The sequence below is a fragment of the Cornus florida genome, unplaced genomic scaffold (genome assembly GCF_030987335.1).
Source record: "Cornus florida cultivar Cherokee Brave unplaced genomic scaffold, ASM3098733v1 CherokeeBrave_3.0.0_Hap2_Chr09, whole genome shotgun sequence".
NCBI lineage: Eukaryota > Viridiplantae > Streptophyta > Magnoliopsida > Cornales > Cornaceae > Cornus > Cornus florida.
In genome coordinates, this window is record NW_026775579.1 from 64,805,841 (window position 1) to 64,877,755 (window position 71,915).

The window sequence follows — 71,915 nt, forward strand, 5'->3', positions numbered from 1 at the left end:
CGTTGGGCTCCTTTAGCCTAGATCAAACATCTTGTAGTGCATCCCCTCCTTAATGGGGTGATGGATGTGTTAAGCTCCACCTAACAAATGGTTTCCTAGAGAACTTGTTGGATTAGGCTCAAAGGAAGTTCTTGGTCCTTAGTCAAAATGATCTTTGGGCTTCCATGCCCTTTTAAAACAAGACTTTGAAACAACTTTCTTTGGTTTCAAGGTTGAAGGTGGACTTTTGAAACTTTGGTCTCACACAAAAACTCAATTCCTTCACATTCATGGTTATGACATTTCTCCACAACATTAACTTCTTCATGCTTGTCAAAGGAATTCGGGGTTGGATTAAAAATATTCAACTTCACCTTCATGTGGCCAAATGAGATCTTCATTATCCCCGTCCTACAATTAATGTTGGCATTCGCGGTTGCCAAGAAATGACGGTCAAGGATAACGGGAATTTGGCTTTAGGATTTGGGACCGGTTCCGTGTCAATGACAATGAAATCAACGGGGAAGAAAAACTTATCAATTTTAATCAGGACATCCTCAATGATACCCCTAGGCTTCTTGATGGATCGGTTGGCAAGTTGTAAAACCACCGACGTCAGTTTTAAGTCTCATAAGCCTAATTTGACATACACCGAGTATGGAAGAAGGTTAACACTTGTTCCTAGGTCTAGAAGAGCCCGATTAATGACATGATCACCAATGATGCAGGAAGTAGTAGGTGAACCGGGGTCCTTAAACTTTGGAAGAGTGTTATGTTGCAAAATTGAGCTTACATACTCGGTTAAGACCACTTTCCTAGGTGCTTGGCTTTTGTTCTTCCGCTTTTGGGTGCATAAGTTTTTTAAGAACTTGGCATAAGCCGGAATTTGCTTAATTGCATCCAAAAGTGGAAGATTGACTTTCACTTGCCTAAACACATCCATAATTTCATTTGCTTTGGCCTTTTGCTTGTCATTTGAAATAGATCCTTTTAAGGCATCCGAAAATGGAGCTTTTGGTTTAAAAATCTTTTCAAAATTTTTCTTTAAAGTCTCTTCAACACAAGAAGTTTTGAAATCATGTTGCAAATCTTTCTTTTCAAAATCACTTTTCAACACATTCTCATTTGAAAAATCATGCATATGCAATGAAATAGGAATAGGATGTGAAACGGGATGGGTGTCAACTTTGGGTTGCACCGGTTCACTCTCTTCATCAGACATACCCACTTGGTTGTCCACAATCTTCCCACTTCTCAATGTCGTCACCGCATTGACATGCTCTATTGTGTGACCTTCCGATGAGGAATGAGTCTTCAGAACACATTGTTGCTTTGGTGGGGCATTCAAAGGCATTTTCCCTTTCTCTCTAGCATTTAAAGTGCTAGCTATTTGCCCTACTTGGGTTTCTAGCTTTGCAATGGATTGAGAATGAGAATGAAGCAATTGAGTGTTAGCCTCTAAAGTGCCTAAAGCGGTTAAAACTTTCTCTTCAAAAGCGGGGCTCCTAGAATTTCCTTGAGAATAAGATGGTTGGTTAGGAAAATGAGAATTATAGAATTGGTTTCCTTGTGATTGAAATGATCTAAATCCTTGGGAACCTTGTCTTTGCATTGGAGGTGGAATGCATTTCCCTTGGAAATCGCCTTGGGAAGGGTTTGAGCCTTCCCCTTGGTTTTTCCAAGAAAAGTTTGGATGTTTCCTCCAACTTGGATTGTAATGATTGCCATAAGGATTGTTCCCTTGATTAAAAAATGTTGCATCAACTTGTTTATGATGCTCATTTTGCACATATCCATAGGGACAATTGGAAATAGAATGTAAAACACTTGTACAAGTCATACATGTCTCATTAGATGCATGATGGGAATGGTTAGGGATGGAAGATACTCGATTTGCCGAGTTTTGGTTAATCAAGAATTGATCAAACCTTTGAGATAAGGATTTCATCTCGGCGGCTATTTCATTGGAGTGGTCGACTTGATGTAAGCCCACACTCTTCCTTCCACTTGAATTCCTATCATTCTTAAAAGATAGAGTTCGATGCAAAGAATTCTCACTCATACTTTCATAAAGACGCCACACGTCATCCTCATGCCTATCAATGTAAGAGCCACCCATGGAAGCATCAACCATGCCCTTGTGATTATCCAATAAGCTCTCAAAGAAATATTGAACTAATTGCCATTTGGGCATGTCATGATGTGGACACTTCCTAAGCAATTCATTAAAGCGTTCTTATGCCCCATGAAATGTTTCCCCATCCCCGTGTGAAAACTCTCGAATTGAAGTTCACATGGCATTGGTCTTAGAAACTGGATAGTACTTCTTCAAGAACGCTTGTTGCATTTCTGCCCAAGAAGTTATTGAAAAAGGCCTAAGATTAAACCAATATTTTGCCTTGTCTTTTAGAGTGAATGGAAAAAGTTTAAGCCTTAAGACCTCTTCCGGTATGTCCGTATATTTTACGGTGGAACATACTTTAAGAAACTCATCCAAGTGTTTGTAAGGTTCTTCACTTGCAAGTCCATGATAGTTAGGAAGCATTTGAATGGTTTGTGGCTTGATCTCATAGTGGTGTGCTCTAAATGGTGGCAATTGAATGCATGTGGGTGCATTGTATTCATTAGGCACATAGTGATCGCTTAAAGCAAAGGGAGGATTAGCAATTGGAGGTGTAACTTGGGCACCTTGATTGCCTTGAATGATGGGTGGTTGTGGAGCATAGATTGGCCTTGGCATTCCCAATGGAACTTGGCTTTGTTGTTGTGGTGGATGAATGAATGGCCTTGGCATGCCTAATGATACTTGTATGTTATCATGATGCATATTGGGGTAGATGATACCTTGTTAGTCTATGTGACCGAGGTCCTCCACATGGTCGTCATTCAAATCCTCCATTGGCGAAATGGAGTGATGAGAACTACCTCTTCCCCTAGGATTACGAATAACCGATTCAAGATGCAAATGAGGAGGGACAAGAGTAGGATTTAATGACCTACGACCATGCATGCACAATCCAACATAAACAAGTAATAATGATGAACACTTCACCTTCACAACAAATCAGTAATCAACTAACTTCCTCCACATACAATGATCCCATACTCCCATACTTGAACAATCATGCAAAGAAAAGTAAATTGCCTCCACGTGGGCTCACGATTTATCTAAGAATTGAAATACAAGCCTCCACGCGGGCCGACGATTTAACTAGAGATTGAGGTAGAAAGATCTCACAAAGGTCCTATAGCACTTCAACTCTAAAATTTTAGTTTTTAGCTTAACAACTTTTTAGAATTTAGCCTTTTTTCTTTTCTTTGCTTAGTTTCTTTGCTTGGATGCTCCTTTGCTCACCTTCTTGCTCAATGCTCCTAGTCAAAAAAGAACCAACACAATGAGTAACCAAAATAAAAATAAAAATAAAGTAAAGACACGATCAAAAGAGTACTAATTCCTAATTGATTTCACAAATACGACGTTGCCAATCAATTAATCCCCAGCAACGGCGCCAAAATTATGGTGCGACCCCGAGCGTGTGCACAAAATAATGCACAACACTTTGAGTTTGGAAATTAGTGTCAAGTGGGCACCATACTTTAAATTTATAAACCGCTTAACATCTATACTAAGTAGTATGAGTGAGAAGGGATCGTCCCAAAGGATTATGAGGGTCGTAAAAGGTTGTGGAATCGAGATTAAGGTTAGTAAGTCGAGTGATCAAAAGATTGGTTGGTCGTTGAATTAAGCTAAGATGCAATTACACTAAAGCAAACAATAATGCAATAGAGGTAAAATAAGAGAGAGAGAGAGAGAAGTCTTGTGGTTTAGAGATCACCATTAAGCACAACTCGTCTACACCCTTAATGAATGATTAATGAGAGGAAAGGCACGTATTGTAATAATGGTGTGTGTGTGGTTGTTTCAACAAGCATGGATGACCAATTAAGCATATATTGTCTAGACAACTCAATGATTAGCACAACATATCAAATTAAGCCATTAATTCCTCTTTAAGCTCAGAATCCAAACACAACACAAAATTAGAAAAATATCTCACTTGCATTCATAAGTATAGAACATCAAATAACAAGAATGGATTGTTCTCCCATTTAACATCTAAACTACAACTACACTACAATTAAGCTAATGACATGAAATTAAACTAATTAAACTAAGGGAGAGGTACAATCCAACAAGAAATGAGCTTAAACCATCAAATAAACCGCAAGAACATTCCATTAAGCACTATATCTTGACAATCTCTAGATCTATAGCATTAATACACATAGACATGCATCAATAGTATAAAAAATTGAGACAAACACATGAACATCTATTCTACCATACATAGACATATGGATAGAATGAAATGATCAATTGGAAGCATTAAACCATACAAATCATTGAATAAATAAGATCTATATATATATAAGTTTCAAAACATGTATCACAAAACAAATCCCCTCAAGAATACACAAATCAAGATGTAGAAAGCATGCTTAGGGCTAACTCTAGCCCCAAGAGGATGTCTAGCCACTCATGGATGGTGTCTCCCAACCCTCAATGGCTAACTCCATGGTAGAGATTGCTCCTCTTCTTGGTTGATGGAAGATCTCCAAGCTTGTGTCTCTAGCCTCCTCCTCCTCTAAGCCTCTAAGTGTAAATGAGTTTGTGTAAGAATTTTTCTCAAAAAGTGGCTCATATTCCTTATATAGGTAGGTTAAAAATCACCCTAAATGCGTTGGGCTCGTACACCAAATATTCCTCTAATGGTTGGATATGAGACAACTTTTAATAAGCTGGAATTTGGATTTTTCTCGGGATTTGGAAAGTTTAATCGATCAAACTTGAGGTTCGATCGATCGAACGTAGCTGAGATCTATCGAACTGAAGTTGGATCGATCCTCAATGGCGGCGCCTTTTGGATAAAAATAAATCTGAGATATTTTGAAGATATTTTTGGGAGAAGGACAAAGGTGGTTGGTAGGGTGGTACAGCTGGATAAGATCTGGCATGTGGATAAGGACAAAATAGTTCGATCGATCGAAGAATGATGTTGGATCGATCGAACTTTTGGGATCTCTAGAAATGACATCATGGCCTAGATCTATCTTGAAGAGCTGAGATCGATGGAAGTTCAATCGATCAAACTTTTCTTGAGATCGATTGAAGTTGGTGAAATTCCACCTTTTTGTTTTATTTTGCTCTACTTTGCTCCTTTCTTTGATTCATCCCAGAATTGCTTCATTTATGCTCTTATTTGGCTGAGTTAGCTTATTTTGGGGATAAGTACTTGAAAATGGAAATAACACGAAATCAATCTAAGGCGGGAAAATAAGATAGATAAAGGTCTTAGAATACCTAAGCTTAAGGGGTTTAAATGCGCACTTTTCAGCGCTCATCAAGATCATTGCGTTATTGGAACAAAGTGATCCGTGCTGTGCTGGTTTCATTCGCTTGTCTGAGCATTTTGAACTGCTGTAGGAACTCTTCCCTTATCTTCTGTATCAGTTCCATTTGTTGATTGGTTGTGTTACCTCCAGTTGACATCTCGGAACGTAGTCACGAAAAAAAACCACGTAACTAATAACTCATGGAGGTATATTTCTATACGTTTCCCACAGACGGCACTAAAGTGTAGGTGCAAAAATTTGTCAATTTCAATAAATTAAAGAATAAAAGCAAAACGCTTAATAAAATAATAAACAATAAACAATAGATGTTCAAAGAATTTTTTAATGATCTTTATTGAAATTACATGCCTCTATTTATTTAAGATTTAATGGTAAATTATGGTAAGAATCGTCTTGCTTGTCCGTCACATTTTATTCACCATTATCCTTCGTCATTACATTCCATGTAAGGTGTTTCTTCTATATAAATTCTTTCTTCATATAAAATTCTTCCATGTAAAGCTTTTCTTCTATGCAGGGTACTTGCTTCATATAGATTCTTCCTAGTGAGGTTCCTTTGACAGCGTAACTGACTTGATCCAAATCATGGATAATCTTTATTCTAGCTACATTTTGACTGAGGATGGATTGAGTTAATTTAGTGTTGGGCTTATTTAATAACATGACTAACTTTTATTGGTAGGGGGATTTTTCCTTCTACAGTGCTAATACCCACATGACCCAATTTTCAAATTCAAAATTGGGTCTTGGGGGAGGGGGGTATTTGCAATCCAAACACCACTCCCACCATAGTTGTAACAGAGTAACCAAACCAAACACCATTAACCCATTTGGGTTTATAAAGTATTAAATAGTTATACACACCTGGACCATGTAAGTTGCTATATATATATATATATATATAGAGAGATAAAGTTGGTTAGTTAGTTACTTAGTTTGTATGTCTTTGTGTATACTATCTTTAATTTCATGTCATCAATTTTCTCCAATTTTTTGTGTTTATAGCAATACCTTTATAATCAAAAAAATTCAAATGTTGGGCATGACTTGTTTTGTTCAATTGCAGATTCATTTGGTGTGATTTTATTTGCTTGATTATCAATTATATGTTGTGTATGTGTAAGAGTCTCAATTTCTTTTTAGTACATTCTCATATTGCATCATATGATTCTTTATTTTTAATTAAAAATTACTCATAATTTTTAATGATTTTAGTCTCATGCTTGCTTGAAAAAAATAACTGGATTCTATGTAAGCAAAATTAATAGCCTAACATTAATTTCACATAGATCAATAACTATCCATATATTTAAGAGGGGTTGCACCATATTTAATTGATGTGCATTACATCATATTAATTCCTAAAGGTGTCTCATGAATAGTCACATATGAAGTGGTGTATTGGTTGATGGAACCAACACAACTCTTCATATATAATGAAACGGTCCCAACCCTCGTCTATATATATGTGTTAAAATTTTGGAATCCATCATCCTGTATGCAAAGGGAATATTAGATGGTTGAAGGTCGTCTCTAATCAGAATATGTCCAGAACGTTGTAATTTCTCTTAAATAGAGTTTCATATCAGGTATGTCTCCTAATTGAATTTATGCATTTAGATCCATGAGTTGATTTGTATAAGATATTTCTTACATGTGGTATCAGAGCCTACATGGACTCTAATGCATAAATTTATTTTATGTATGAAATTTCTCTGTATATATATATATATATATATATATATATATATATATATAAAGAAGACAGACACGTATCATGCTATATATAATATACATGCATATTCATGTACTGAAATATGATATATATGAACCATTTTTTAGAAGAATGTTTTAACGTAAATGTGTTGGACAACAACGTGAATGTCATTAATATATATGGGACAATAATATTTTTGGGTGTTCTTGGAACACCAACGTTTTGGTTCCTGGTGGTTATATCTGCCAAAATGAATATTTCTCATTCGTTAATATTTCATATGCGGGGTTGTCTGTTAATCACTTGCAAAGTCATGCATGATTGTTTATGATAGTTGTAAGCTGTTAATCACATTCAACGTACCATTGCATGCTTTCTGTTTGGGTTACAAATGTTCTCAAAAGTCATAACTTTTGGAGTTCAAATTACTAGTCATGTCTTTTGGATTTGAACCAACAAACATGTCTTTTGGATTTGAACTATCAAACAAATCTTTTTAGATTTGAACCAACGGAAATGTCTCTGTACCTATAAAGTCATGCTACGTAGGTTTTGTGGTCTATACACCAAGATTTATGTGCATGGTATTCTAGAGATGTTTTGCTATAAACTCAATTGTCTTACCATAAACTCAATTGGAGTGTGCATGACAACAACATGCAATTAATATGTTAATTGGGAAGCGTTATATGTTTTAACGTACCATTACATGTTTTAGTTTGGGTTACTAACGTTGATTTGTTATATATATACATATATATCATGTCTTTTTAGTTGCAATCAATAGTCATGTCTTTTAGGATTAAACTAACAGGCATGTCTTTTGAATTTAAACCAATAGTCATGTCTCTCCATCCAGAATCATGTATTGCATGCACCCCTCCTTACTCTATCAATATAGGTCGCTAATTTAATATTTTAATTGGTGAAATTTTTATTGTATAACATGTATAAATTTTGAAAAATTTTGGATCTTATTTCGTCCCTTAAATATTAATTTTCATAAATATGCCATTTTTCTTAAGTTATCATCACTAGTTGAATATTTTATATATTTGATGATATACATGGCATAGTCAATGATTAATTAAAGTTTCATAGTATATAAGTTTAAGAAATTATACATGTTATTTAAATTATATACATAATTATGCATGTGTCTCATGTTATAAATTGTTGCATAATATGTATATGTATATGTCTTGATTCATTCGGGAAAATTTAATTATATTTTGCAATTCTAAGCATAAGTGTCATTTAGTTTGATTGAGTGTTTAGTCACCAAAGTAGCAAATTCATGAAAATTTTATTGATATTTGCAGCTAGTGGCAAAATTATTATTTTGTTAAAGTTAAAGGATTGTGTTGGCATTTAGTAAAGATGAGCAATGATCAAGCCCAAAGGTGGGTCATTAAGTTTGTCCAACTAAGCAGATTGAGGTAATTAGTATAGAAGACACAACTGATGATTCACTACGCCTAAAGGAGTATAAGTTGTTATTGTGTTTTCTATGATTAATTAGCTTCAAAGGTGAAAGTTATTTCACCAGTGGGAGACTAATATATGATCATTTTGGCCCAAATGAAAGATTATTATATGTTATGTTGATCCCATTTAGAGTTAATTGTTTTGAAACATTATTTAATTAACTCTGGAAAGTTTAGTTGACCTTCCCATCAATTAAACTATAAATATGTGGCCTTAGTTATTCTCAAAGTCAGTGGGAATAAAATTCATCTTTAGTGTAAAATGTGGATGTCAGTGACATTATTGTACATGAGATTAAACAATTTAACTTCTCAAACATTTGAGATGAAGGTGTTGGTGACACCTTTTTATTGGCATTAAGTTTCACCTAAATCAATCTTGTGAAATTCTTGGATTGTCACAAAGAACCTAATTAGATAAAGTTCTGAAAGTATTTAACATATAATACTATAGAGGTAGAATTGCACCCATTGTAAAAGTTGAGAAATTTGGTAATCTAATTACCAAGAAAATATCTATAGTAGTATTAGGTAAAAGGCATTTTCTATGCCTTTGGGAACCTAATGTATGCTCAGTTTTTGCATATGGTTAACTATAATATAGCATTTGCTAGTTAAACAGATATCACAGTGATCCTGGTTTGGATCTATAGTACGCAGCAAAGAAATTTATAAGGTATCTGCAAATAATTAAGAACCATTTATTTCTAGGAGTGGTGAAAACTGACTTTGTTGGTTGTCAGGACAGTATTCAAATCCACTTCAAGTATTGTTTTACTATTATGATAAGTGATAGAAGCAGAGTTTATTTGCATGTTATAAGGCCACATTTCATGCTTTATAAAATATCAGTTTTGGACTCCAGGTCAATTCAGCTACAGTCTTGTATTAAAGAAACAACAAGAATTCAAGTTGGTCTAAAATATGACCATTAATACCTAGTTGTGAAGTAGAGGATATAGAACCAGCTAGTATCTGATTGAACACATTGATACCCAACAAAAGATTGTTGATCCCATAACTAAAGGTTTGTCGCTAATGTTGTATAGTAAGCATGCAATTTTTTCTTTGACAACATTAATTTACTTAGCTAGTGGGAGGTTGTATTTAGCTCAGGTAAAGACAATTGTATTTTGTGATCACAGTTATTATCCTTATTTACTAGATTTTTCATATTAATGCACATGTGTATGGAAATTTTGTGACTTAAGTGTCCAGTTTTGAGACACGGTGTGTCCTTATTGAGACACGGTAGGACCAATGCATGGCATGAATATTGTATTGAATAGATGCACATGCAAAATATATGTGACGCTAGAGTTGAGTTTGTTAGTATTAATGGTCATTGGTGTCTTATATCATTGATGATATAATGACGCCCTTGATCCCATATTAGTAGACTCGAAGGTACTCCAAATTGAATGGTAGAGGTGTTTCTTATAAATATACGGATTAACTTCTGTAGTATACTCAATGATCATTTTGATTTTGAAGAGATCGGAATTAATTATTGTTAGACTAAGTGGGAGAATGTAAGCAAAATTAATAGTCTAACATTAATTTCATATAGATCAATAACTATCCATATATTTAAGAGGGGTTGCACCATATTTAATTGATGTGCATTACATCATATTAATTTCTAAAGGTATCTCATGAATAGTCACATATGAAATGGTGTACTGGTTGATGGAACCAACACAACTCTTCATATATAATGGAACGGTCCCAACCATCGTCTATATATATGTGTTAAAATTCTGGAATCCATCATCCTATACGCAGAGGGAAGATTATAGGGTTAAAGGTCATCTCCAATCAAAATATGTCCAGAACATTGTAATTTCTCTTAAATAGAGTTTCATATCAATTATGTTTCCTAATTGAATTTATGCATTTAGATCCATGAGTTGATTTGTATAAGATATTTCTTACATTCTAATGATCCATTCGAATATTCGTAATTGTGAATTTTATTTTATTATGTGATTTCCCTGTAATGAATATTGCATATGGCACTTACCTTACAGGATCTTTACATTTTATTTGAGGTTTGAGCATTAAGGGTAACTTAATGATTCTCAATTTTCCTCAACTCACCAGGTCGCTGCCCCCGCTGGTATCGCTATTGAAGAGAGATGTGCATGCCATAGTGCCGAAGGCGACAACGATGGACAAGTTTGATGATTATTCGTCGTCGTTTGCTTTTATTGAGTGAAATCTTTGAGTTTTCTGGCAAGGCAGTGATGGCGGCATCGACTAATTCATAGCCCTGATGTATAGAGATATGTGCTTCATATATACTCCCTCCGTCCTAATTTAGTTATCCATCTTTCTTTTTTGGGTTGTGCCAAAATACTTGTCCACTTACCAAGTTTAAACAACATATTTCACACCTTTCCATAAAATACTCTTAAAATTTTAAAAAAATAAAATTCAAACTTGATTATATATATATATTTAAACTTGAAATGGTAGCTTTCTAATTTTTAAAGGGGACAATGCAATAATTACATGTCCCTTTAAAAAGTTTTACTCCCCAAAAGGGACATCTGATATGGGACAGAGGGAGTTTGAATATCACCAGGGATATTTATGTAATTTGTAAAATATTAATTTTAAACATTTAAATAAATTGGTAAATCACAAGGTTAATTTAGTCATTTAACACCAACTCAATGAATTAGTGACAAAATTGGGGCAATGTGATCAATTTTAATAGTGTTCGGAGTTTTTTGAAACAGGTTGGAGGTTTATGATCAAAATTTGAAAGTAGTTGGGATTTTTTGAAATTGGCCCACATAATCCTAATATACTAAAAGTATATTCCGTGTTTGTCATTTATGTTAGGAAAAGACAAATAGGGACGACATGAAATATTTCTTAGGACAAAGACAAATAGAGACGACATGATCCATAGAAACTCTTTCTCATTTCCATATTAATCTAGGGAAATATCTGTAAAGAATCTGACAGTCCCTGATGATTAATCTTAACCATCACGCTCACCTGTCCCCATTGCCGCTTTATATGTTGATACGTCGTCTCTCCACTTGGATGATTAGAGAAATAAGGAAATTGTGACCCTCAATCCTTACATCCTCTGTAAAAGGTACCACTAGTCATCCTCGGTACCACAAGTCTTATCGATAATGAAAGTCAACTGATATGTTAACTAATCAAGAATCAACTATCTATGACCCGCCGTGCACCTCTTCTTAGTATATAGGTGATCGGTCTCAAAATCTTGTCTTTGACACACCCTATTTCTATAATACAAACGTCAATTATACTTCTAGATAATCTTCAAAAGAATATGGAACCTCTCCATCCATCAAACAAGTCCACAATATCCCAGCAACATCTATTTGTTGCCAATCGTGACCTGTAAAAGTTCTTTATGGTGTATGCAAGTGAAGAAACTGAATTTCCTCCTCCACGTGCAACATCGTAAACTTTCCTTCTAACAATATGCCCCTGTAAATGAATTCTTAATTAAGAATGGATTGTTTACAACTTAATCAATCCCATTAATGAGAAAATTAGATAGTGTGCTTAAGATGGTTTGGATAACTTTATCACCGGCAAACAAGGATAATAGTTGTACTAGAAGGTGAGAGACGAAGATGACCACCAAAAATAACATTTGATGAAGTTATTAATTGATTTTAAAAAGTTAAATATAATAGGCAAAAAAACATGTAAGGGGAAGGATTGGAGGAAGAGAATTCATATGAGATTAAGGCAAGAATGATGATGATGATGATGAGGAGGAGGAGGGCGAGGAGGAGGAAGATGAATAGCTAAGCTGAAGGACAAAGACTAGAGAGTTTTAATTTAAGTGTTGTGTAACATACCCATAAAGAGAGCAGTAGAGATACCTGATTTTATGCTTCTTCCTCACACGGCTTTAGATCATTTTTTGTCTTGGACCCTGCAGAATTTACTAAAGTGGCTAAGGAACCACACAAACATATCCACAGATAGCTGTTGTATAAAAAGCTAGGCTCCAATTAAAACTCTACTGTATATAGATATGGATATCAATGTAAATAAACCGAATAAACCTATTCACGCTAACACTAATTAGGGGCCAATTATACACAAAGATAAAGTTCCCTTCTCTAAGCAACTTCAAATTGCAAGGCTTTTAATATGTCAACGAAAATTATGGAAAAACCTATAGCCAAGAGTGCCTTAACCATAAAAATAGATGATATTGAGAGTAATACTGGAGAAGCCTCTGAGGAAGCAGAGAGAACCTTTTGGGTTGATGTTTCAGGGACTTTAGTTGGTTCATAAAGAACTTTCCACTGAATTCCTAGACTGAAGGAATCATGATCCATTTTAAGATTTGAAAGTTTGATTTTGACTTTCAAAACATTTTCGATATTTGGATTATCAATTGAAACAAAGAAATTTGGTTTTAGTTTAAACCAAATAATATTGTTAACCAAATTGGATTGAACACCTCCAATTAGTGCTTCAATTGGATTATAGAGTCTGTTATCCATAACCAAAACTAGAATTGGTTCATCAGTTCCTTTTTCTAAAAAGAGAGGTAATCTTGATATGAACCATTCCTATATGAATATACCTGGCTTTAGGATATTGAGATTTCCATCGTGCAACCTTCTCTTTGCTGAAGATGGTAAAATCTGTCATATCATGAGAAGCATATTCTACTCTAGTATTTCCACTGAATTGTTCAAAAATTCTTTTGGAGTAGAATTTTGAAAACATAGAAGTCTTGTATAGATCTTCTATTTACAACATCTATAATTTTTCGAACTGGATTAATTGATCGTCCGAAATCTGAGTTTTTTCTCCAATAACATCACTTAGTTTAATGTTAGAGGATTCATTCGGATGAGAATTAAATTGTAACATAAATACTTCTTCATCACTGGATTTTTCTTCACTATCTATTTCATATAGAATAGTGTTAGTGTCAGATAGCTCATCACCATAGATGACACAAAGATCTTGTTCTTCGATCATTTTTATCATCTTAATTGTTCCTTTACCTTTTTTTGGGCAATTAGGTGCTATATGACCTTCTTCGTTACAAATATAGTATTTGCAACTTTTCTTTTTTGAAGGAGTTTTTGATTTAGAAGTATTTCTTTTAACATACTTCTTCTTTTGAACTTTTGAACTGGTTTTTTACCAGGCTTCCATTTCTTCCATTTGAATCGTTTTTTACGAAATGATTTTCTTTGATAGGGTCAGTCTATTCCGCAACCTATTTTCCAATTTTCTTTAAGAATCCTATCACAACATTTTTTACCATAGGTACCATTGCTGATTTGATTCTTAACCTGTTTCTTAGCTTTGGCTTCTAAACATTCTCGTTTATGAGCCTGAGAACATAGTTAATCCTAAAACCAAGATTGTCAGTTTTGCTTATTCTGACAAGGAAATCTAGGTAGCCTTTTATGGCTATTTCATCCCAAGGACTTGGAAGTTTAACAAAAAATTGTCCTAACCAATGTTCTGTACTAGAAAATGGTAGGAGAAAGAAGTATTTTTTGAATAACTTCACATACTTGTCAAAACGACAAATATCGCATAATTCAATTTTTGATAACGCGAAATTTGCATTAATGACCACAAAGTTCTTTAAGAAGTTTAACAAACTCTCGAAGTATTCCTTCAAGGTCATTAAAATTGGTTAAGAGGGCTGCTTTTTGCTCTTTCCCTTTCGAAGATTGATCCCACTGTCTTAACCATCCTAAAACGTCACCTTGGAGGGTTGCCGCTATACAGTCAAGAAAGCGTTCTTTAGTCTAAGTGACCTTATAATTAGTGATAAGAATGGCAAATGATCGTATCCATTCATCAATAATTTTTAATTGATCTTTAAATGGTATATTTGAAAGATCTAGATAAGTGCCATTTTGGGCAATTGGATTTTTGTTTAAATCATCTTTTCTAGTAAATGATGGACTAGGTTGATCCGTATCCTCAACTTTCGTAGCAGGGAGAATAGTTTATGCTTCTGGAAAATCTCCATAAAAAGATTCATCAAGTTCAGTGTTTGCTCTTCTTTTTCTGCCTAGTTGAATGCTGTGGTTCAGCTTGAATTTCTTTATCAACTGGTTCAGATGATTCTGAAGGATATTTTTCTTCTTTAGAGTCTGAATTATCAGTAAGAACGTTGATTTGTACTTCTGATTCGATATAAGATTTATTTGGGATCCGAAGAGATCTTCGTATTGTAAAGAAATATCCCTTAATTGATTGATGATGTGATTTCTTTCATCAATAGATAAGTTTTGTACAACATACATCTGTCTTAAACAATCAAGAAGTTTGGCGATGTTATCGTACTCTTCTTTATTATGACTTCCTGATGGGGTATCATGAAGTACAAAAATGTCTCCAGTTCCATAATAAAGGTTTTTGAGGAAGTAGATGGTTTATCTACTTTAGAATTAGGTGGATCTAGTGGATGGGGTGGATATAAATAAGATAATTTTGATTTTTTTATTTTCTCTAAATCAATAATCATCTGGTCTATTTTATTTTTTTTTTACTACGTCCTGTCTGCCAGATCTTTGAGCTGAGTAAGTGTTTCTATCTTCTCATTTACGAGCTCAATAGCTTCTTGTATACACTCAAAAGAGGAGACTCTATGAGTTTTTGATGTGTTTAGATTGTTCTGGAATTTGTTATCCCAATCGTTGACTACATCAACTAAGAAGTTTATACCAGCGCCAATCTGTTCTAGATTAAGTGAATCTGAAGTTTCAAAATGAACCCTATGTGTATCGTTTGGGGAGTTTTTTGCTACAATATTACAAACACAATCCACTGAGGTATCTCGATTATGTGCCATTTATAGACTGTTAAAGGTTCGTAAAACCTCTTAATATTGTTCTGGTGCCTAAGACCAAAGATTCCTTCGAAGCCTAAACGTCAGAGACTATGGCAATAGGGTTTTGAACAAAAATTAAGTATATGCGATTTATAGCTAGAAATAAAATACATGAAACAAGATAACTGAAGTAGAAATAGTAATATTAAAAAACTTTATACAAACACTTACAATAATAGTCCAAGCTCGTCGGCAAGGCTCTGATAACAATTACAAAACAAAGCGGAAAATGAAAAACTGAGAGATTTACAAGGAGGGAGAGAGAATATAAGAATCTTCAGATGTCTTGTGGATTACAAAACATCGGATAATATACAAAAAATAAAAGTAACTTTTACCAAAATAGTAAAAGTAATCATCTTGAAAAGATGATACTAGTGCAAAGAAATTTATGAATTGATTTTTCATAAAGTCCATGCATTTAACCATCAACTCTGGTTGAGTAAGTCCTGGCTGCTGTTGACTAATCTGTTTGATTATTTCAAACGGATTAAAATCTTGATTACTTCCAGATGAAGAAATTAATTTTTCTTTTGTAAGAGCATCTTTATAAGCTTGAGTTTTTGAAAGAATTTCTTTCAATACATCCTTAATTGGATAGCCAGCCCACCATCTATATGAATATATTCGCTGGAGAACTGGTAAATTTCTGTAAATCCCATTTCCATATCCATGGGATTTGAATTCTGTGAAAACTAATAGGACAGATTTGCCTATAGTATTCTTTTTCCCCCTTAATTGAGGATGAAATTGTTGCCATGGCAAGTATAATTGCCTGAGTTGTTCAGGCAAAATATCCAGATCAGTACCATGTTTGTCCCACCAAGTCTTACCATGTTTGTCCCACCAAGTCTGGAGAGAGACTAATATGACTGTAGAATTGGAGCAGATTGGACCAAGTGGGATATAAGGAAAATTCTATAGGACTACTATTATACCAACTATGTTGTATGGAGCGGAGTGTTGGACCCCAAAAAACCAGAGTAAGCTTTCATGTATCAGAAAGGGGAAAGTTTGAAAAACACCATGTGGTTTTAAATTTGTGCAACTTACACCTTCTTAGTTAGATTTATTTATATAAATCCCTACCAAATATAAAAATGTGCAATTAAGCCACACCGGTGACTATTCCGGTGAGAATTGGATGCCAGTTGGCACATGACCATTTTAAACCCTTTATTCTAGAATTGCCCTTTTAATATTCCTTTACTACCCTCACCATATATATATATATATATATATATATATATATTTGTATATATTTGTATATATTTGTATATATATGTTTTGAACTTTTGATTCTTGTAAATTTTGTAGTCTGCAGTTACAGAGAGAGAGAGAGAGAGGGTAACAAATTAAGCCACAACCTTGATTAGTTGATTTAGAAAAAAAAATTAAAACAAAACCCATACATACAAGTAGTTGCAGAGAGAGAGAGAGAGAGAGAGGGGCGAACCCCAACTGGAATGGCGAACGGCAAATGGTGAGCTGGAAGAGCGGGTGATGGAAACTGAAAGATATGGGTTTTGATTTTTGGAACAATCTGAAATGGAAACTGAAAGATATGGGTTTTGATTTTTTGAACAATCTGAAATGGAAACTAAAAGATATGGGTTTTGATTTTTTTGAACTCTGAAATGGAAACTGAAAGATATGGGTTTTAATTTTTTGAACAATCTGAAATGATATGCCGATATGGGTTTTGATAGGTAATAGATTTTGAAATTTTTTTCCCTAGTTGGTTTTGAACTTTTGATTCTTGCCATATGAGTTTTGAACTTCTGATTCTTGTATGGTTTTGTAGTTTGCAGTTGCAGAGAGGGAGGGTTTTGTAGTTTGCAGTTGCAAGAGGGAGGGGGCAAGATCAATGTCGAGAATGAGAATAAAGATGGAGAGGGCTACTTTAGTCTTTTCACATTTTATGTTATATTATTAGTTTTTTTAAATCATAAATAGAGTGTTATTTTAGTCTTTTTGTAGCTCTGGTACCGGTCAATTGCGGTCAACGCCCAAAATGTACTAATTCGCACCATTTTTAAAGTATAAGGGAAGAAAACAAACAATGGGGGCTATACGCACTATCTCGATATTAGAGGGGTGTAAAGCGCACGCGACCCTATCGGAAATGAGAATGGAAAGATGGATGAGAGAAGTGACTAGGAGGGATAAGGGCACTAATGAGAGTACGAGAGATAAATTAGGGGGGGCTCCCATTAATGAGAAAATTAGGGAGCATGCTTAAGATGGTTTGGACACCATCATCACCGGCAAGCGAGACAAACAACAACCAAAAATAACATCTGATGAATTTTAAAAAGCTAAATATAATAGGCAAAACAACATGTAATGGGAAGGATTGGAGAAAGAGAATTCATGTGAGATTAAGGCAAGAACGATGACGATGATGATGATGCAAAAGCAGAAGGAGGAGGAGGAGGAGGGGCACAAAGACTAGAGAGTTTTAATTGAGAGTAATACTGAAGAAGCCTGAGGAAGCAAAGACAAACCTTCTCAGCATTGCCCATCACAGTAGTGCCTTTTAACCTCTTACCCATATTGAGCTTTTGAGTAAATTTTCTGTCATTGATGGATTCTAAAAGGGATACTTCTTGGATTTCATCAACGGTAGCCACTGTAGAAGCAGAAGCAGAAGCACACTGTTCCGTAACATTTTCAGTCTGCACGGGGTAATTAAAGAGAGTTAAAAATCTTCTGATATGCATTATGAAATTCTTCACAAACACTTCAGCAATGGGCACTCACCAAAGTCACTGTTGGTTTGGCATCAAGGTTTTCTTCACTGTTTGCTCAGCAAGTTGATACAGGAAACTGGTCCCACTTGAATTTTCTTCTGCAAACGGATTCTTCTTGGTGCAGTTCCATATGTAGCAAATTTTTGGGCGCTCGGTTGATTTTGTGGTTGACGAGTTCTAGTTTTTCTTTTTCTTTTTATTCCAGTTTTAACAATCCCAACACCACCAACTACACTGCCACAAGAGCTTGATTCAATAGACAAAGCATTACACTCACCAGTAGAATCAGCAGCTAAAGCACCCAATCCAACATAATCACCTTGCAGGAAACCAGAAGCACTACAATGCGAAATAGCACAAATTTGAGGAGTTCCCCAAGTTCCTGGAGACGTTTCCATATGTGTAGGAGTTGTTCTGCTGAAGTTTTGACCAAACCATTCAGAACTTTCCATCACTGGATCAAACTGGAATAAAGGAGAGCCACAAAAAGGCTAAGTTTCTAAGAACTAATCTGAAATCACGATGCTGAATGAAAAAATAATACTGCACTAAAGACATTGCAATTCATGGCATGTGTAAAAAATGTAGATTGACAAAATTCTCTAGTATGGTTATGGACCTGTAAAACCTTAAAATGAAGGATCTTGGGATCTTCAATTTACCTGTCCTTGGGCCACTAATGATATAGCAGCATACTGCTTTATGGGAGTATTATAGTTTAGGATCTCACTTTCAATGTCCAAATTGTGACTGTTTGTGTCCTTAAAGGTGTGCTCTCCTAAGTTAACAAGAACAGAATCCAGGAATTCAGTAACATCCAGTTCATTTAATCCATTTAGAAACTGAACCCCATTGTGGTCATTGCTTGTGTTATTAGTGGCCGGGAAATTCGAGTAAGAAGATCCAAGCTCTATTTGTATCTGCTTTTGTGTATATAAATATTAAGACAATATTTTCTACCCCTAGTTGGATCCAATTTAAGAGTAACTCCTGATCACTTGTGTATATCTTGTCTTCTTGTGTATGAATTTATTTGTTTTATTTTTCGTGATTGCTTATTTATTCCTTGAATATCGTTGTTTATTTTGCGTTTCCGCCACAACAACTGGTATCAAATCCAGTTGATTGTGCAGAGCAACTCCAATAACTGGTATCAGAGCCTTTGGTTGAAAACCTAGGGCACATAAGGTGTTCGACGAAATTTCGAAAGTCTTTTGATCAGATCTATCCGTTCGAGTGGGAGTAATGGCATCAGAAGATAAAATATCCACATCCATGATCGAGAAGTTCGATGGCACAAACTTCGGTTTCTGGAAGATGTAAATAGAAGACCTCTTGTTTCAGAAAAATCTGTATCAACCTTTGGGAAAGAAGCCAGAGGATACAACGGATGCAGATTAGGAATTACTTGATAGGAAGGCTCTTGGCACCGTCAGATTGACGTTGTCAAAGTCAGTCGCCTTCAACATCAAGAATGAGAAGACAACGAAGTCTCTCATGACAACCCTTTTTAGTATGTATGAATAGCCTTCTGTAGCAAACAAGGTGCACTTGATCAAGAAGTTGTTCAATATGAAGATGGTCGAAGGTGGTAAGTTCAATGAACATCTAAATGTGTTCAATGAGATATTTGGGCAATTAGAGTATGTTGATATCGACTTCAAAGATGAGGTCCGAGCACTACTAATTGTAGAGCAGTTACCTGAGAGTTGGAATGGCACAGTTACAGCGATCAGTAGCTCTGTAGGGAAAACCAAGTTAAAGTTTGATAAAGTTGTGAGTATGATTCTGACTAAAGAAATCAGAAGGCAAATAGCAGGGATTTCTACCAGTGATTCGGCATTGAATGTTGAAAGCAGAGGCAAGGGTTCAAATTAGAAGAAGGGCAATGGTAATAAAAACAGAGGCAGATCCAAGTCAAGGAATAGAAGAACACAGTCTCAAAATTTCAAGAATTCCACAGATCTCAGTGACGTTAAGTGTTAGAATTATGGAAAGAAGGGACATTACCATGTTGATTGTAGACTTCCAAAGAAGGGAACCGAAAGAAAAATTAAAGCAAACATTGTCTTAGAAAAATCAGATGATGCATTGATATGTTCTTTGGAGAGCAAGACGGAGTCATAGGTTTTAAATTCAGGCGCATCGTTTCATTGCACCTCAAGCAAAAAGCTATTTAATAGCTATGAACCAAGCAACCTTGGCAATGTGTATCTTGGTGATGATTAGCCTTGCAGCGTCGTTGGCAAATGTGAAGTGCAAATCAAGTTGAATGGGTCAACTTGGAAGTTAAAGGATGTGAGACACATCCCTGACTTGAGGAAGAATCTGATTTCGATGAGACAATTTTCAAATGAAGGCTTTGTTACAACCTTCAATGGAGACTTGTGGAAAGTTTTCAGAGGCGCTATGACCATTGCACGTGGTATGAGATCTGGCACTATCTACACAACTACCAGTGCTTAAGGATCTATAACAGTTGTAGGAAACAGAGAAGATCACAACCTTTGGCACCAGAGACTAGGTCACATGATCGAGTGAAAGGGGGCTCAAGATTATGCACTCAAAGGGGAAACTACCAGGCATATAGGCAATTGATATTGACTTCTGTAAGAGTTGTGTGATGGGCAAACAGAAGAGGGTCAATTTCAAGAAGAGTGGCAGAGATCTCAGAAAGGAGAAACTTGAGATAGTTCACACAGATGTTTGGGGGCCAACCACTGTTTTATCCATTGGAAGAAAATCCTACTTCATAACTTTCATTGATGATCACACGAGGAAGGTATGGGTTTATTTTTTGAAACACAAATCTGAGGTATTTGATGTGTTCAAGAAATGGAAGGCCATGGTGGAGAATGAGACAGGTTTGAAGATCAAGAGGTTGAGGTCAGACAATGGTGGTGAATATGAAGATACCGGATTCAAGAAGTTCTGTTTTGATAATGAGATCAGATTAAAGAGGACTGTGCAAGGAACTCACAGTTGAATGGGGTGGTAGAATGGATGAATCAAACATTAACAAAAAGAGCCAGAAGCATGTGGATACATTCGGGTCTACCCAAACAGTTTTGGGCAGAAACAGTCAATACGACAGCCTACCTAATTAATCATGGATCATCGGTGCCTTTAAAGTATCGTATACCAAAAGAGGTATGGAGTAACGAAGAGGTAAATCTTTCATGGTTGAAAGTTTTTGGTTGTATTGCATATGCGCATATTAGTGACCATGCTAGGGGAAAACTCGACCCCAAGTCACTAAAATCCATCTTCGTTAGGTATGGCAGAGATAAGTTTGGTTATCAACTCTGGTATAATCAGAATAAGAAAATCATCAGAATTAGAGATGTGATTTTTAACGAGAAAGTGACGTACAAGGATAGAGATGCAGTACAGTTAACTAGTCTTATACAGAGTAAGTCTGAGTTTATTGAGTTTGATGATAATCCAGGGAGCATTGACGTAGAGTAGACAGATGAGGCCAGAACTCACAGAGCATAGTTCACCGTAGATTCCAACTCCTAAGCCTGCACCCAAAACGTCCATGCGACCTCATGTACCGAATCAAAAATATTTGGATTATATGTTGCTCACAGATGATGGTGAGCCTGAATGCTATGATGAAGCACGTCAGGTTGAAGATGCCAGCAAGTGGGAGCTTGCAATGGAAGATGAGATGAAGTCCTTTTTCTCCAATAAAACATGGGAACAGCCAAGTTGCACATTGGGAAGAAAGTTCTTTACAACAAATGTGTGTAAGGGGCGAAGTAAAGTTACACGGTTATGTAGATTCAGACTTGGTATGTGTTCATAATGGGTACAACTGCAGTTAGTTGGGTTTCGTAAATACAAAGGATTGTAACGTTATCTATTATAGAGGCAGAGTATATGGCAATGACAGAGGCCAGTAAGGAGATGATTTGGTTACAAGGTTTGTTGACAAAGTTAGGATTCGAACAGGTGAATAATGTTTTGCACAGTGATAGTCAAAGTGCAATACGTCTAGCAAAGAATTCAGCATTTCATTCAAGGACCAAGCATTTAGGACTTCAGTATCACTTCATCAGATTTTTGTTAGAAGATGGGGTGTTGACACTTGAGTAAATACTTGCCACCAAGAATTCGACTGACATGTTGACGAAGACAGTGACCGTGGAGAAACTAAAGTTGTGTGTAGCTTCAGTTGGTCATCTAGCTTAAAGACAGAGAGAAGCGCACAGACATGCATGAGAAGAAGATGGAATGGGTTTACAAGTGCTCCAGCTTCCAAGTGGGAGATTGTTGTGGTTTTGTGGAGGCTGATTAGATAATTATTTTTTAGGAAGATTTAATTATATTAAAACTTCAAGAGTACTATTTTTAGGAAAAATTCAGTTTCCTGATCTGTTTTAACTTCCTTATTGGTTTAGGGAAAATTCAGTTTCCTGATCTGATTTAACTTCCTTATTGGTTTTGGATTTTACAAAAGGCAAGTTCTTGTAGGACAAGTTTGAGACTCTATAAATATCAACTCTAATCAGTTTTTAAAGTGGGTGAAAGTTAGAGATAAATTTGTGTCAATACAAGAGAGAGCAATTGAGAGAGATTGAGAGAGAATTCTCTATTGCAGTTCTTCATCTTCTTCATAGTGAATTTGTTCAGTGTGCTTCATGGATGTAGCCTTAAGATTTAGGTGAACCATGTATATCTTGTGTTATTGTGTGTGATTTTATTTTTTTTATTCTTCGTGATTGCTTATTTATTCCTTGAACAATGTTGTTTATTTTGCGTTTCCGCCACAACAACTGGTATCAACTCCAGTTGATTATGCAGAGCAACTCCAACGGGCTATTGGCATAGAATGGTCTTGATTTATCCTACTTACTTTTATGGTAATAAGAATGGAATAGAAATTATAATAGAATGGTCTTGTTTTTATAGTCGTCCGACTTACTTTTATGGTAGCAACAATTGGGATTTGTCATCATTAATCCTTTTTAACTCTCATAATTCTTATCCTTTATATATATACCCTATAAAAGAGATTTTAACCTTTATATATACCCTACAAAAGTTCAATTAATCAACCATTTAATTAAAACCATAATGGTCTGATTCCTTGAGAAATTTGTATGTAGGGGGAATGTAATGGACCTAACCTTTTATTGTTCTTGAAGAACAATAAGATTTCAAAAGTCTAGCAGATACTGTTATTAATCTTTTATGTCCAGCTTTGATCAACCACAAGCGGAGTCCTTGGGTTTTATTCAGGCTTGAAATTGGGCCTTAATCTGGATGATGGCCCTGGGCTTAATCAAGGCCACGATAAAATGCCTGGAGCCTGGGCCAGGCCCAATGTGATTGAGCAGGCCAAGGCCTAGTGTTTGATCTTGGGCTGTTTTAGAACTCCAAACTCTGTGTAAATTACAGGAATGCCTAAAAATCATATCCCAGTGATAGAATTTGGATTTTAGATTTCAGGGTTCATTTTGAATAGGGTAATAATATACATTGATATGTTAAAACAAAGGCGGTTGAGACCAGCCTACATATTTGACATTTCAATAATGTATACAACTTCTTTCTTCTCTCTCTTCAATTCTTTTTTCTCTCTCTATGTATCATTTCACAGCAGAAGGCTAAAACATGCATGACAGATGCCTTGTGAAGTAGGATAGCCATTCCCATTACATGAACTGCAATCACAAATACTGTCAACTGAGAAGGAGCGTGACCGGTAAGCTCTGAGCTCCACTTTTGTAGCTATTCGTTTTGCACTGCGTTGCCCTTGAAAAGAGTTAGATAGATTTAACATTTTGCAAAGAACAAGAATGATTCAACACTTCCACGCTCACACCACAATGCTGCATAGACTGTTGATCATAGCTCCCTCCAGATCAAGCTCAAAGTATCCTGTTGAAGAACTCCGATGGCTTTTGAGCATCCAATCATTTGTCTGCATAATCATCAACTTTTCTTCGAGTGTTGGTCATGATATGACTTACGTGAGACGAGAGCATGACATTCTCATTGGTGAGAAGACCACAGTAAGTCGGGCATGATCAGAAAGAGAGTAGTCTTCAGGCCACATCCCTTTCTCTACTTCAGTTGGGAAGAACCGGCATTCTTCACACTAAATCCAATGGTTTGCTCAATATCTTCGCGAACCTCATTTGCTTATTTCCTCTCTCTGCTCTGACCATGTTGGATTCCAAATTTGTTGCTGCAGTGCCAAATTCGATAACGTAAGAATCACATCTAAACATGGGGAATAATTTTTTGTACTGACATCTGCTTATGTGGTTTCGAACACCATGTAATTAAGCTCAATGATTCAGAAATACAGAAATAATAAAATAGGGAGATACGAAATTGATCATAGTAATTGCTTCCACTAAAGTTATAACACCGTGGACTGCCCAGTAAGTGTTCAAGGCTGCAATCATATTTTTGCTTCAGAGCCTCACAAGATAACCAACTTAAGCAGATAACTCATTTTCCACATTTTAAGTAGCATGAATTTAAAAAAAAAAAAAAAAAAAAAAAAAAAAAAAAAAATTGGATTATGAAAAGGGTGCTGAAGCAAAAAAAAGTGCCACGAACTTTATTTACCTGAAATTCTTTATAATCAAGAACGCCATTTCCATCTATGTCTGCTTGCACCCACAAGTCCTTTGTCTCTTCTACACCAAGTCCGTGGCAATGACCAATTAAATTAAGCTGTAATATTAAAGAATGTTAGTATGTTGACAATCTCACAGCAAAAATGGTCTTAATCCCGTCAAGCCAAAGAATGTTTTTGAGAAAAAAGGCTTCAATTATAAATTAATCATACCTGTCGTAAGGCTTCACAGAATCCAGAGTAAGTAATGTGATCACCATCAGCTTTCGAAAATGCAGAGGCATCATTTTCCGTCAGTGAGGCTTGCCGAAGTAGATGCTGAAAATAATTAAGTTCAACTGTTAGAGACAAGAAGCATAAGATTACCCATTGCTGATATCACCTCTGCGTATAGCTGAAAGGATTTGTGTTAACCCTAAGACCAATTTTGACGATCACAAAACATTATTTGTGTTTTAAGGACTAACATTTGTCTTGAGAACATGTAACAGGTTAGTCATTTGAAGTCTAAAGCCAAGCAAAATACATTCTATGCACTCCAAAGACGAAAGAAAAACAAGTCATTCACTTCCAAACTTCAAAGGTGAAACACGAAAAATAAAAGCAATCAAGAATGGCAAATTCAAATAGGGTAGATTGGTTTGATGAGTGCCATAGATTCAAATGTTGAAGTAATGAAGCTCACACATTCTAGGATCATGATTTGAATAACAAAATATATTTGAAAGTCTAGAAACAGAGAGGGAAAATGGAGGATCACATTCAAGGAGTTTCGGCCGACTGAACATGAAGGTTCAACCGACCGATAAGGGTTTGTACAAAAATTTTGTAAGCATCAGCCAACCAACAAGAAGATTTCATGAGATGCCGAGAGCAGTGACTTTGAGCAAAGGCCTTTCGGCCGACCGACGATTGGGGATCAGTCGGCTGACGAAAGGCTTTCAGCCGACCGATGATGCTCCATCAGCCAACTGATATACAGTCAATTTCAAATCAAACGGCTACCTGCGAACTTGGATTATTGACACCTCATCTCCAACAGCTATATTGACCTCCAACACCTATATTGACGTTCTTTCTCAATAAATGGGAGCTGCAGCTTGTGTTATTAGATACATCCATCAAGTGCAATTTCAAGAGCATTCAAGAACTTCATTTTAGAGCATTCAAGACAATCATTTGATCACTCATTCCACATCTCTCACTCTCTCATTTCATACTAGAGATTTGAGCTTCATTTCATTCATACTCTTATTCTAGTTGTGAGCTTACAATTGTAAATCTATCTTGAGAGAGATTCAATCTTGTATTACAATTATATACTTTGCTACAAACTTGTAAGGGTTGGTGTGACCCAAGAGAACCGTAGGAGAAGGGTGTTCTCCTAGCAAGTAAGAGAAGCACGGGATTGCTTCATGTGAAGGTTTGTTCTCCACCACTAAGGAAAGGCTCTAGTGGATTAGGAAGTCTCAAGAGGATCTTGAGCCGAGAAGTAGGAGCTTCCAAACCTCGCTAAAATCACCGTGTCATTGTTTTCAATTTCTTATCCCTATCTTTTTTACATTTATGCTTTGAATTATTATTATCTACTTTAATTGATTATTGCATAATTGTTCATCTCTAGTTGAAGTTGCAATTTTTGAAAATTGGCCATTGACTCTATTCACCCCCCTCTAGAGTCAATTAGTGTTTATCAATTAGTATCAGAGCCTAATCTCTAGTTAAAAAATCTAATCATCTCAGAGAACGATCATGGCCAATTTTCATCCAGAAGGTCAATCTAACAAAAGACCTCATTGGTTTGATGGAAATGATTATACTATTGAAAAATCAAAATGAGAGCATTTTTAAGAGGTCTAGACATCGATGCTTGGAAAGCCACCGAATAAGGTGATCACATTCCAACCAAAGAAGTTGATGGTCAAATAGTTCCAAAAACCGATGATGAGTGGACTCAAAATGAACGTAGACTTGTTCAATGTAATGTCATGGCTATCACAAATCTCTATTGTGCTCTAAGCAAAGACGAATTCAATAGAGTTTCGGATTGTGAAACGGCCAAAAAGATTTGGGATAAACTTGAAATTACATATGTTGGAACTAGTCATGTTAAGGAATCTAAAATGAATATGTTTGTCCATAAATATAAATTATTTACCACGAACAACAAAGAAACAATTAGTGAAATGTATTCTCGGTTTACTAACATTGTCAATCCTTTAAAGGCTCTTGGAAAGTCATATACTTCATCCGAAAATGTGAGAAAAATGCTTAGGTTTTTGCCTAAGAATTAGGAAGCTAAGAAGACCGCTATCAAGAAGCTAAAAATCTCAACACATTTCCTATTGTTGAGCTCATTGGTTCCTTGATGGCATATGAGCTAGAGAAGAATAATGGAGATGACAACAAAGAAGCTCACAAGAAAGATCTAGCTCTTCAAGCCACTACCAAAGAGGTTGGAGTTGAGAAAGCTCTCAATAATGAAGAAGAGGAAGAAATTGCACCTATCACCAAAACCATGGGAAAAGTCCTTCAAATGAAGAAGTACCAAAAGAGCAACAATCTCAAAAGAAGTGGCTCTACAAGTAAGCAAGCAAAAAAGGAAGCACCCACTTGTTTTCATTATGGAAAACCGGGGCACTTCAAATCGGATTGCTATACATACAAAAATGAAAAGGAACGAAAAAAGAAAGCCCAAGCCATGCGTGCTACATGGGAGGATGATGATCCAAATGGATCCGGAAGTGATAATGAACTCAATGAATTGGTCAATCTTTGCCTCATGGCCGATGAAGATAAGGTAAACTCTAACCATGATTCATTTGATTTAGAAACTACTTATGATGAATTAGTTGATGCTCACAATTACTTGCTTGATGCATTTAAAGAATTGCATGATGAATTAGGCAAAATGGTTCAAAAATATGTTAGTCTTAAAAGAGAAAAATACATTATCTCTCAAAAGCTTAAAAAATCTCTTCTTGAAAATGGAACTTTCAAAAAGGAAAAAGAATGTGAGTTAGCTAAAGAATTAGCATCTATTGATTTAGTCTCCGAAAATAAGTCCTTGAAAGTCATAATTGAGAATCAAATTGAGACCTTAGCCAAGTTCCCAAAAGGTAGAGAAAGTTTAAGTCTTATGCTTAGTAAGCAAAGAAATGCTTATGCTAAGGATGGGCTTGGATATGATCCTCACAACAAAGACTCTTGTTTAATAAAAAGGAGAATACCTTTTAACGACTATTTTGTTAAAAATATCTCTCAAAGTCCAAAATGCAATTATTGTAAAAGGCTAGGACATAAGATTAATCATTGTCTCATTAGGCCATGTAAGACAAAAGAAATTTGGGCTATTAAAAGAACATATATGCCTCTTCCTAACTCTCATGGACCCAAAAAAATGTGGGTACCAAAAGAAGATTACTTAAATTCCTTTTATAGGTTTGCTTAAAGACTTCATCATCATCCAAGGACAAGTGGTTCCTTGATAGTGGATGCTCAAGACATATGACGGGAGATCGATCAAAATTTCTCTCTATCAAGCCTCACAAAGAAGGAAGCGTCACGTTTGGAGACAACTCAAAAGGCAAGGTCATTGGCATTGGATCTATTGGTATCTCTTCTTCCCTATCTATTGATGTTGTGTTACTTGTCAAAGGCTTAAAACATAACTTGCTTAGCATTAGTTAACTATGTGATAAAGGTTATGATGTGCTTTTTAAAATGGATAAATGCTTTGTTAAAAAGAATAACAATGAAGTGTTTCATGCTCTTAGAAATGGTAATGTGTATACCTTACTTTTATGTGAATTGCATGATCAAGATGTCAAGTGCCTTGTATCTTCAAATGAAAATAGTTGGTTGTGGCATATAAGATTAGGTCATGCTAGCATGGAATTGATTTCAAAATTATCTAAGCACGAGTTAGTCAAAGGCCTCCCAAAGACTAACTTCTCAAAAGATAAAACTTGTAGTGCATGTCATATAGGCAAACAAATCAAGTCATCATTCAAAAAAAAAAAAAAAAAAAAGGACATAATGACTTCAAGACCACTTGAATTAATTCACATGGATTTATTTGGTCCGGAAAGAGTAGCTAGTCTTGGTGGAAAACTCTATGCTTTTGTCATAGTTGAACTCTAGATACACTTGAGTGTTCTTCCTCACACACAAAAATGAGACTTATACAATTTTCTCTAAATTTTGTAGAAGGGTCGAGAATGAAAAAAAGTATAAGATTAAAACTATTAGAAGTGATAGAGGTAGAGAATTTGAAAATCAAGAAGTTGAAAGATTTTGTGATGAAAATGGATATAATCATAATCTTTCGGCTCCTAGAACTCTTCAACAAAATGGAGTTGTTGAAAAGAAAAATAGGTCTCTCCAAAAAATGGCTAGGACTATGTTAAATGAACATAAGTTTCCTAGATCTCTATGGGCCGAAGCCATTAGTACCTCATGTTATGTCAAAAATAGAGTCGTTATTAGAAAGCTTCTCAATAAAACTCCTTATGAACTTTGGAACAAAAGAAAGCCAAACATTGGTTATTTTAAAGTTTTCGGGCGTAAATGCTTTGTATTGAATGATAAAGATAATATAGGGAAATTTGAACCTAAATCGAACGAAGGTATCTTCCTAGGATATTCATCTCGTAACAAAGCATTTAGAGTGTTCAACAAAAGAACACTTGTTGTTGTGGAATCCATACATGTTGTATTCGATGAGTCACAATTGTCCCCTCCTACATGTTCATTGGATGATGATGAGAATGTAATTGAGATTGAAAAGAAATTTAAGAATCTTGATCCATACAATTTGTCTCTTGAAGATCTTCCCAAAAATGATCCAAAAGAAAGTCATCCTCATAAAGACACATTCCCTAAGGATTGGAAGCAAGTGCCTAATCATCCAATAAATCAAATTATTAGCGATCTATCCAAATGAATAAGTACTAGATCCCAAATTAATGAAATATGCAATTATGTGGCTTTTGTTTCCCAACTTGAACCAAAAAATATTCATGAAGCCGAAATTGATGAGTCTTGGATTTTGGCCATGCAAGAAGAACTTAATCAATTTGAAAGAAATAAAGTTTGGCAATTGGTTCCAAGACCTAAAGATAAGACTATCATTGGAACAAAATGGGTATTTAGAAATAAAAAGGATAAATCAGGAACAATTGTAAGAAACAAGGCTAGGCTTGTGTCTCAAGGGTATAACCAAGAAGAGGGAATTAACTATGATGAAAGCTTTGCTCCCATAGTTAGACTTGAAGCCATTAAAATGCTCCTTGCTTTTGCATCCCATAAAAACTTTAAGCTATATCAAATGGATGTAAAAAGTGCCTTCTTAAATGGGTTCATTGAGGAAAAAGTACATGTAGAACAACCACCGAGATTTGAAAGCTATGATTGTTGTGATACCCCTCGATTCTAGAGCCACGGGTGATCAAGTCCAAGCACAGATCCGAGGGATATCAGACAATCAATATATAAACAAGCAGGAAAAAAAAAACCGAGTTAAGAATAAAATAATAATGCACTGAAAGAAATCTAAAATAAAAATCCTCAACTTTAAATAATAAATTAATATTATTTAAATCCTTCAAATCCGTACAACTCGGGAATCAATCCAGTGGACCCCTAATAATTCTAACTGATAAATAAATTTACAGAATAAAAATCCAAAACTAAAATAAGAAAAGAAATCCTATGTAGTCGGAAGAGTGAGTGACTATATCTGTATCACCACGATCAAGCCCTAAACCTGGTACTCACGAACACCTGAAAAAAATAAAGGTGGGTCAGGCCCACATGCAAGTTCCATCCTACTACAATCCATACACAAACCCGATACGCAGATACATCCTAGATAACTCGGCAATATCTAAAATGGTCCATACATATATATACACACTATAGGATGCTCACTAGCCTATAACATAGTTCAGCCTGGGTAGAAGGTGACATAAAAACACGCTTTCCAGCGGCCAAGTACCTAGACCTACCAGGGAACATCAGCTATATCTAGCTACCCAACCTTTGCGATATACGCACCCTAACCATGATCAGGAGACTCAAGCTCGTATCACGGTATCATAAGTATATATATAAATTCCTTCCTAGTGCAAAAAGATAAAATAAATATCTGTTATGTCGTTCAACTGTTTTAGTTAACAGGACATGCATCCATGTAAGAGTTAACTATTTTGGCTAATCCATTCCGTACGTATGAAGGGGTAGGACTTAGCTTTTTGATCTAATCCATCCCTGATATGTTACCGTCCCATACCGGAACATATAATGCAAATGATTCATAAATGATGCACATTCATTAGAACATCAAATATATCCAGAAACCAGCATAATAAAAAACAGATATTATTAAGATCCCATCATGCATCCAGTATATGATTATAACCATAAATCCTCCAAATAAATTGTTAAAGTAGTGATAAACAATTTATAGTATCCACGTCCATATAATTGATAAAACAGAAATTAAACAGTTCATCAATTAACATCCACATCATGGTATAATGACTATCAGAAACATGACCTGAGCACATTATACTAGACATCCCTAACCATACTCTTATAATAGTTCATTTAAATTATTAAAACAAAGACTAGTAATGAAAGTCCTCCTTAATCCCTGACGGCATGAAAATTATCGTTTCATTACATGACGCCCTATATAATCCTCCATCTTAAAACCTGTGCCTGACATAATATGTCAACTAAGAAGTCTCATTGCATATTATATAAAACCCCAACGGTATTTTATACTTACCCAAACAAATTGGTTAAAACAAACCGGCAAATAAAAGCTCTTCCACTCCTGACAGCATGCAACCCTGTATTTAAATTACATGACATCCACATCCACAACCCAACCACCCCTCATGGAACTTAAATATATCATAATTATCTTTGATATAAAAGCCTAAAAATACCTGTTATCTCAGTTCATTGAATTTGCTAAAATAACTGGCAATACAGTCATCCTTCCTTCCGACGACATTCACATTTAATATTTTATAATTCATACCATCTTCTCCAATTAACCCACCAACTTATACTAACTATTCTAAGGGTCTAATAGGTTAATTTTAAGTATTTACAACTTCCCACAACTTTCCGGAAACTCCGTTCAAGCCCTTGAAGTCAGAAAACTACCAAAAATACCCCCGAAGGAGTTCTGTTCAAGGGAGCCGCCTCCAATTTTAGGTTGAGCCGGCTCCACCCACATTGGAGCCACCTCAACCCCTTGTGGAGCTGGCTCCACTTTAATGGAGCCGCCTCCATTGAAGGGTGGAGCCGCCTCCACTTCCCCAACCTCCGTTTTTCCTTCTCCGCTTCCTTTGTTTGCCTTCTTCGCTTCTGGCAAAGTTTCAGTCCTCTGTCCCACTTTTGTTAAAGATTTTTAAGGTTCAAATTAAGTCCTAGTAACCCTAGAAACTTCTCCAATTCCAGTATGAATTACTTGACAGAAGCTTAAACCATGATCGGAACAATTTGTGCTTCTTCCGTTTGTCTTCTTCGCTTCCGGCGAAGTTCAATCCTCTGTTCCAAATTTTCTTAAAGTTCTTAAAGTTCAATATAAGTCTCAATAGTCCTAGAAACTCTCAAAATTTCCATCTAGCATTGCTTGACAAAAATTAAAACCGAATCAAAGCAATTTATGCAAGAAAACACCGTTTTAGTTTTAAAAGCATAACACAGATTACAACCTAATCTAATATGCATACAAGCCTTTTCTAAAAGTTAATTAGGTTCCTGGAGACTATTTAGAATGCACAGAACACAAGTTTATAGGAAAGAGATAGAATGAAACTTGCCTTTAGGTTTCGGGTTTGAAACCTTTCAACGCCGTCTCAAGTTTTAGAATTCTCCAAGACCGTTCCTTCCTCTGATCACTGTTTTATCCCTCTGTTACTTCCTAATTCCATCCCAAAGCAACCCCTTCTTTCTCCTTTAGCCTTACAGGTGATCTCTTACGACCCTCTCTGATTCCCTCTGCAGCTTCTCTCTGTTTTTCCTCTCAAGACATTATGTTGTGAATAGGGTTTCTAGCAAACCATACTGTCATATATATATATAGGTTCCTGCTAAACCCTAATCCTAATTCCACGACTCATTATAAGTCGGCTAACCTAATTATAACATAAACCCTAAACTTAATTATATCTCAAACGATGCATTAAACCAATGACTTAACAAATAAATAATTACAATTAAAACAAATAAATAAAGTCAAGCAAATAAATAATTAACTACATAAGTCACTTACAACACATAGACAATTTCAAGTCAAATAAATAATTAAAGAAAAACACAATTATTAATTTAAATAAACACAATTAATCAATTAAGAAAACAAAACAACCAACTCACATAATTAAATCAATTAATCAATGAAAAAACAAAATTAAATTCCCAATTCTATCCTTTTGAAAACTAGGGGTATTATAATTGTCCTAACCATGTTTACAAATTGTCAAAAGCGTTGTATGGTTTAAAACAAGCTCCAAGAGCATGGTATGAAAGACTAAGTGGATTTTTACTTGAAAATGGTTTTGTTAGAGGAAAAATTAACACTCTTTTTACTAAAACCATTGATAGCAACCTATTAATTATTCAAATATACGTCGACGATATCATTTTTGGATCATCTAATAGTGTGCTTTGTGAAAAGTTCGCTTCTTGCATGCAAAATGAGTTTGAAATGAGCATGATGGGTGAACTTACTTTCTTTCTAGGATTGCAAATTCAAGCACTTGATGGCATTTTCATTTGTCAATCCAAGTATATTAAAGATTTGCTAAAGAAATTTGGCTTGGAGGAAGTCAAACATGCCAAAACTCCCATGAGTTCATCTTTGAAACTTGATAAAGTTGATAGAGGCAAAGATGTAGATATCAAGAAGTATAGAGGCATGATTGGTAGTCTTTTATATTTAACCGCAAGTAGACCGGACATAATGTTTAGTGTATGCTTATGTGCTAGATTTCAATCTTACCCTAAAGAATCTCATTTATATGCCGTTAAACGTATTTTTCACTACTTATGTGGAACAATAAATTTGGGTCTTTGGTTTCCTAGAAATACTTCTTTCAATCTTGTTAGCTATTCGGATGCCGACTTTGCCGGATGTAGGATTGATAGAAAAATTACTAGTGGTACCTGTCATTTCCTTGGTCAATCACTAGTATCTTGGTCTTGCAAAAAGCAAAATTCCGTGGCTTTGTCAACGGCGGAAGCCAAATATGTGGCGGCTGGAAGTAGTTGTGCCCAAACGTTTTACATTAAGCAACAACTTGAAGACTTCGAACTTAAATTTGACCACATTCCCATAAAATGTGATAATACGAGTGTTATTTGCATTTCAAAGAACCCTATTTTGCACTCAAGAACGAAACACATTGAGATATGATATCACTTCATTAGAGATCATGTTTCAAAGGGCGACATTGAATTAGTCTTTATAAGCACCGATAAGCAACTAGTGGATATTTTTACCAAACCCCTTCAAGTGGATACATTTTGCTTTATCAAAAGATAGCTTGGAATGGCATATGAAGAAGATGTCCTTTCCAGCAGCTAAAATTGTGATAAAGGGTATTTCAGCAGACCGAAAATCACTTATCAGCCAACCGAAAGACACAAGTTCGGCCGACCGACGTTGTCTTTTCAGCAGACCGATAGTTAGATCTGCAAATTTAATTAGGGTTTCAAGCCTCTCTTTACTCATTTCATTTTAGGGTTTCTCCTTCCATTCTCGCCGCTGGTCTCTCTCTCTCAAGTCTCTCCATCTTCACAAATGGTTCATTCCTTCCAATTGGATGACACACTATATCTAAATCTCATCATCAAAATCATCCTCGTTGGTAAGTTCATCTCTCCATAATCATCTCCTCACTTTCGTAATCAATTGTATCTATATGAACGCATCTATCGAGCACGATTTCTAAGTTTCTATTATGGGTTGGCTTTCTAAGATTCTAAATCTCATCTGTTGTGTCCATTTTAAGGTTTATATTTTCATAATCCCATATCTATTAAACCCTAGCATCATTATGTCAAATCGTTTATGATTATTGAGTTTGCTGTATTTGTGCGAATTGATTGTTAGCATCTATTGAGTCTCAATCTCTCTAAAAAAATCACCCTGTAATCCATAAAATTCTGTTGGAGATGTGTTAAATTCTAATCTTACCATGGCTTCATCTTGCTAAACCCAAGGATTCTATTGTCTAAATTTGGGGATTTTCTATGCTGGTTTGTCAAAATTGATTTGGAAGTTTTCATTATGACCAAATAAAATCAAAATTTTCATTCGAAGGTTTCCCAAATTCTCTGTAATTTTTTTTTGTTGTTTGTTGATTTGGGTTAGGGTTTCACTCTTTGTCAAAAGGCATTTTACAAATTCTTATCAAATCATGTCATCCTTTGAACCTAGGAGAAACCCCCCTCGCCCATCTTCCAAACGAAAGAAAACCAGTCACACTGAGCAAGCCGAGGCTAGCAATGTCGAGCCCTTGCCAGTGTCCAACCTTACTCTCTTCAAAAATCCAACTATGAAAAATCTATATGATACTAAATTCCTTCATAGAAAAGTTGCCTTTGGGAAAGTCTTGTTTAAATCCGAATGTGAGGCTTTTCATCTAAACACTTATGAACTCTTTGATGCCATAGGATTGGGAAAATATGTATCTATAGATGTCCCATTCTACCCTCGCTTAGTTCATCTTTTTTATACACATCTTGAAAGAATTCCACATTCTCTGAAAATGGAGTCCTTTGTTGGGGGTACTTCCTTCACCCTAGACAGCCCTACACTTCGCACAATCCTTGACTTACTCGAAGGTTCCATCAAATATTTCATGACATTTCAATGGTACCAAGGAGAGGGATTCAATGAGCTTGAGGTTGTACGGTAAATGAGCTACAATAAGCGGATCACAAATACTCAAAAAGTTCACGCCAAACAGCTTACTTTGGAAGCTAGGGTCATTTACAACATCATCATGTATAATATCCTTCCAAAATCCGAAGGACACTCGGATGTCTCATACATGGAGGCTTGCCTCATTTGGTGCATCCTTAATGGTAAGGATTTTGATCTCACTTTTCTTATGTTTCATCATATTCTTAACTGCCAAAAAAGTGAAGAAAAACACTTATTTTATGCTATGCCCTTAAGTCGTGTCTTTCATGCTAAGGGGGTATCGGTTGGAAGGGAAGTAAAAAAGGATCAAGGGCCTAGAAACAAACTTAAATCCACCATTCTTGAGTTAATGGGGTTTAAAATGGACCGTGATAGGCAGTGGTACAATCCTATTGAGAAGGCTTGGAATGAGGCTTTAAAAAGGGGAGAACTTGGGGACGATGGGGAATTTCTTGTCCCTTCTAAAATTCCAGCTCCTGCTATCCATGAGGATGATGATCATGATGATCCTCCTCTAGTTGATCCTCCTATTCCTATACCACCTCCACAGACCGATCCGGCCATTCTCGAGCTCCTCATACAGCAAAATGCTCTTCAACATGAGCATATCAGCATCTATCGCTGGACTAAAGCTAAAGTCAATGAAGTAGTCGGACGTCTCGACATTATTGAAGGTGATGTCGGCTCCATCAAGAAGAATCTCGAAGAATTGCGTATGGGTGCCGATCTTCCTCCCTATTAAGGATTTCCTTGACTTACCTTTCTTTATTTTTCAGTTTTTTTTTTTTTAATTTTGTCTTTTTATGCTATGTTTTCTTTTTGAGGATGACAAAAAGGGGGAGAAAATGTAGTTGATGTTTGTTGTCAATTGATTTATTTTGGTGGTGTTTGGCTTAAGCTATTGTTCTAGTTGTTGACACACTGTTTATGTTGATTTTGGATAGATGATAGACTGTTTATTTTGACTTTGGACAGACTGTTTATTATGACTATTGTGCTCAATCTCTAAATGTCAATGTTAGTCTCTGGATATGCCTTCTTGTCAATTTTATATATAATGCATAAAAATAGGGGGAGGCTTACATGAAAAATGCCTATTCTCAGTTACAAATCTCAAATTGTCTTTAATTGCCTGCTATGAAGTACAAATGAGCATAATGACAGAGGGATCATGTTTAAATGTAACTCCACTCATTTCTAAAACACATCAATGTTTTGTCATCTTCAAAAAGGGGGAAATTGTTAACCCTAAGACCAATTTTGACGATCACAAAACATTATTTATGTTTTAAGGACTAACATTTGTCTTGAGAACATGTAACAGGTTAGTCATCTGAAGTCTAAAAGTGAAGTGGGTAGAGCCAAGCAAAATACATTCTATGTACTCCAAAGACGAAAGAAAAACAAGTCATTCACTTCCAAACTTCAAAGGTGAAACACGAAAAATAAAAGCAATCAAGAATGGCAAATTCAAATAGGGTAGATTGGTTTGATGAGTTCTATAGATTCAAATGTTGAAGTAATGAAGCTCACACATTCTAGGATCATGATTTGAATAACAAAATCTATTTGGAAGTCTATAAACAGAGAGGGAAAATGGAGGATCACATTCAAGGAGTTTCGGCCGACTGAACATGAAGGTTCAGCCGACCGATAAGGGTTTGTACAAAAATTTTGTAAACATCAGCCGACCGAAGAAGAATCATCAGCCGACCGACAAGAAGATTTCATGAGATTGTGACGACCCTGGAGTTTTTAACCCAGTGTGTCCTGTGATGACCCGAACTGGATCCAGAATGCGGAAGAAAAAGATGAAACAACGGTCTCTAGAGATACAACACGTCTCTAAGACATCAATGTGACCCTCAACGAGGTCACGGAACCCAAAAGAAATAAATGCGGAAGCGGCGTTTCAAAAACTGACAAGAATGAACCTAGGGGCAAAATGGTCATTTCTAACATAAAATTAGGTGCCACTGAGCAAACCATTGGAAATACAACAAAAAATTAATCAAGTTCAAAAAAAAGTTCACTTGATTTGGAGTCCAGATGAAGAAGATATGGCTAACGAAAGAAGAAGGGGCAAAAAGGTCAAAAAGAGCCAACCCTAGAATATCTAACCAGTTACCACACCTTCCTAACCGGTTAGAAGGCCAAAAATCATGACCACAACACTGCCCAAGCACATCTAACCATTTAGATGACCCCATCTAACCGGTTAGATAACAAAAATAGTAGGTTTCAGCAAGGAAAACTGGCAGCAAGGGGTTTTTCGTCAAAAATTGGATTTTTGAGGACCAAGATGATATTTTTTGGAAAAACACAAAGAAGAAACCCCACTTAAAATTGAGTTTTCTACATGAAAACATGAAAGGAACTAAAAAAAATCACTGTAAGATGCCCAAAATGCCCTTCCATGAAATCAGATCATGAGGGTCCAAAAAGTTGCTAAATGCAAACATGAAAGCTGAACTTCGTGAACGATTTCCGGTACCAAGACGACATTTTATGGAAAAACACGAAGAAGAAACCCCCCCTAAAATAATGTTTTCTATTCAGCCATGTTGAAATAAGAAAATAAAACAACTTTGAAAAGTCAAGAATTCCCCTAGATCAGATTGTGCAACAAAAACACAAAATGAGTCCATAGGAGGCTCAAATTGCGAAGGAAGAGGTTTTGCCCAGGAACGACCATGCACGCAAACGTAACTTACCTATTAGGACGTGCTACAATGGTCCACAATTTAAAATTTCCACTGATGCAAAATCCGATCCCCCAACGGCCAAAATGACAAAAATGGAACTTGGAATGAAAACTCGAAATTCAAAACTATGAAATGGTTTCAAAATACCGTTTGGCCCTTGGCCACACTTCATACATGGTTAATGAGACCCTATGGAAGAATCAAAATAGAATTCCCACACCAAATGCAAACATGGTGAGCAATAACTCAATATTTTTCAATATTTTCATAATATTCCATGAAGTCAAAAATCACATAGGATACAATTTACATGTCATTGGCCTCCGGCCTCATCTCATACAAGTCAAATACATTGCATAGTGTGTACTTATGTACACATTACATTAATGGAATCAAATATACACATTTTGACATAAAAGGCTATAAGTGGCATTTCAAGCCAACCTTTACAAGAACTAAAAACCTTTAAGTCTACAATTATCTAAGCAATGATGAACATCACGAACCAAGTCTTTGTGCCTGAAACAGCCCCCAGTAACTTCGGGGTGAGTAAATAAGTTTACTCGTAGAAAATGAGCATGCATCGACTCAATTTCTTTAGAGATTTTTAGACTAACATGAAACAGTTCAAAAGGATCATACCACCTAACGTCTATGTCAAGGTGAGACTCAGGGATCATCCTAAGCTACTCATGCAATTGAAATGAACCACGACATACAAGTATATATGCTTAAGTATACTAAACAATGTCAAAACATGTTATACGACATTCAAGCATACATTTCAAGTATACTAAACCATATTAAAACAAATTTGCAACGTCTAAGCATATCTACTCAAGTATACATTTAATATAGAAAACTCGTAAATTAAGTACACAAACACAAGTATACTAAGCCAAACAAGATATGCATAAGACAAGTATACATAACACAAGTATACTAAAAGCAATTTAAACTCATGGAGCAAGTATACAAGTTCAAGTATACTAATTAGGATTCAAATATCCAAGTAAGCATTAATTCTCAAGCTACAAGTAATCCATGGTTAACAACTTGAAATTCAATGTGAAAACAAATAGTGGAAAGACTAGGACATGTGGTTGCTAGACCAAGCAAGTATTTTCGGGTAATTACGACCCACAAGGTACTACCTAGTGCGCACTTATGACTTAGAAGACTCTTGTCTCCGTACTAGAGCCAAACCCTAGCCATCACATAATTTATGTCCTTACAAGCTTTCTAAAATCAATAAGTTCAAAACTTATACAAAATCAAATGCAAGTTACCACATTCCATGCACAAGTAAGGTTGAATCCACACAATTCATGTCCTAGAATTCAAGTCTAAATAGCATATGACAAGTCATGTCCTCAATATGCAATTTATACACAAAGCAAGAACATTTTACAACAATTGAACCACATTACTCTCCTAAGCTACAAGTACTAAATAAGCTTCAATTTAGCAACAAGCTTTCAAGGTAAACAATTGTAATATTCTAACAAGCTATATACCTACACAAGACATATATTTAAATAAGCTTTACAAGTCATTGATATTCTATATCATGTTAAGTCTAATTACCATTTTAAGAGGCCATAAGTACTAATTATACATCAAGTTAGTAGCATGCTCACAAGGTAATTAGAATACTACATTTTAAGAGATTTTTAACCTAATCATGGAAAGTCTATAGATTTCAAATCTATCCCAAATAACCTGAAATTAATATATGTCAAACAACATAGCATGCTCATTACATATATCAAATCAAAAGAGCAAAATGAGCAAAACATCATCATATAGAATTTAATTAATTTAGATTAATTAAATCTCTAATTTTTCAAAAGTTGTTCAAATGATCCCAAATAAATATATAACAAAGACTAAGTCATGGTCATACCATATATCAAGTCAGAAAATGGAAAACAAGTAAGGTACAATTAAATAGAATTTAAATCAAATTAAATTCTTTTAAATCTCTAGATTTGAAAACTCATTCAAATGGCTCCAATTAATTATATAACAAGGATCAAGTGAAGGCCATGCCACATACCAAGTCAAAAGTGAATTATATGCAAGTTACAACAATCTTTAATTTCTCAAATTAACATTAAAACATGCATATCACTTGTATTCCATTACAAAACCAATCAAAATGACTTGGAAAAATAAACTATAACACCCCCTACCTCACTAGAGAAGAGTCTCTCTAGAATCCAAGGCAAATCAACACAAAATGGCAAACCCTTCAAGGGTTATGTAGAGGAGGATGAGGGGAACAAAAAGCATTCCCAAGTTCAAGCTTGGAAATCAATGGAAGGCACTCAAAAATCAAGGTCAAAGCTTAAGGCTCTAAGCTTCATCCATGGAGGCTAGGGTTTTTGGTAAGGAAAATAATGAAAACAATGAATGAAGTGTGAGTGGAGGAAATAGAAATCCTCCACTCACTATGTGATCTTACACCATGGTCAACACACACAAGTTTGGTCAATTGCATAAGAAACCCTTCTTTAAAACCATAATCCCAAAGTAGCCCAAAAATAATTGTAAGACTTAATTGTGAACCTACACTTGTCACAAATCCAAGGTTCCATTCCTAGGCTTAATCTCAAGCCTATACTTGTCAACCATCTAACTTAACAAGTGCACCAATCCTAGGCCAACAAGTGGGTGAATCTCCACCCTCCAAATGTCAAGGGATGATGCATCCAAGTCACTCCACCCTAATGCCAACAAGTGGCACCATGAGAATGTGACACTTGTCACATTTTTTAAAAATTACAAAAACGTCCTTTTTGAAAATATCTTTCAAATTAAATTACAAAATGGTCCCTAAGACAAAAAATAATTACTTTATTTAATTACACTAAAACCCCATAAATTAAGAAAAATTACAATAAAGTATACATCCATACCCTTTACAAGAAAAGTAAACACTTAGCATGCTTTTCTAAGAAAGTAAAAATACACATGGCATGGAACTTAAATATCATGGATGCATACAAAAGCGGAATCAAATCCGAACACAAAAAGTGAGGTTGTGCAAGGAAAAATGATACATGAGAAAAAGACGAAAAGTGAATAGTGTCACAAAAGTGAAAATGTGAAAATGACTCGGTCCTCAAAGGAAGTCGTAAATCCAAAGGAAAGAGTATTGGAAACCATTCTCGAGTACTTAAGATGACACTAAGTGACGAAAAACCGAACACAAAAAAGAAAAGATCAACGAAAAAAAAAATATCTGTAAAAATCTGAGAAAAAGGAAAGGAAGAAAAATGGTCGGGTCATTACAGAGATGCTGAGAGTAGTGACTTTGAGCAAAGGCTTTTCGGCCGACCGACGATTGGGGATCAGCCGGCTAACGAAAAGGTTTCAGCCGACCGATGATGCTCCATCAGCCGACCGATATACAATCAATTTTGAATCAAACCGCTACCTGCAAACTTGAATTATTGACACCTCATCTCCAACAGCTATATTGACCTCTAACAGCTATATTGACCTTTTTTCTCTATAAATGGGAGCTGCAATTTGTGTTATTAGATACATCCATTAAGTGCAATTTTAAGAGCATTTAAAAACTTCATTCTAGAGCATTCAAGACAATCATTTGATCACTCATTCCACATCTCTCACTTTCTCATTTCATACTAGAGATTTGAGCTTTATTTCATTCATACTATTACTCTAGTTGTGAGCTTACAAATGTAAATCTATCTTGAGAGAGATTCAATCTTGTATTGCAATTATATACTTTGCTATAAACTTGTAAGGGTTGGTGTGACCCAAGAGAACCGTCGGAGAAGGGTGTTCTCCAAGCAAGTAAGAGAAGCACGGGGATTTCTTCAGTGAAGGTTTGTTCTCCACCATTACGGAGAAGCTCTAGTGGATTGGGAAGTCTCAAGAAGGATCTTGAGCCGAGGAGTAAGAGTTACTGAACCTCGCTAAAATCACCGTGTCATTGTTTACAATTTCTTATCCCTATCTTTCTTACATTTATACTTTGAATTATTATTATCTACTTTAATTGATTATTGCATAATTGTTCATCTCTAGTTGAAGTTACAATTTTTGAAAATTGGCCATTAACTCTATTCACCCCCCCCCTCCCCTCTAGAATCAATTAGTGTTTATCAGTTTGAGTAGAGATAAACCTAACTTTTGGCATTATTTCACTCAAAATGACTTCTTTCAGACTCGAATTTTAGGCTTTTCAGTATGATCTTTTACCATCGCACCAAACAATGATCCCCCACAAACTCAATATGATATTTCTTTATTTTAGACCAAGGAAAGTTTGAAAGCTCCAAGGATCAATATGCCAAAACGAGAAAACATCTATAGAAAGGTCAAAAAATGGGACAATTCTTTCATCTGTGCTTAACTACTTCCATAGATTTTGATTCACCCTTTATCATGCTTATTCCAACAAAAGATAATTTTGGCAATGATTATGAAATCGCTTAACACACCAAGGTCACATGCTCAAGAATCGACACAAAATCATTGAAATTTACTGTGAACAATGTCTTAGGAAAAAATTCCAACATGTAGCAAGCTAAGTAAGATTTAAATTCTATGAGGGCCAAGGAAAGTTTGAAAAAGCTCCAAGGATCAATGCCAAAATGAAAAAACATCTGTAGAAATGTCAAGTAGTGGGATAGTTCTTTCATCTATGCTTGACTACTTCCATGATAATTTGATTCACCCTTTATCATGCTTATTCCAACAAAAGATCATTTTGGTGATGACAATGAAAACTCTTAGCACACCAAGGTCACATGCTTAAGAATTGACACAAAATCATCAAAATTTACTATGAAAGATGTCTTGGAAAAAAATTCCAACATATAGCAAGCTGAGTAAGATTTGAATCCTATGAGGAAGAACTACAAAACACTTTTGGACATGCATGAGTACGGAATACTTGCTTTCGTTTATTTACAATAGACTATCAAGAAAATATAAAGGATTCATGAGAGTATTAAATCCACAACCATCTTTAATAGGACTTATGCGAGAACTATAATCATGTTTCTAAGTCGCAGACACGGTGTTACTATGTGTAAGAGGCATTATGTAATGGTATTGAAAACCCCAGTTGTGAAACTTTCTTGATCTTGCACACCATTAGATCTGAGTCCCAGCATATTCAAACGAGTCTGATATGATTCCAATACCTACCCAGTATACCAGTGAGTATCGGACTCAGTCGGCTGAGTCCCTTACGACTAGGCCAATATGCAGATACTCAGCAGATTCTTAAAACCATTACTATAATGCAATCATTTGATGAAAAATTATACATCCACCTCTATCATGAGCATGTATGTAGAAAATTTTCTCTTCACCTCATCATTCAACACAGAAAAGTAACAACCTTAATATACAATTCCTCAACTTTGTATTAGGAATTGCATGTGAAGGTGTATGAATTACTACATACCAACACAGTAAAGTAGAAAAAGTAATATACCTTGAACATGCAAAAGACAGCTTCGCTCCAACTTGTTTTTAGTAGTTTCCGATATCTATTAGGATTAAGAAGTCATATAAAATCTACGCCACATACGTTCCCGCGATGATTACGGTGCCTAACCCACTGCATCAAAATACAAAAGACATGAGAAACAAGTACAGTTTTTTTTTTTTTTTAATATGTATCAATGCAAAGAGTAATTGAGATGATCAATGAGGTATGTTATAGTGACCTTTTGTGCCTCTGTATCAGTGTATCGATGAGCAGTATTATATGACAATACAAACCCTTGAGATCTGAGAAACTCGTAAATATGACCTCGTCTGCTTCCATTCCAGTCACTGAAAAGGAAAAAGAAGTGCATGATAATGAAAATAAGTGAGTATTTTGACAGTGGAATAAGAATCCTGAAAACGGAAGAAATTGATTATAAACTTACCCATAGATTATGACGGGCAACGGATTAAGCATGTATTCTTTATGATAACATTCCATATGTTGCAAGATTTTGTAGACCTATCATAACACAAATGCATGAAATGCAGGTCAGAATTTACAAACCGCAGAAAATACGACAAGTTCTAAATAGGCTTTGAATTTAAGAACATATATCCATCAACGATTGAAAATATTACTGTTGGTTGGTCCGTCATCCTACCATAAGCTTAAGAGTGTGCATTAAGGCAAGGGCCTAGAGTTTTACATTTATAGAAGCCACTACTACCTTTCACTAAAAATATAGCTAGGGCGAGTAGGGATCGTCCTAAGGGATTGTGAGGATCAAGCAATGTCGTGGAATTGTTATTAGGGCTAGTAGGTCAAGTGATCAAATAATTGGATGGTTGGTTGATTAAAGAAAAACTAAATTAAACTAAGTGAGAGCAAAGAATGTAATTAAGAGTAAGTAAGAGAGAGAGATCTTGGGGTTTAGAGATCACCACCAAGCAATGCATTTCTATATCATTGACAAGTAATTAATGAGGGCAAATGGTGTGTGTGTGTTTGGTTGATTCAACAAGCAAGGATGACTAGTTAAGCATGTATTGTCTAAACATCATGTGAAAGGCACAATATATCTAAGCAATGAAACATATATTGTCTAAACAACATGTGAAAGGCACAATAAATCAAAACAAGTCATTATTCCATTCATTAAGCTCACAATCCAAATTCAACACAAGGATAGAGACATATGTTACTTGCATTCAAAAGCTTGGATCATCAAATAACAAGCATAGATTGTCCTCCTATTTAACACTACACTACAACTACACTACATCTACACTATTAGCATAAAAATAAACTAGGGGAGAGGCACAATCCATCAAGGCATAAGCATGAACCATCAAGAGAATCACAAGAGCATTCTTTTAAGCACTATGTTTTGATAATCTCCAAATCTATAGCATCAATACACATGGACATGCATTAATAACACAAAATCTAGAGACAAGCACATGAACATCTATTCTAGCATACATAGACATATGGATAGAATGAAATGGTCAATTAGAAGCATTAAACCACATAAATCATTGAATAAATGAGATCTATATATATCAAAGTGTCAAAACATTAATTACAACACTAATCCCTCAATAATATACAAGATTAAGATATAAAAAGCATGCTTAGGGCTCTAGCCCCAAGAGGATGTCTAGCCACTCATGATGATGTTGCTTCAACCCTCAAGGGCTAATTCCATGGTTGAAATCTACTCCTTGTTAATGAAGTACTCTAATGTTGTCTCTAGCCTCCTCCTCCTCTAAACTTGCTCTCCAAGAGATGATATGAAAATAATGTTGGCTCCCCTTGTAAACAGCAATCCTTATCCTTATATAGGTAGGTCAAAATGACACCCAAAATGAGCTGGGGTCGTGCACACAATATTCCTTAATGATTGGATAAAGGACAACTTTCAATGAAATGGAATTTTAGCTTTTTCGTATTGGAGGAAGTTCGATCGATCGAACCTTAGACTTAGATCGATCGAACTGGCTAAGATCTATTGAACTTAGGCTGGATCGATCCAACTGGTTGAGCTTTTTAGGAAAAGACAAATCTGAGATATTTTGGAGAGATATTTATGGGAAAAGGACAAAAGTGGTTAGTGGGTGGTACAACTGTGGATATGATCAATCATTTGAATAAGGACAAAAGTGTTCGATCGATCGAAGGATGGTGTTGGATCGATCGACCTTTTGGACTTTATGTTTTTGGGTCTAGGCTTGAATCTATCTTGAAGTGCTGAGATCGATCATAGCTCGATCGATCGAACCTTGAACTTAGATCGATCGAACTTTGCTGCTTCCCACCTTTGGCTTCATTTGCTTTCTCTTTCTCCACTTTGCTCCTTTCTTTGTTTAATCCCAGAATTGCTTCAATTAAGCTCTTATTTGGCTGAGTTAGCTTATTTTCGGGATAAGTGCCTGAAAGTGGAAATAACACGAAATCAATCTAAAACGGTAAAGTAAGATAGATAAAGGTACTAGAATGCCTAAGCTTAAGGGGTTTAAATACGCACTTTTCAGCGCTCATTACACCCCCAAACTTAAATATTGCTAGTCCCTAGCAATGAACTAGAAAGTAAAGAAATGAAATAAACAACTATACAACTATGAACTAGAAAACAATAAATGGATAACGCCACTTTCGTAGGGAACACAATTGCACTTAGCACATGCAACAAGCCTTTTAAACCCCTAGGTTACCCCTAGTGGACGAGTGAAGTCTCTTGAGGGTTTCCAAAAATGGTACCCACAAACATTAAGCTCATTCTTTCAAAAGAGGCACCAATATTGCAAACAAGCGTTGGGAAAAAATTACCTCAAGTATGCAATTTTTCAGCCCTTTCCAAAAAATCTCCCAAAATCTCAACGTCAAACAAACAAATATGGTCCTCCACACATTAAGAAAATAATCATGCAAATCAAAACAACTCTAGAATCCTTTTTGAGTGGACTGGCATCAAATATGTTGCTATTTTAGCCAACTAAAGAATTAATCACATCCTTACCCTCAAACTAGCACACAAATCTAGTACCGATCATCAAGATAAAAAGTGGACCTTTTATTAAAGCTTATTGTTCTAGATGCGCTTATTCTTTTCACTCGATTTTTTTTTTTTTTTTTTTTTTTTTTTGAGGATCAAAGATGGAAGCATAGTGCAATGTATTGATCTCTTAAGCTTTCTAGCGATTCATAAGGTCGAGCGTTAGGTCAATGACTCCCAAACTAGACGGCTTTAGGGCATTAGGTGTTCAAACACCCCTACGGACTTACAAGCTCAAATTAACTAGGCTACAAATTAAGACAACAACCATCTAATCATTTCCCATTTTTCACCTTTTTGGGAGAAGTCCTCACTTTTTTATTGCTTTTGCAACATTATTATTATTATTATTATTATTATTATTGAATTCAATTATTAACCTAGAGTTTGGGCCCTCCACCTTTCGGTACGAGAAGTTTAGTGCTTGATGAGGCTAGAATCCCGGCTACTTAGTGAAAAGGGGTTGTTATCCACCTTGATCAAGAATGAAAGTTTTTAATGCACTACTAGTCCAATTGGGATATAACCAATTCAATAATCAACAAAGCATGTACCCCACAAATGAAAACTAGTGTGCGCATGTGCTAGTGTAGAAGACTAGAGTGAATCTCAAAACAATCACAAAATCAGGATGATGTGGACCACAAGTGTAAGCAAGATATCAATCTTTCGAAAAATTTACTCCTAAATGGCATCCACAAGGCATACAAGGAGTATTGAACTCTCAAGTCAAGTAATTTTTAAATTTTAAGCAATATAGTCCTCAAAAGATCAAAATCATAGCTAGATATGGACCAATCATAAAAATATCCCTCAAATACACAAGTCATGCTCAAAATTTGAATTTAAAACTAACATTGTAAAGCACCAGTCCCCCCAAACTTAAATTGTACAATGTCCTCAATGTGCAAAGAGAACAAAGGAAAGAGTATACCAGTGCAACTAAGTAAGAATGACCGGGACTGAAGTATCCGAAGTGGGTGGCATGGCCCTCCCAAACTTGGGATGAACTGTGGTCCTGAAAATTGGCACTTGGATAAACTCATCAGATAACAAAATGGGATAATCAGTGCACAGTGGTCATGCAAGTGTAAATGGGATAAACAGATAAAGAAATGAGAGAGGTGTAAGGGTGGTCTTGAAAATTAGGTAGCACTCTCTCACTGAAGTCACTGTGATGCACCTAATGGAGTCAAACATACAGATATGAGAATATAATATATGACATCCATAACAAAAACAGATATATAAAATAGAAAAAGTGCAGGTACAACAAAAATATCAAAGCCAACAGACCGGCTGTAAAAATAATAATGTACAGTGACAATAGTAAAGTATCAAAAGGAGAGAGGGATCATAAGATAAAAAGGACTGGGAGCTCAGGAGGATAAGGTAGGATGGGTAGGTCTAGCTCCACGGATGTCTCTAGATAGATCTCTGAACATGGTCGCGACATCTGTGCGGAAGGCAGCAAAATCAGCTATATGGGCTGTGAGATCGGCTCGAATGGCAACAACAGTATCCTCAAGCGTCTGCAGACGTACTCCAAAGCCGGGGGTCATATCTAGAGTCTCAGGCATAGATGAATTAGAAGAAAGCTCCTGAGTCTGCTCCTACTCATGAATGGGCGACCTGGCTGGAGAGTCCTGCTATGCGTCGTCTGCAGGGTGCTCTAAGTCTATATCTAAATGCTCGGCAGCTGGATCGACTGGTGAGTCATCCGCTGCGGGATGTGCTGCTGCTGCCTCTGCCGGTGCCGGTGCCGGTGCCGGTGCCGGTGCCGGTGCCTGTGTATGCCGGTGCCTGTGTATGTGCCTCCTCTAGTTCCAACTCTGCTGCAGCCAGTACCGCGTGGTCCTGCAGCCTGGTAATAATGGAGCTGTAACTCTTGTTCCAGTCCTTCCTGAGGAAGTGACAGGAACCTGTCTCGGGGTACTCCCGAGGATGGATGGGGTAGCGCTGATCGATGAGGATCTGGGTGATGAGGTGGCTGAAAGGAAGAGACTTAGCCCGTCCGAGCGTCTCCTTGCTGATGTACTCGTCATACAGCTTCCTCATCACGCTCCAGATGAGCACGGGAATAAACACCCAGTGCCCGGTGTAGAAAGAGTAAAGTGCTGTCAGATAATCGCCCCTCCTTTGGATCTTGTGCCCCGCCATGTATATATTCCGATAGAAAACGGAATCAGTGAACCATAGGTCGTTGGGAAGGAATGTCCGGGTGGCGAAGGTCTCGCCACTGGCGTGGTGACCTGTGAGGAAAACTGCCATGTCTGCATAGGAAGGCCTGAATAGCCTCGGATATGTGTCTTGAAGCTCTGGAGGACATCTGTGTGGACAGCGGCAAAATGGTGATCGGATGGCCATCGACAGAAGTGACCATCTTGGCTGTGGTACGCGGCGATGGTCGGAGGTTCTGGTAAAACAACCGAAACAGCTGTGGGTAGACCAGTTCTGTAACGGGGGCAAGAATAGTGGCTAGGCCCCTCTGAATAATATCATAGTAGGTGGATCAAGTCAGCACCGATCTAGAAAAGAAGGCCGTGTCGAACTCTGATTCATGGTCGAGCGTCATACGGGTATATCGAGGCGTGGGCCTATCATGCCCCAGATGAGCTGGCTGAGGTGGTATATGTGAATGCTCAGCTCCAGTCTACGGTGGAGATGGTGATGGAGTGAAAGCAGGATGAGCCGCAGAGGTGGACGGTATGTGGTCATCCTCAGGCTCATGAGATGGTGACTGAGGTGGGGTAGCCTGTGCTGGCTCCCGTTGTGTATAAGAGGGCTCTACTGGCTCCTCTCTCTGTGGCCTAGTATGTCAGGTGGGCCCGTGTTGCCTATTGGCAACGGTCTTCCTCTTAACCATAGCCTGCAAAAAGAAAAAGAAAAACTTGCAATGGGAGTTAGTGCCAGGCTAAGAAATTTTAAAGTATGAAATAGAATCATGTATGTCAAGTAAACTAAACAAAATAAATATGACATGAATCTATGCAAGTGGCAGAATATGAAACATACTAAACAATATAAGTATGAAATGCATCCAATGTGGAATATCACAGGCATTGGGCATAGATAAGATAACTTGAACATAAGATATAATGAATGAAGTGTGTGTGTGAGATCTGTGAAGTTCGATCGATCATAAAAAGAAGTGAGATTGATCACAAAAGTTAGATCGATCGAAAGTAAGTGAGATCGATCTCACAACTTCGATCGATCGGAGACATGAGTTCGATCGATCTCTCAAGATCAATCGGAGATACTAGTTCGATCGATCGAACTGTGCGACATTGAAAACTCAAAGGTCACAGATCTGTGACTTTAGAAGGATGGGGCCCACACGAACGTGTTCGTGGGCCCAATAACACATCAAATCAACAAATATCCATCATAAAGAAGGCCCGTACTCCCAAAGATAGATAAAAAAAACACATATATATACATATAAAAACTCAGGGCTTTGAAGCTTTAAAAATGGAGATTCAACCATCTAAGCAACCTAAATCGAGTATGTAAATCATTAAATCATCAAATCGAAGATCACATCTCAAAGTGGATCTCGGTTCCTACCTTGAACGAGTGAGAGAAGTGGATGAGATGCGAAGAAGATGCAAGTATAGAGAAGAGAGACAAACAGCACCTAGATCATGCCGGAAAACTACGCTGGAGATGGGGAAGATAAGTGAGGTTATGGCGGCGCAGAGAGGGGTTGAGGGTTAGGGCTTGAGAGAGGGTTGGATCGATCTAAATGATCGATCATGAGAACCCTCGATTCTATTTTAAAAACATTCCTGACAGAATTCGATCGATCGAACTCAACTATGATCGATCAAACTTTGATGAACTCTCTCCAAAGTATTTTTGGATTTTTGAAATTTTTGAAAATTGCAAACTGAAAATTAAAAATTGGAAAATAAAATAAAATATTTTTGGTTTTTTTTTTTCTTTTTTTAAAATTAATTGAATAAACACTTATATTTAAAAATTAATTAAAATAGAATATTTTTGAATTTTGAAAACATTTTGAAAAATAAAATAAAATAAAATAAAATAAAAGTAAAATAAAAACAAAATGAAAATAAAATAAAAGTGAAAATATTTTTGAATTTTTGGAAATTTGAAAAGTCAAAATAAAGTCAAAATAATGAAATGAAGACTGAGATCGATCGAAACAAGAGTTCGATCGATCAGATAGAGAGCAAAAATATGCAGGTTTTTGGCTTAGAAAATTGGCTAAGTGTTGGAACATGAGATCGATCGAACTGGGAAGTTGGATCGATCGAAAAACTTCTTGATCGATCTTGGAATGTTTCGAACGATCAGACAGAGAGCTGAAATATATAGGTTGATGCAGGCTCAAAATTTTTTTAAGTGTTGAGTCATGAGATCGATTGAACTTGGAAGTTGGATCGATCGAAGGTCTCTTGATCGATCTAAAAGTTAGTTCGAACGATGGGACAGAGAGGTGATTTGGATGCAGGTTTCTGCAGGTCGAAAAATTTTCTAAGTGTTGGATACAGAAAGGAGTTTGATTGATCGAACTCAAGTTTGAGATCGATCGAACTATGCAGAATGCTCAATAATGTCATGAAAGCTTATGCAATCCTCACCAAAGTTCCTTGAAATGTATATGAACCAAAAATAAGTATCTAGACTTCGCAAGAAATGAAATAAAAGATAGAAATGGGGGAGGAATAGGGTTTTAACACCCTACGAATACCTTTGCTAGTCTTTAACGTCTCTAGCAAGACATTGGGCTCTTTTAGCCCGGATCAAAGATCTTATAATGCATCCCCTCCTTATTGAGGTGATAGATGTTTTGAACTCCACCCAACAAATGGTTCTTTGAAGAACTTGTTGGATTAAGCTCAAAAGAAATCTTTGGTCCCTTATCTATGCAATTACAACCTTTGGGCTTCCATGCCCTTTCAAAGCAAGAGTTTGAAACAAGATTTTTAAAATGCAAGGTTGAAGATGATCCTTTAGAAGTTTTGGTTTTACACAAAAGCTCATTTCCTTGACATTGAAGATCATGACATTCATCTACAACATTAACCTCTCCTTCATATTTGTTAAATGAATTGGGTGTGGGATTAAAGATATTCAACTTCACCTTCATGTGGCCAAATGAGATCTTCATTATCCCCGTCCTACAGTTGATGTTGGCATTAGCGGTTGCCAAGAAAGGACGGCCAAGGATAACGGGAATTTGGCTCTTAGGATTGGGAATCGGTTCCGTGTCTATGACAACGAAATCAACCGGGAAGAAGAATTTGTCAATCTTTATCAAAACATCTTCAATTATACGTCTAGGTTTCTTAATGGATCGGTCGGCAAGTTACAAAACTACCTACATCGGTTTCAATTCACCTAGGCCCAATTTGACATAAACCGAGTATAGAAGAAGGTTAACAATTGCTCCTAAGTCAAGAAGCGCCCGATTAATGATATGATCACCAATAATGCATGATGTAGTGGGTGAACTGGGGTCCTTAAACTTTGAAAGAGTGTTATATTGCAAAATTGAGCTTACTTGCTTGGTCAAAATCACTTTTCTTGGTGCTTGGCTCTTGTTCTTCCGCTTTTGGGTGCACAAGTCTTTCAAGAATTTGGCATAAGCCAGAATTTGCTTGATTGCATCCAATAGTGGAAGATTAACTTTCACTTGCCTAAATATTTCCATGATTTCATTGCTTTTTGCCTTTTGCTTGTCTTTTGAAATGGATCCTTTTAAGGCATCCGGAAATGAAACCTTTGGTTCAAATACTTTTTCAAAATTTTCTTTTGAACTCTCTTCAACACAAGAAGTTTTCAAATCATTTTTCACCAAAACCTTTTCAACATCATTTTTCAAAACTTCTTTTTTAAACACATCTTTCAAAACTTTCTCATTTACAAGATCATGTATATGCAATGAAGGAGGAATGGGATGTGAAACGGGACAGGTGACAACTTGAGGTTGCACTGGTTCACTCTCTTTATTGTACATTCCAACTTGATTATCCACAATCCTACCACTCCGCAAGGTAGTTACCGCATTAACATGTTCGATGGTGTGGCCTTCCGATGAGGAATTTGTTTCCACAACACATTGTTGCTTAGGTGGGGCATTTATAGGCATCTTTCCCTTCTCTCTTGCATTGAGAGTGCTTGCTATTTGCCCTACTTGGGTTTCTAGCTTCACAATAGATTAAGAGTGAGAATGAAGCAATTGAGTGTTAGCTTCTAAAGTGCCCAAAGCATTCAAAACTTTCTCTTCAAAGGCGGGACTTCTAGTATTACCTTGGGAATAAGATTGGTTGGGAAAATGAGAATTAGCAAATTGATTCCCTTGTGATTGATAAGGTCTATAACCTTGGGATCCTTGGTTTTGAAGTGAATGTGGAATGTACTTCCCTTAAAAACCGCCTTGGGAAGGGTTTGAGCCCTTTCCTTGGTTTTTCCAAGAGAAATTTGGATGATTCCTCCAACTTGGATTATAATGAGTACCATAAGGATTGTTCCCTTGGTTCACAAAAGCCGCATTGACTTGTTCATTAGGTTCACTTTGCACTTGTCCGTGAGGACAATGAGAAGTAGAATGAAGAACACTAGAACAAGTCATACATGTTTCATTTGATGCATGATGAGAATGGTTAGGGAAGGAAGATACTTGGTTCGCCGAGTTTTGGTTAATCAAAAATTGATCAAGCCTTTGAGATAAAGACTTCATCTCAGTGGCTATTTCATTTGAATGGTCGACTTGATGTAAGCCAACACTCTTCCTACCTTGTGAACTTCTACCATTCTTAGATGATAGTGTTCTATGCAAAGAATTTTCACTCATGCTCTCATAGAGACGCCACACGTCATCCTCATGCCTATCAATGTATGAGCCACCCATGGAAGCATCAACCATACCCTTATAGTTGTCCGATAAGCTCTCAAAGAAGTATTGAACTAATTGCCATTTGGGCATGTCATGATGTGGACACTTCCTAAGCAATTCATTGAAGCGTTCCCATACCTCATGAAATGTTCTTCATCCCCATGTGAAAATTCTTGAATTGAGGTTCTCATGGCATTGGTCTTAGAAACCGGATAGTACTTCTTCAATAACTCTTGTTGCATTTCTACCCAAGAAGTGATTGAAAAAGGCCTAAGATTGTTAAACCAATACTTTGCATTATCTTTTAAGGTGAATGGAAAAAGTTTGAGTCTTAAAACCTCTTCCAGCATGTCCGTATATTTTACGGTGGAACATACTTCAAAAAACTCATCCAAATGCTTGTAAGGTTCTTCACTTGGAAGTCCATGATAGTTAGGAAGCATTTGAATGGTGTGTGGCTTAATTTCATAATGATGTGCTCTAAATGGAGGCAATTGGATGCATGTAGGTGCATTATACTCATTAGCCACATAATGGTCTCTTAAAGCAAGAGGTGGATTAGCTACTTGAGGTGCAACATGAATACCTTGGTTTTGAATTCCTTAATTGTTGATGGGAGGTTGTGGAGCATACATTGGTCTTGGCATTCCATATGGAACTTGGCCTTGTTGTTGTGGTGGTTGGTGAATGAATGGCCTAGGCATGCCTAATGGTACTTGTATGTTCTCATTGTGCACATTGGGATGAAGGATACCCTGTTAGTCTATGTGACTAAGGTCCTCAACACGATTATCATTATGTTCATCCATTGATAGATTGGCTCTATTTGAACTTCCTCTTCCCCTAGGATTTCTAACGATAGAATCAAGATGTAAATCAAGAGGGACAAGAGTTGATCTCAATGAACAACGCCCATGCATGCACAATGCAAAACACAAAGAATGACAAACACTATGCCTTCACAACAATGCAATTAGACTTCTTCCACAAACACTTAATTCATACTCCCATGCTTTAACAACAATGATGCAAGACAATAAAAAATAAGCCTCCACGCAGGCTGACGATTTAACTAAGGGATTGAGTAAAGAAAGTCTCGCAAAGGTCCTATAGCACTTCAACTCCAAATTTAAAGCTTAGCTTAGCAAATTTTTAGAATTTTTTTAACTTTTTGCTTTCTTGCTTGCATGAATTGAATGCTTGATGACTCCTTTGCTTGCTTCCTCTCCAACAATGTACCTAGTTAAGTAAGAACAACATAATAAATAACCAAAAAGAAAAATAGAAGTAAAGTAAAGACACGATCAAAAGAGTACTAATCCTAATTAATTCCACAAATCCGACGTTGCCAAATCTAATCAATCAATCCCCGGTAATGGCGACAAAAACTTGTTGGTTGGTCCGTCGTCCTACCATAAGCTTAAGAATGTGCATCAAGGCGAAGGCCAAAAGTTTTACATTTATAGAAGCCACTACTACCTTTCAATAAAAATATAGCTAGGGCGAGTAGGGATCGTCCCAAGGGATTGTGAGAATCGAGCAATGTCGTGGAATTGTTATTAGGGCTAGTAGGTCGAGTGATCAAATAATTGGATGGTTGGTTGATTAAAGAACAACTAAATTAAACTAAGTGATAGTAAAGAATGCAATTAAGAGTAAATAAGAGAGAGAGAGATCTTGGGGTTTAGAGATCACCACCAAGCAATGCATTTCTATATCATTGACAAGTGATTAATGAGGGCAAATGGTGTGTTGCAATATTGGTGTGTGTGTGTTTGGTTGATTCAACAAGCAACGATGACTAGTTAAACATGTATTGTCTAAACATCATGTGAAAGGCACAATATATCTAAGCAATGAAGCATATATTGTCTAAACAACATGTGAAAGGCACAATAAATCAAAACAAGTCATTAATCCTTTCATTAAGCTCACAATCCAAATTCAACACAAGGATAAAGACATATATTACTTGCATTTAGAAGCTTGGATCATCAAATAACAAGCATAGATTGTCCTCCTATTTAACACTACACTACAACTACACTACATCTACACTACTAGCATGAAAATAAACTAAGGGAGAGGCACAATCCATCAAGGCATAAGCATGAACCATCAAGAGAATCACAAGAGCATTCCTTTAAGCACTATGTTTTGACAATCTCCAAATCTATAGCATCAATACACATAAACATGCATCAATAACACAAAATCTAGAGACAAGCACATGAACATCTATTCTAGCATACACAGACATATGGATAGAATGAAATGATCAATTGGAAGCATTAAACTACATAAATCATTGAATAAACAAGATCTATATATATCAAAGTGTCAAAACATTAATTACAACACTAATCCCTCAATAATACACAAGATTAAGCTATAGAAAGCATGTTTGGGGATAACTCTAGCCCCAAGAGGATGTCTAGCCACTCATGGTGATGTTGCTCCAACCCTCAAGGGCTAATTCCATGGTTGAAATTTGCTCCTTGTTGATGAAGAACTCCAATGGTGTTTCTAGCCTCCCCCTCCTCTAAGCTTGCTCTCCAAGAGATGATATGAAAATAATGTTGGCTCCCCTTGTAAAAAGCAATCCTTATCCTTATATAGGTAGGTCAAAATGACACCCAAAATGAGCTGGGGTCGTGCGCACAATATTCCCTAATGACTGGATAAAGGACAACTTTCAATGAGATGGAATTTTAACTTTTTCGCACTGGAGGAAGTTCGATTGATCGAACCTTAGACTTGGATCGATCGAACTGGCTTAGATCTATCAAACTTAAGCTAGATCGATCCAACTGGTTGAGCTTTTTGGGAAAAGACAAATCCGAGATATTTTGGAGAGATATTTATGGGAAAAAGACAAAAGTGGTTAATGAGTGGTACAGCTGTGGATAGGATCAATCATTTGAATAAAGACAAAAGTGTTCGATCGATCAAAGGATGGTATTGGATCGATCGAACTTTTGGACTTTATGCTTTTGGGTCTAGGCTTGGATCTATCTTGAAGTGCTGAGATCGATCATAGTTCGATCGATCGAACCTTGAACTTGGATCGATCGAACCTTGCTGCTTCCCACCTTTGGCTTCATTTGCTTTCTTCTCTCTCCACTTTGCTCATTTCTTTGTTTAATCCCAGAATTGCTTCAATTAAGCTCTTATTTGGCTGAGTTAGCTTATTTTCGGGATAAGTGACTGAAAATGGAAATAACACGAAATCAATCTAAAACGGTAAAGTAAGATAGATAAAGATACTAGAATACCTAAGCTTAAGGGGTTTAAATACGCATTTTTCAGCGCTCATCAATTACGGAGTAAGATTTATAGAGAACAAGACCTCAATGAAAAAATTAACCTACCTATTGTAATCGTACCAAACCCAAACTTGAATCATGTGGAAATATTAAGTGGGTATTCACAATGAGAATTTCTTGTCAAACATTGTTGCCTCAACATTGTAAAAAGGGTGAAACTAATTCAACATGCAATAGCTGAGCAACACGATCACCAAAATCATTGAATAGCAGCTCCCTATAGTTGACAACCCTGATGTAGTCCTTATGCACAGCAGTTAGCAGTCCTGTTGAATTTTAACAGGAAACCCTTGGGTAAGAAGTAAAAAAAAATAACTCATTTGATAATTCTTATTCTTTTACTGATTTATTTTTAAATAATCCGAATCTCCGACAAATAAAAATTACAAAATCCAACATTTTATACATGTAAGTTCATGTTTATGGCCAATCATGATATGTAAATAAAACTGAATCACTGGCAATTTTTATAGCCGACATATGATTGCAAATCCCACTACTATGGATAGAACTAAAGTTCAAATGCAAGGACTCGTTGAGTCATGAGTTTCGGTAGCATCTAAAGAGCTTGCAGTACTAACAAATTCTCAAACAAAATTAATTTCCCGTTCATAAACAATTTAGACCATCAAGAAATTTTCGAGAAGACATTTTCCAACAGGACATTTCCATCTAAAAGAACAGAAACTAGATTCTCCAGCACAAACTAAAAAACATCTTAATCAGAAATCAAACATATTAGCTTAGAAAATTTCAAAATTCAAGAAAAGGCCTAGGATTGTCAATTACTGTCATTCCACAGCAAGTATTGAACATAAAATTCAAAAATAACATACATTTGCGATCAATTTAATAAGTTTTCAATAATCTATTGTAATAATAGTACTCCATAGAGCATTTAATTCTATAAAATCCAATTTGAAGAAATAAAAGATCATACCATCGCCACGGTTGTTGGTCCTGCCAAGCTTGAAGTTGATATAACCAGCGTCACCGAGTCTCTTCTCATACATACTCACAAGCTCTTCATTGCCAATCCAAAACTCCTGCACCACTTAAACAATTTTGCGTATTAGTAATTAACCCAAAACAAATTTTTTATTTTATTTTTGCATTCATGGTGTGTTTACAAAGTTCATTAACATGTGAAATATAATATATTACTTATATTTATGAAAATTTATTATACATATTATCTAATTACAGAAAAATTTGCATAATAGTGATTTACCCTCTCCAAGTTTTTTTGTTTTTTTTTTTTTTTTTTTTGGCATATTAGTAAGCTCAAAGTTCCAAAATAGCAACCCTTCTAGTGCTAATTTGCAACCAAATCATTCATGAATAGACTCAAATTGGGAAATAAAACAAAAATAAATAAATAAAATGGCAAACCTGAAGGCATATAATGGAAGATCTTTCATGCAACAACCAATCCAATATCATGTGGTTTCTGTTCAGCCAATATGCTTTACAATCACTTTCTCTGCAACTCTGATCCTGCTCTTCCAATAGCACATATACATATAAAAATTCAACCCATTGAAGAAAACAATGCACAACCATACATACATACATATACATATGTGTGTATGTGTGGAAAATTTAGAATACAGAAAATAGTTGCATATGAATGAAAATTTTAATTAAAAAGAAAAAAGAAAAAAAATTGTACCTCCTTATTCAGTCTCTTGTAGATTGGGGCGAGAATGTTGAATGTGGTGCAAGAAATACATGTTGGGTCCTTAATCGACCCAATTGCATAGCTCCTATTTCTTGATATCCTCCTTTCTATTGTCATACTTCTTTTTTTCCTTTTAATTCTTCACAGCCAAACATATATATATATATATATATATATATATATATATATATATATATATCGAGAACACCCTCGATATTTGTTTGATGTTGTTCCCTGAAATTGAACAGGACAAGATCTACTCCGAGAATATGAATTAGTAAATGGGCACAAATAATGGAATGAGGAAGAAACAGAGAGAGAATGTGTTTTGAGAATCGAATGTATTACTATGTTGTTTTTGTTGACAAATTCGGAGTTAGCAAAATTGGAATTAAAGTTGGTTCAAAATATGTATTGCTTATGTCATACTTTGCATATGTCATCACTTACATCAGGCTTTGCATATGTCATCGCTTACATCATCAGGCTTTGCTTACATCATTGCTTACATCTGCAAAGTGAGATTTGTTGGATATAAATAGCCCTTGTATCTCATAGTTTCAAATTATTCAAAAATCATCAAAGAGCATTCAAGTGAGGATCGATTCGGATCAAGAAGAGAGAGTTTGAGTGAGCAAAGAGAGTTTGGAGAAAATAGTATTTATTTTCTCATTTGTGAGCCTTTTTTGAGTTTTGATATTAATACATTGATCTTGAGCTCCTGTGGATGTAGGCACATTGCTAAACCACGTAAATCTTCGTCTTCCTTTTGTGGGTGTGTTTTCTCCAATTCATTATTTTGAGAGTGCATTCTTCTTGTGTGTGTGATCACAACGACCATTATTTATTTGTTGGGCCCACGCTTCCGCATAACAAATTGGTATTAGAGCACCACGGTTCGGTTCTTTTGGGTGATTGTGATCGTTGAAAAATGAGATGGCAACCACAAAATTTGATATTGAAAAATTTGATGGGCGCAACAACTTCAGCATGTAGCAATGCGAAGTTATGGATGTTCTGGCTCAACAAGATTTAGACACTGCTCTGGGGAAGGAGAAACCATAAGATATGAAGGAAGAAGATTGGAAAAAGATTAATCGTAAGGCTTGTGGTCAAATTCGACTTTATCTCGGAAAGGATCAGAAATATACTTTCATGCATGAAGTTTCAGCAAACAAGCTTTGGACGTAACTGGAGGAGAAGTATATGACAAAGAGCATTGAAAATCGGCTCTATTTGAAGAAGAAGCTCTTCCGGTTTGATTATAAAGAAGGTATGTCTATGTCCAAGCATCTAGATAATATTAACAAAATTCTTGTTGATTTGCAAAATTTGAATGTTAAAATTGATGATGAAGATAAAGGATTATTATTGTTGAACTCTCCGCCTGATTCGTATGAAAAATTGATTACCACACTACTGTATGGAAAAGAAGAAATTAAATATATTGATGTCTCTAATACCCTCATGAATAATAAGCTTCGCAAGGAGGATAAGGAGGTTAATAGAGACTCAATAGCTGAAGCTCTAACAGTACATGGTAGAACAGATCAGAAAAAGTATGTTAGCCGTGGAAGATTTCAATCCAGATCAAGAGGAGCATCAACTTCGGGCAGAAAAAATCTTGCCAAAGATGAATGTGCCTTTTGTCATAATAAAGGGCATTGGAAGAAGGATTATCCTAAATTGAAAAACAAGGATGACAATAAGATTGCCACCAACATTGTTAGCAGTGACGATGAAACTACAGAGTTTGCTTTGACTGTATCAGTTGGATCCAATTCTCATGATGCATGGATCTTGAATTTAGGTTGTTCCTATCACATGTGTCCCAACCGGGAGTGGTTCTCCATTTTCCAGGAGCTGGACGGTGGAGCTGTTTTCATGGGCATTGATCATGCTTGTCAAACAAAGGGGATAGGACAGATCCGTTTAAAGTTGCACAATGGAACAGTCAGAGTTCTCGAATATGTCCGATATGTATCGGATTTAAAGAAAAATCTCATCTCACTTGGATCATCGGCAGCAAAAGGCAATGAGATTATGCTGAAAGGTGATGGTTTATGTGATACCCCTCGACTCCTAGACATGGGTTGATCAGGTCCAAGTCCAAACCCGAGGGACTATTAGACAATTAAAGTATATAAACGAACACAGAATACAAAATGAAATAAGAATAAATAAGTTGAAAAGAATCTAAATAATAATCCTTGTAATAATTATTAAATAATCCATTAAATTCCAAAACCTCCATTATTAATTACAACTCGGGAATCTATCTAGTGGACCCCTAATATAATCCCAACAGAAAGTAACTAACTGAAGCAAAATCCTAAAGCTAAAACATGAAAAGAAAATCCTAAGTAGTCGGAAGAATAAGTGACCGTCTCCGCTCAGCACGAACAAGCTCTAAAACTGGAACCGTCCGATACCTGGAAAAAAAAAATAATGGGTCAGGCCCATGAACAAATTCTATTCTAACTACAATTTAAACAGAGACCCGATAGGCAGATACATCCTAAATATCTCAACAATAGCTATCTAGTCCATACATACATATATATATATATATATATATATCCACACTAGGGGACTCTCACTAGACTACAAAGGGGGTCTCAACCTGAATAGAAGGCAACATGCAAATCGCACCTGAAGTGGGCATGAGTACCTAAGCCTAACAGGATATACCTCAATGTGACGACCCAAGTTTTTCAACCCGGTGCATCAGTGATGAACCAAAAGATGATCCAATAACGGATCCGAAATGCGGAAGCGAAAGAAGTAAAATGGGCACTAGAGATGTACGTCATCCCTGAGGTGCCAAACTGATTACCCATGAAGCCACAGAAGTAAAAGGAATAACCGAAAGTGAAAGTCAAAATTAAAAGGGTCAAATGGTACCCTATGGCACCAATAACAACCAAAGGAACAAAACCTAGTTCAGACTAGACAACGTATGTCATTCAATGGCTTAAATAAGATGAACAATGTCCTGTGGGAACAAACACAATGAGTTAACCTGTCTAGGCAACAAACCAAACGAAACTCACAAGGCAGCATCATTTAGGTCATCCGAAATGATGCTTCGGTCAACCAAAGTGAGCCAAGAAAAAAAGGTGAATGAGCCACCGACTGTGCAAATAAAATTCAAACATGTACCGGTCGACCGAAAAAAGCCACCGATCGACCGAAATTGGTCAAAAATGTGAAGAATGAACCTACTATGCACCAAAAGTGAAGAGAAGTTCCTAAGTCTCAAATAGATCCCCTATATCATGATCAAATGGCATTATGTGCTATTGTGTAATGATGTGAACATACATGCAAATGTAATATGGCATTTTAAACATGCTACAACGGCCTATGGCCTTATTATAATTCATTTACAACATTTGACATATCAAACCTCCAAGTTAGAAAAATTACATTTCAAAGGCAAAACTTAAACATGCTAACACTTGCATGTAGACAGGAATGCATTTAAAGAAACTTCAAATCTCCAAATCCCTCAAGGCAAGTGCAATTCTCCAAATCTTGAATCCTGTACCTGAACAGTACCCCTATTAACTTCGGGGTGAGTAACTTATGCTACTCGTAGGAGATGTGCATGCAAAGACTCGATGTTTTACAATTTTATCACATTAAGCCAAAACAATTCGAAGGGATCATGTCACTTAACGTCTATGTCAAGGGTGTGACCCAGGGAACATCCTAAACTACCTTAGAACATTTCTAGCATCAATCACATCAGTCATGAAATTCAATTAACATAGAAGCATGCTTTACAAAGCAACAAGATATAGATTCTCAAAGTTATCAACTTGAAATCTAAAAGTACGAAAACAACTAAACATAGCAAATTAATATAATTAGAATTTCTAATACCACACAGCAAGACATAAATTCTCAAAGTTATCAACTTGAAATATAAAAGTGTGCAAGCGACAAAAGTAGGTCATGCCACCTAACGTCTATGTTCCAATGAATCTATAGGATCATTCCTAGGCTACATTTGAACATTTTATCATAGATGTACTTAACAACATCAAAATCTGCAATGATTCATTAAAAATCATAATACCTAAATGTACTTAACAACATTAAAAACATACGATGATTCCTTACAAATCATAATGCATAAATGTACTTATTAACATTAAATCGCCAATAACCAAAACCACAAGTCACAATTAAACATTGGTTGTCAACTTGGAATTGAATGTGAAAACAAATTGTGGAAGACTTGGACATCACGTCTCGGACTAAACCAAGATCAAAATGGTTATTTCAGGCATTAACCGGCTGGAAAGACTACCATAGTGCGCACTATAAAATGGGGAGAACTCATACCTCCCGCACTAGAGCGAAACTCTAGCTATATCTCTGTAACAATGTCCCAAGTGACTCCAAAATAAATAAGTTAACAACTTATATACGAAATATATATAAAGCACGAAACTACATTCCATGCACAAGTAGGTTGAAACCACACAATACATGCTCTAAATCTACAACTACTATAGGATGACAATGTCGAATCTTTAGAGTGCAATTCGTTACACGCTATAACAACATCACATGTCGAATCTTCAGTGTGCGATTCGTTACACGCTATCACAATATATTTCAACATTGAAATATAAACTCATGCATCCATTACAAGTCTCAAATCATGCTTCAAACATATTATTAATGTCAAATACATGATTTAATCAATAATACAATAAAAACGGAAATTAATCAACTAACCAATTAATTTCCTTAGGTTTCAAATCTCAATCAAATGGCCCGTAATTTATACATGTTAAACAACATAGCATGATCATTACATATACCGAATCGAAAACTTAATTAGGCCATTGGAACAATAAGGTAGAATTTAATTAAATCACGATAATTAAATCTTTAAATTCTAAAACAACTCTAAATGGTTCCAACTTAATATATGCTAGTGTACAAGTCCTAGTCATCACAAATATCAAGATAAACACTTAATTAAGCCAATTGAACCAATAAATAGATTTTAATTAATCATTTTAATTAAAATCTCTAGATTTTCATACTCATCCAAATGCTCTCAAATTAAAGTATGTTAAAGAATATGTCAAGACTTAATTTAAAAGTATATCACAAGTTAATTTCATGCAAGGTACGGCTATGGGAATCAATCTTTCACAAAAGAAAAATATTAAATAAAAAGTGCAATTCTTATTCAAATAATCCCAATTTAATAAATGTTGACAAACATATTAAAGTCTAATTTATCATCATGCCACAATTCAATTTTAAACTATATACATCCTTGTAGATTAACTCTTATATAAAGAAATAAATAATACTAATTTTCTAGATTTGATACAAGGCATACAAACAAGTTGTAAAAGCTTCTAGAATCATCAATACAACATTAAAATGAAACCATAACATCCCCTACCTCTATTTGAGATGAAAATCTCAAAAGCCACCAAAATGAAACGGCTCCGAATCCGACGATACTTAGGGGCTTTGTCGGGGACAAAGCCGTGAACATTAAACTCCAAATAGGACCTACCAAAATCCTAACTTGGACTCAAATCTGAACTCAAAAATTGGCCAAAAACGGATTCTAATAAGGGTGAAAGATGCGCATCGCCAAGACAAACATTAAACACAATGGCACTTCGACTTTTTAACAAAGGAAAGAAGCTCAAAAGAGGAGAGAGAAGGTGGCAGCCCTTGGCTGCCATGAATTCTGGCCTAGAGAGAGGAGAGAGAAGGGAGAAATCTGATTTTTCAATTAAAGACCCCCTATTTATAGAAAAACTCAAAAAGTGCTCCGAACGGGCCTCGCCGGGTCTGGAAATTGAAATTTGAGCATACGCGCTCAAACAGCAAAACTCTATGAATAATAAAGATTTAAAATGAAAAAATATGAACAACAGAAGAGACGGCGTCAAAAACCGAGTCCTGAGCAGAAAGTTATACCCCGAATAAGTTCGGTAACAACTAGGGCCAGAAACCTTGAAACTGGAGAAAAACAAGCAGAAGGAAATTCTAAGAATACACGACTCGATGAAAAGTGAAAATGAATCTCTTACAAGGATTCAGGCTCAAAACGAGGCATTTTTGCAATAACTTTCATTAATTGCACAATGGCCCCTCCAAAAAGTGAAAACTGCACAACTGGCCCAGAATGAAAATATCTTCCAAAAATATTTTCTTAAAAACCGCTAAAATAAAATATCTTCAAAAGATATTTAGGAAAAACACCCCAAAAAAAAAGAAAAAGTTTCTGAAAAACTATGCATCCATGCCCCTATGGACACTGGGAGCAACCAGAGTACTTTCTTACAAAAATAAAGATACGTATTTCGTGAAAACCACTCAGAATGAAGATATGTGAAGTCAAAAACCAACTCCGAACACAAAAAGTAAGGTTATGCCAACAAATTGACAAACGGGGAAAAAAACAAAATAGGGAAGAGGACAAAAAATGAATAGTGTCAAAAAACGAAAAATGTGAAAATGACTCGGTCCTTAAAGAAAGTTGTCAATTCAAGGGAAAGAGTCTCAGAGACCATTTTGAGCACTCGAGACGACACTAAGCGACAAGAAACTGAACTCAGAAAGGAAAAGATCAAGAGAAAAAAAATATCCGTAAAAATCTGAGAAAGGAAAAAGGAATGAAAATGACCGGATCATTACAACCTTCCCACCTTAAAGAGATTTCGTCCCTGAAATCCAACCCCAACAAAACAAAAGGGTGAAACCAGGTTTACTACAGAGCACATCTCCGAGTATCCCATACAACATGTTACAAAAGCAATCCCAAACTGAAAGACAATATACAAACTAATGTCATTTGCACCCACGTGCTCACGACAGGAAGACCTCTTAAAAGAAAAGTGACCACACGGCCACACGACAGGCCAAAACTCACATACAAGACCCAAGGTCAGACAAAGAAACGGAAGACAACAACCATAAGCATTCCTCTTGATGAACCATCAAACTGATCTAAAAACAACCATTAACAGAACTGCAAGATAACTACGTATCAAATCAAGGTACAGAATAAAGACAATGTGGCAATACGAATAGCAACCAGAACCCGCCCACGACATACTCAAATGTGTGGTAGCAATGTCAGTACCTAGTGCCCACCCACACTTACTCGTCAGTAAGGTAGCATCGACAGCAACTAGCAATCGCCCACAACACACAACTTTGTACGGTAGCATGACAGTATAAGGCACTTGTTCATAACCTGCCCCCACTAGGTCTACCCATGAAACTCTCAATACAAATGACATCAATGTCGCAAAACGATCATGGCCAAAGGCAATATGGGAACTAGGCATCTGTGAGAGTTGAAATATGGTCCAAAGACGTTCCAAACCATCCCGGCCTATCCCAAACTCTGACAATAATGTCATAGGCACCATTATGCTTTAGGCCCCAAATCCTCAATACAACAAAACCAACAATTTTAATGTCTCAAAATACTCCTATTAACAATATCAATCGAGAATCCAAAGCCTGACAAACAAATCAAAACCTCCAGAAATCAAAACAGACCTCACTACAAGACATTTCATCGAAAGTCCTTCATATCTCCCTGAAACAGATCAACTACAAGATCACACCGTAGTCAAACATCTGATCCATATCCCTATCATGGATAACTAAATCCTCAAAAAATAAGTCCACCAAGTGGCACACACATCAAAATCCTGACAACTAAGGTCACAAAACGAGTCTCTCAAAACCGTGCTTAGCAACACCAAGCTAAATCAAAATCCCTCAATTTCCATCCATAAACAACCACTGAAACTACGATTTCCTCAAAACTATGCCTAGTCATAACTAGGACGAGAAAACTCCACAAACAAGGCATATCCAACAGCGATCCTCCAAAACTCTTCCTAAGAGTCAACCACATCTAAGTCTCCAAAACCAAAGCAAGTCTCCAAAAGACATCCCTAAACAATGTCAAACTTACACAACGAGTCAACTAAATCCCAAATCAAATGGACACAAGTCCCTGTAAAATGATCTCCTACCAATCCACTCACTCTAAGCACCACAACTTCGTCAACAACCACGGAAAAACTCCCCAAGGGAAGACACGAAAGAAAGGAAACCACCAGTCCTAAGAAGGACAACACCACAACTCCACCTCTGAAACAAAAGACAACAAGGTCAAAGACTTCGCCCCCTACATGGGAGAAAGTCGACCAAAATCCACCAAATCCTTACCAAAGACTCAAGACAACAACGGTGATCCTCACGAACCAACCAACCCCAAAACTGTGCACAAGGCGACGAAAAGAAGAAACTCACTCCTTATGAAGTCCCTTACTCGAACCCAGAGAAGAGAAGAAACCCTATTCTCCCACAAATTTCAACACGACAAAAAAAAAAAAAAAAAAAAAAAAAAAAAAAAAAAAGGGAAAACTAAATATGGAAGTCATGCAAATAATAAGGAAATGCAACTACCAAGTAAGTAAATCAACTCATATAGATAAAAATCAAGGGTACATGCAACACGTCTCCACGTAAGCACAAAATCATGTCACTAAAGTACAGTAACAACATGGCATCTCTGAGCGTATAAATAAGGTATGTTAATGCCACACAACAAAAAAGCAAATGTGGACACACCTCTACCTACTCATACATCACAATATCATAAATCAAACTACTAACATGGTAGAAAACAAAACTGCAGAAGATAAAACGATGCAAAAATGAACCCTATGGACATTGTGTCCTAGAGTGTCTAAGTAAAAGGAAAGACCAGTCCTAGCCATAAACTGACTTTAAAAACCAATGCGACAACAACCTATCTTAAAACAAACGTGAGCCCTAATCATAATGGTAAGACTCTAACAATCCATCTCCGAATCTAGAGGTGACAATACAAATGACACTAACAATGCAATGTTCTCTCTACCCAAAACATCAATCAATCGACTTGATCCCAAAAGCATCATCACGTAAGGAGAACTCAAAGAAAATGACAATCATAGCTATACCAATAACAACCAAATCAATCACTATGACTGATCCCTAAAACAACCATCATCATCATCGATGAAAAAGGGCTATGCCTATTAAAACAAAACCAACATTGACTCCATCCGAACTGCACTTGTAGCTAGCCAATATGGTAGAATGACAATGCCATACACCCGCCTACAAACGTACCCACCCACAAAAATCGCAATCCCAGAGGAATCATCCCGAACAATCAAGGATCCTAAGAGGTCCATAAGCTCATCATGGCTTAAAACCAATAAATCCAGCACTATGGCAACGCCAAATGACTCACCTCACGACAGCCTAAACAAAAGTTATCCCTCCACCTATCTCAAAACCAATGCTAGGTTGACAATAACCTATACTACCACGAAACTGTGACTACAATCACCATCAACCCCAACTCATGCCTTAATGACCAATCCCGTGTCATGCCAAAAATGCAACACAGCTATGCATATTCAAATCTAATCTAACATACATCACATGTCATACTCTTTACATTAGAATAAAATCATGCTTAAACAAACGGTATACTACATACCACATAGGCACATAAATATGTTATCAAACCAAAACATGTTATCATAAAGCATATAAACACATAGAGTATGGCAACAAAAGCATGATATACATCCAAAACCCGTCGTCCAAGGTATTCAAACCTAGGCGCTCTGATACCATTTGTGACGGCCTAAGTTTTTCAACCCGGTGCATCAGAGATGAACCAAAAGACGATTCGATAATGGATCCAAAATGCGGAAGCGAAAAAAGCAAAATGGCCACTAGAGATGTACATCATCCCTGAGATGCCAAACTGACTTCCTATGAAGCCACAGAACTAAAAGGAATAACCGAAAGCGAAAGCTAACATTAAAAGGGTCAAATGGTACCCTATGGCACCAATGACAACCAAAGGAACAAAACCTAGTTCAGACTAGACACCGTATGCCATTCAATGGCTTAAACAAGATGAACAATGTCCTGTGGGAACAAACACAAGGAGTTAACCTGTCTAGGCAACAAACCAAACACAACTCACAAGGAAATATCATTTCAGTCGTCCGAAATGATGCTTCGGTCGACCGAAGTGAGCCAAGAAAAGAAGGGGAATGAGCCTTCATTTCGGTCGACCGAAATGACAAACTAGTCAATAGGTTTGTGGCTCAGAAATGAAAATGGCTATTGGAATTTGAGATTTACTGTGCAAATAAAATTCAAACATGTACCAGTCGACCGAAACAAGCTACCGGTCGACCGAAACAGGTCAAAAATGTGAAGAATGAACCTACTATGCACCAAAAGTGAAGAGAAGTTCCTAAGTCTCAAATGGATCCCCCATAGCATGATCAAATGGCATTATGTGCTATTGTGTGATGATGTGAACAAAAACGCAAATGTAATATGGCATTTTAAACATGCTACAACGGCCTATGGCCATATTACAATTCATTTACAACATTTGACATATCAAACCTCCAAGTTAGAAAAATTGCATTTCATAACCAAAACTTAAACATGCTAACGCTTGCATGTAGACAGGAATGCATTTAAAGAAACTTCAATTCTCCAAATCCCTCGAGGCAAGTGCAATTCTCCAAATCTTGAATCATGTACCTGAACAATACCCCCAGTAACTTCAGGGTGAGTAACTTATGCTACTCGTAGGAAATGAGCATACAAAGACTCAATGTTTTACAATTTTATCACATTAAACCAAAACAATTCGAAGGGATCATGTAACTTAACGTCTATGTCAAGGGTGTGACCCAGGGAACATCTTAAGCTACCTTAGAACATTTCTAGCATCAATCACATCAGTCATGAATTTCAATTAACATAAAAGCATGCTTTACAAAGCAACAATATATAGATTCTCAAAGTTATCAACTTAAAATCTAAAAGTACGAAAACAACTAAACATAGCAATTTAGTATAATTAGAATTTTTAATACCACACATCAAGACATAAATTCTCAAAGTTATCAACTTGAAATCTAAAAGTGTGCAAGCGACAAAAGTGGGTCATGCCACCTAACGTCTATGTTCCAATGAATCTATAGGATCATTCCTAAGCTACATTTGAATATTTTATCATAGATGTACTTAATAACATCAAAATCTGTAATGATTTATTAAAAATCATAATGGCTAAATGTACTTAACAACATTAAAAACATGCGATGATTCCTTACAAATCATAATGCATAAATGTACTTAACAACATTAAATCGCCAATAACCAAATCACAAGTCACAATAAAACATTAGTTGTCAACTTGGAATTGAATGCGAAAATAAATAGTGGAAGACTTAGACATCACGTCTCGGACTAAACCAAGATCAAAATGGTTATTCCGGGCATTAACACGCTGGGAAGACCACCCTAGTGCGCACTATAAAATGGGGAGAACTCATACCTCCCGCACTAGAGCCAAACTCTAGTCATATCTCTGTAACAATGTCCCAAGTGACTCCAAAATAAATAAGTTAACAACTTATATATGAAATATATATAAAACACGAAACTACATTCCATGCACAAGTAGGTTGAAACCACACTATACATGCTCTAAATCCACAACTAGTATAGGATGACAATGTCGAATCTTCAGAGTGCGATTCGTTACACGCTATAACAACATCACATGTCAAATCTTCAGTGTGCGATTCATTACACGTTATCACAATATATTTCAACATTGAAACATAAACTCATGCATCCATTACATGTCTAAAATCATGCTTCAAACATATTATCAATGTCAAATACATGATTTAATCAATAATGCAATAGAAACGAAAATTAATCAAATAACCAATTAATTTCCTTAGGTTTCAAATCTCAATCAAATTGCCCGTAATTTATCATGTTAAACAACATAGTATGGTCATTACATATACCGAATCGAAAACTTAATTAGGCCATTGGAACAATAAAGTAGAATTTAATTAAATCACGATAATTAAATCTCTAAATTCTAAAACAATTCTAAATGGTTCCAAATTAACATATGTTAGTGTACAAGTCCTAGTCATCACAAATATCAAGATAAACACTTAATTAAGCCAATTGAACGAATAAATAGATTTTAATTAATTATTTTAATTAAAATCTTTAGATTTTCATACTCATCCAAATGCTCTCAAATTAAAGTATGTTAAAGAACATGCCAAGACTTAATTTAAAAGTATATCACAAGTTAATTTCATGTAAGGTACGGCCATGGGAATCAATCTTTCACAAAAGAAAAATATTAAATAAAAAGTGCAATTCTTATTCAAATAATCCCAATTTAATATATGTTGACAAACATACTAAAGCCTAATTTATCATCATGCCACAATTCAATTCTAAACTATATACATCCTTGTAGATTAACTCTTATATAAAGAAATAAATAATACTAATTTTCTAGATTTGATACAAAGCATACAAACAAGTTGTAAAAGCTTCTAGAATCATCAATACAACATTAAAATGAAACCATAACATCCCCTACCTCTATTTGAGATGAAAATCTCAAAAGCCACTGAAATGAAATGGCTCCGAATCCGACGATACTTCGGGGTTTTGTCGAGGACAATGCCGTGAACATTAAACTTCAAAGAGGACCTACCAAAATCCTAACTTGGCCTCAAACCCAACTCAAAAATTGGCCAAAAACGGATTCTAATAAGGGTGAAAGATGCACATCGCCAAGACAAGCATTAAACACAATGACACTTCGACTTTTTAACAAAGGGAAGAAGCTCAAAGAGGAGAGAGAAGGTGGCAGCCCTTGGCTGCCATGAATTCCGGCCAAGAGAGAGGAGAGAGAAGGGAGAAATCTGATTTTTCAATTAAAAACCTCCTATTTATAGAAAAACTCAAAAAGTGCCCCGAACAGGCCCCGTCGGGTCTAGAAAAGTGAAATTCGAGCAAACGCGCTCAAACGGCGAAACTCCGTGAACGATAAAGATTCAAAATGAGAAAATATGAATAACGGAATAAA

At 36.1% G+C, this 71,915-nt stretch overlaps 2 pseudogenes; one reads left to right on the top strand and one right to left on the bottom strand.

Annotated features, from left to right (window-relative positions):
• Positions 1-24,208: 24,208 nt before the first annotated feature.
• On the bottom strand, positions 24,209-59,090 carry LOC132273321 (uncharacterized calcium-binding protein At1g02270-like; annotated as a pseudogene).
• LOC132275641 (small nucleolar RNA R71) lies at positions 53,979-54,076 on the top strand (annotated as a pseudogene).
• Positions 59,091-71,915: the final 12,825 nt, after the last annotated feature.